Source organism: Mus musculus, chromosome 9 (assembly GCF_000001635.26).
Source record: "Mus musculus strain C57BL/6J chromosome 9, GRCm38.p6 C57BL/6J".
Classification (NCBI taxonomy): Eukaryota; Metazoa; Chordata; class Mammalia; order Rodentia; family Muridae; genus Mus; species Mus musculus.
The window spans coordinates 99,864,505-99,936,593 of record NC_000075.6 but is presented as its reverse complement, the minus strand read 5'-3'; the positions used below and the strand labels follow the sequence as shown (position 1 = coordinate 99,936,593).

Genomic DNA, 72,089 nt, shown 5'->3' with positions numbered 1-72,089 from the left:
ATGAATATCGATGCAAAAATCCTTAATAAAATTCTTGCTAACCGAATCCAAGAACACATTAAAGCAATCATCCATCCTGACCAAGTAGGTTTTATTCCAGGGATGCAGGGATGGTTTAATATACGAAAATCCATCAATGTAATCCATTATATAAACAAACTCAAAGACAAAAACCACATGATCATCTCGTTAGATGCAGAAAAAGCATTTGACAAGATCCAACACCCATTCATGATAAAAGTTTTGTAAAGATCAGGAATTCAAGGCCCATACCTAAACATGATAAAATCAATCTACAGCAAACCAGTAGCCAACATCAAAGTAAATGGAGAGAAGCTGGAAGCAATCCCACTAAAATCAGGGACTAGACAAGGCTGCCCACTTTCTCCCTACCTTTTCAACATAATACTTGAAGTATTAACCAGAGCAATTCGACAACAAAAGGAGATCAAGGGGATACAAATTGGAAAAGAGGAAGTCAAAATATCACTTTTTGCAGATGATATGATAGTATATATAAGTGACCCTAAAAATTCCACCAGAGAACTCCTAAACCTGATAAACAGCTTCGGTGAAGTAGCTGGATATAAAATTAACTCAAACAAGTAAATGGCCTTTCTCTACACAAAGAATGAATAGGCTGAGAAAGAAATTAGGGAAACAACACCCTTCTCAATAGTCACAAATAATATAAAATATCTCGGCGTGACACTAACTAAGGAAGTGAAAGATCTGTATGATAAAAACTTCAAGTCTCTGAAGAAAGAAATTAAAGAAGATCTCAGAAGATGGAAAGATCTCCCATGCTCATGGATTGGCAGGATCAACATTGTAAAAATGGCTATCTTGCCAAAAGCAATCTACAGATTCAATGCAATCCCCATCAAAATTCCAACTCAATTCTTCAACGAATTAGAAGGAGCAATTTTCAAATTCATCTGGAATAACAAAAAACCTAGGATAGCAAAAACTCTTCTCAAGGATAAAAGAACCTCTGGTGGAATCACCATGCCTGACCTAAAGCTTTACTACAGAGCAATTGTGATAAAAACTGCATGGTACTGGTATAGAGACAAACAAGTAGACCAATGGAATAGAATTGAAGACCCAGAAATGAACCCACACACCTATGGTCACTTGATCTTCGACAAGGGAGCTAAAACCATCCAGTGGAAGAAAGACAGCATTTTCAACAATTGGTGCTGGCACAACTGGTTGTTATCATGTAGAAGAATGCGAATTGATCCATATTTATCTCCTTGTACTAAGGTCAAATCTAAGTGGATCAAGGAACTTCACATAAAACCAGAGACACTGAAACTTATAGAGGAGAAAGTGGGGAAAAGCCTTGAAGATATGGGCACAGGGGAAAAATTCCTGAACAGAACAGCAATGGCTTGTGCTGTAAGATCAATAATTGACAAATGGGACCTAATGAAACTCCAAAGTTTCTGCAAGGCAAAAGACACCGTCAATAAGACAAAAAGACCACCAACAGATTGGGAAAGGATCTTTACCTATCCTAAATCAGATAGGGGACTAATATCCAACATATATAAAGAACTCAAGAAGGTGGACTTCAGAAAATCAAATAGCCCCATTAAAAAATGGGGCTCAGAACTGAACAAAGAATTCTCACCTGAGGAATACCGAATGGCAGAGAAGCACCTGAAAAAATGTTCAACATCCTTAATCATCAGGGAAATGCAAATCAGAAAAACCCTGTGATTCCACCTCACACCAGTCAGAATGGCTAAGATAAAAAATTCAGGTGACAGCAGATGCTGGCGTGGATGTGGAGAAAGAGGAATACTCCTCCATTGTTGGTGGGATTGCAGGCTTGTACAACCACTCTGGAAATCAGTCTGGCGGTTTCTCAGAAAATTGGACATAGTACTACCGGAGGATCCAGCAATACCTCTCCTGGGCATATATCCAGAAGATGCCCCAACTGGTAAGAAGGACACATGCTCCACTATGTTCATAGCAGCCTTATTTATAATAGCCAGAAGCTGGAAAGAACCCAGATGCCCCTCAACAGAGGAATGGATACAGAAAATATGGTACATCTACAGAATGGAGTACTACTCAGCTATTAAAAAGAATGAATTTATGAAATTCCTAGCCAAATGGATGGACCTGGAGGGCATCATCCTGAGTGAGGTAACACATTCACAAAGGAACTCACACAATATGTACTCACTGATAAGTGGATATTGGCCCAAAACCTAGGATACCCAAGATATAAGATACAATTTCCTAAACACATGAAACTCAAGAAAAATGAAGACTGAAGTGTGGACACTATGCCCCTTCTTAGAAGTGGGAACAAACCACCCTTGGAAGGAGTTACAGAGACAAAGTTTGGAGCTGAGATGAAAGGATGGACCATGTAGAGACTGCCATATCCAGGGATCCACCCCATAAACCGCATCCAAACACTGACACCATTTCATACACTAGCAAGATTTTATCGAAAGGACCCAGATGTAACTGTCTCTTGTGAGACTATGCCGGGGCCTAGCAAACACAGAAGTGGATGCTCACAGTCAGCTAATGGATGGATCACAGGGCTCCCAATGGAGGAGCTAGAGAAAGTACCCAAGGAGCTAAAGGGATCTGCAACCCTATAGGTGGAACAACATTATGAACTAACCAGTACCCCAGAGCTCTTGACTCTAGCTGCATATGTATCAAAAGATGGCCTAGTCGGCCATCACTGGAAAGAGAGGCCCATTGGACACGCAAACTTTATATGCCCCAGAACAGGGGAACGCCAGGGCCAAAAAGGGGGAGTGGGTGGCTAGGGGAGTGGGGGTGGGTGGCTATGGGGGACTTTTGGTATAGCATTGGAAATGTAAATGAGCTAAATACCTAATAAATAATGGAAAAAAAAGGAAAAAAAAATAAAAAATAAATCAGGCTTCTGGGATTGGTTTATTTTGTACATTTCTGGCTGGTTGTGAGCTGCTTATGTGTATATAGTGTTATTTTCTATTAAATTTGGAGTTGTTTCTATGTAATTTTTGTCTTCTTTTTTTTCTATTTCTCTATAGGACTACAATAACATGTATTGAAACATTTTGTGTTTGTCTTAGTTGGGGTTTTATTGCTTTGAAGAAACACCACGACCAAGGCAAGTCTTATAAATGCAAATATTTAATTGGGGTAGGCTTATAGTTTCAGAGGTTTAGTCCATTATCATTGTGGAGGGAAGCATGGCAGTGTGCAAACAGATGTGTGGCTGGAGGAGCCAAGACTTCTACATCTTGATCCAAAGGCAGCCAGGAGTAGACTAGCTTCTACACTGGGCAGAACTTGAGCATAGGAGACCTCAAAACCTGCCCCCACATTGACACACTTCCTCCAACAAGGCCACACCCCCTAAAAGTGCCACTCCCTATGGACTAAGCATTAAACACATGAATCGATGGGGGGGACATACATATTCAAACCATCACAATGTTATTCCATTCTTCTCTATAACTATTTACTTTTTCTTAATATTTTATTCTCTCATCTTAAGAATGCTTAAGTTTATTTGTATTCAAATTCACTAACATTTTTTTCCTTTTCCAGTTTTTCTGTTGAACGCACCTGCTATACTTCTCATGTTAGTATTACTTGAATATGAAGCATCCTCAAACTGTCCATAGGAAGCAGATGCAGTCCTGAGTGGATGTATATCATTGATATGAGCACAGCTCTGTAAAGGATCTCCCCCCACCCCCAGTGCCTCAATCCCTTTGGAATGGCAAGACCTTCCCCAGGCCAGGCCCATGGGAATGGCAAATTGTTCCCCTGGCCCAAGGAAAAATGTTGACAAATGGTTGATCTTTAGCTAAAAACAGTGTGTGAATAAAGTATCAACTGAGGCTTCCTGGTCCCTAATGTTGACATTGTATACAGAAGCTACAAGCACAACTTCCTCCTCCCGTTCCTCACCTAGACCTATTACTTGGATTAGCTAATCTTCCTCCTCCTCCTTCCTGCTCTATCTAGTAAATGCTCTGAGTTTCCAGGGTGCTGCTGTTGCATCTCTGTCAGAGCACACACTTTACCCAATCCCAGCCTTTCTGTATGTGTATCTGCTACAACTTCATTCCTGTCATCCCAGTTAGGTCTGGCCCTAAGCTGTGATGGCCATAGCAAGGGTCCATTGTTGAAGACTTGGTTCCCAGCTAGTGGCACCGTTGAAAGATGACGGAACTACGAGGTCACTATGTTCAATGGGATAATCAAGGAATTCGTCACTGGGAGGACTATTAGGAAGTGGGACTTATTGGAGGAAGTAGGCCACTGGAGATGTGCCTCTGAAGACCTTAAGTTGTCTCTGGGCCTTTCCCTCTTTGCTCCCATTCAGCTGCCTCTTTGACCACTTGCTCCTGTTACCATGATAATCTGTCTCACATCAGGCCCCAAACAATAAGTTCATCCTATTGTTGAATATCTGAAGCTATGAGTTAAAGATAATCTTTCCCCTTTTTCCTGGGTATTTTGTTACAACAACAATAACAACAACAAAAGTGATACAGGATAGATTTCACTTCCCTGACAAGATTCCTACATCTCCAATCACTGGAGTTACTCTTTTAATTTTAACTTTAATTTTTAAATATTTTCTTTGAGTCTGTATACATACTTTTTTTTTTCATTGTTGCTGTTGGGTTGGTTTAGTTTAGTTTTGAGGTTTGGAGACAGGGTTTCTCTGTGTAGCCCTGGCTGTCCTGGAACTCCCTGTCTAGGCTCGCCTCACACTCCTGCCTATGCCTCCCAAGTTCTGGGATAAAAGGCGTGTGCTACCACTGCCTAGTCAATCTGTGTACATTCTTGTAATAGGTGCTTTTGTGTCTGCCTGCTACATGGAACATTTGATTGTTTTAAAGGTATTTTTATCTATTTCTTCTTGAATATGCGTTATTTATCATACTTAGAAATTGGTGATTGCTTTTTACTAGTTAGTTGCTCTGCCTAAACACATACAGTAAATTCATAGCCCTCACGTTATGTAATAACAGCATCTCTGTTCAATTTATCACTCTCTCCTGAGCTTTCATTCATGCTCTGCTGGTTTAACTGAGGCCCTTGGGTGGGTCTTTGAACTTGTACAATTTGGAACACTGGGTTGAAAGTCAGGCCAGGTCCCTCCTTTTAAGCTCAACAGTCATTGAAATGCAACTAACAAATAGGCAGTGATAATACAGTGAAATAATAGATGCATGAATGACCCATGTAAATAATGCAGGAACTATGGATTCTGATGGGGAAAAAAGTGGTCCAGAAAGACTTTATAGATGAGGTGGCATTTGGCTAAGTTTTGAAAAATAAGGTATAATATTCAAGTAGATGCAGAAGGACATTTCATCTAAAGGAATACCCTCAAGGACAGATGTCTTAGGGTTTTACTGCTGTGAACAGGCACCATGACCAAGGCAAGTCTTATAAAGGGCACCATTTAATTGAGACTAGCATATAGGTTCAGAGTTTCAGTCCATTATCATCAAGGTGGAAGCATGGTAGCAGCATCCAGGCAGACATGATGCAGGCAGAGCTGAGAGTTCTACAACTTCATCTGAAGGCTGCTAGTGGAAGACTGACTTCCAGCAGCTAGGGTGAGGTTCTTAAAGCCCACACCCACAGTGACACACCTACTCCAACAGGGCCACTCCCTCTAATATTGCCACTCCCTGGACTGAATATATAGAAACCATCACAACATCCTAAAGGTAGCGAATCATTTGATACAATCAGAGCACAAGCCATTAGAAATGGCTCCTTAAGTCATGCAAGTCTTTACCTTCTCCACAAGACATTAGAGAAAATAAATCTGGAAGTGGAAATAAGACACACATCATCAACCTGCATTCTAATGAAAGGCCTTTCCCTTCAACTGTGATAATGCTAAGTCATTAAATGACTGTGAGCTCTGCTTAGACAACAGTAAGTGGTGAAGGGTTGAGTTCAATTTCTTAAGCTGTGGGTTGTAATCAATATGCAGTCATGTCAGGCAACAGGAAAAGGCTTCTTACCATGTAATGACCAAAAATTAATGTAAGAGGTTGGAGAGATGGATGGCTTAGCAGTTTAGAACACCTGCTGCTCTTCCCAAAGTTCTGTGTCCTCGGCACCCAAACCAAGTAGCTCACAACTCCAGGAGATTTATTGTCTTTTTTTTTTTTGGCCTCTGCAGGCACCCATGTGCACACACACATACATAGAGAGATCTAGTTAAATAATAAAATAAATCTTTTTAAAAATTAATAAAACTTATAATAAACTGAAAAGTATTGCCCACAGTGCTGGCTTATATCCCATGACTTCACAGCAGTCATGGTTCTGAACACAGGAGCACCTTGCTCTGCTCACGACTTCAGGCTGCAAAACGCCAGCAAACACCACCTGGTCTAGGATGGTTATAGACGTAGATGAATAGCAAACATTGAAAGAGAAAACAGTAAGAAAAAGCCCAAGCCTAGGTCTCAGGATAGGGAGGAAATTACCTTTGTTTAGGCAATCAGGTGGAGGATATAATGCCACTTATCCACTTATCCACAGTCAGGAATACAGAAAACTAAGGAGAATATGCATGTTCAGCTCTGTGTGTGCATGTGTGCATGTGCATGTGTGTGCAGGCATGTGCAGGCATCGGTGTGCACAGGAGGTCAGAGGACAACTTGTGGGAGTCAGTTCTCCCCCTTTACCATGTGAGTCCCAGAGACTGAACTTAAGATTTTCTGGCTTGGCAGCAAGGGCCCTCACCCAGTGAGCCATCTCACTGGCCTGGGTTCAGTCTTAGATTTGCTGCAGTCAAGATGTTGGGTAAATTCTGAAAACAAGTTTGGATGGTCCTCGGCCCACTCTAGAAACACAGGGTATGAATAAGAGTATCTGGAGTAAGTGTGTACATTGGAGAAGGAGATGATCTGAGAACGACGCTTGGGGACCTTGATATTTAAGCAATGGACCCAAAGGTAATTGATGGGCTGAAGAGTAGTCGGTGATAGACTCAGTAGAGGCAGCAGGACCACTGGAGCACCAGCCCCCTTCCCTCCTGACAGATGCCTCATCTTGACAGTTGGCCTCTGCAGCATCTTTATTCCAGTTCTTCCATTGGTCCCTGAAACTGAAATCCAGACTGTCAGACTCCCTCACTAATTAATTTAAAATGTCCTAGTAGATACATTATCTCCAGAAGTGTTATTGTCTTCCTGGCAACTTCTATCCAATTGTAGATCAATTCTGCTTCTTTAAGTGTCAGAAACAGTCCCCTGGCAACTTTATCTCATCAATCAAATGCCATGGAGTACTGATGATGAAGAGCCTTAGTCCTTATGTCAGGCAGGCTCATTATCCAAAGTATTCTTCAGTTTAATTCTGTGTGGACTTCCCTTCATAGTCTCTTCCCTTGATAATCTCTTTTATGGACTTCTATAGACCTGCCCCTCTAAGGGAGATGGTGCATCCTGGGAAGGAATCATCAGGCAGAAATCTCTGCAGTTCTCAGGAATCTGAAAATGGAGACCTGTCCCTTTAACAGGCACATACATGCACACACACAAAAAAAAATCAACATGAGAAGCACATTAAAAGACAAAGTAGGCTGGGTGTAGATTCGGACAAACAACCTTTAAGGGCACATAATTAATTATTTTGTGCTAGTAATTTCAAGTTGTGGAAATCCTCATCTTCTAAGAAAAAAATCCCATTGCTAAATGATGATGAAGGACCAAATGTTAGAGCATTTGGTCCTTCATCGTGTATTTAAATAGAAAATTTTATCCTTAAATAGAAAAGTAAAGATACTTTCATAATTCCCAACCAAGAAGGAATGCTTAGGTAGATATTACAGTGTTTCTGGATCAAAGACTGGAGAATGGGTTTTTAAAGAACAGTGTACTGTTGAAGAGGGCAGAGACTGAGGACTCTACAGATGATGGACATGGGAAATGGTGGAATTTTAAAGGGACTAGAGGTTTTATGACAACTTGGGTGAGAGATCATAGTGTCATTCAGCTCGTGATGGTTGCTCTGCCTTGGCCACTCTGCCACCGCAGGGCTCGGTCCAGGGAGGAAGAACTCCATGGACAGCTGCTGGATTAAGGAATGTATTAGGGGGGCTACTCGTGTCATTCTCAGGAAAAAAAGAAATCAAGAAAGGTGGCCATGATCAAGTTAGTCAAAGGGATGTGAACACGGGCCACTTTCATTTTGGTTTGCTTTTGTTTTTGTTTCCCTGCTGGGGAATCAAACCCAGGGTCTTGCACATTCTGGAAACTCACTTAACTGCTGAGCTATTTCCCGACCTCCAGTATGGATAACTTCCAAATGGCATTTTCTTTTCCTTGAAAAAACAAGCCTGTAACATAAAATTGAGAATAATCATAAGAGCTATACCAAGAATGGAAACCAGAGATAAAAATAGTTTAAAGTAGGTAGGAGTGCTGTGTAGTGCGGTCTTCCAGAGGGGATAAGGCTGCTCCTCTCAAACTCACAGCAACTGTGGTTACTTGCCCAAAAATCAACCCAGTCAAAATTCCTGCATGAACGGAGTGAGTTTCCCAAGGCCTCACTCTCACATGAGATGCTGTTGACAGATGCTAGCTGCTGGGGGAAACTGAGTCATTTTTCTTTGGAGGTTTGGTCATTGGTAGGTTTTTCCATTCTCCAGTGGATGGCCCCATATCATGTGCACTCAGCAGCACTAATTGGCCACAGTGGATCCATAGTGAATTATGAAGAAGAAGAGGAGGAAGAGGAGGGAGGAAAGAGCAATTATGGGGTGTGATCACCCCATATCCTCATTGTATATATTTATGAAATTCTCAAAGAATAGATAATTATAAAAACTAATAGTTTGAAGCTAGGAGAAACATCAGAGAGTAGGGAAATGATAAAATACAACAGGGTAGGGAAAAGCAGGCTGGCAGAAATTCAGAGCCATAGAGCTTGCAACAGACTAAGGCATCTTCTAAAGTAATAAAAGAGCAGTCTCCACAAAGCACACTCCCACAGTCAGGACCGCCTGCTGGGCCTGACTGGGTAATTTCCATGGTCAAAGTCAGCAGGCAACGAGACACAATTTTTTCAATCTCTACTCTTCAGTCTTTGAACTGTGCCAAACCATCCAGTTTATCTCTAAAGTAACCATCATTTTAAAATAGCATATATACTTCAAAATTTTTTATTTGATGCATGTTCATATAAAGATGAGGTCATCTGGCAATCTTGTCGTTGAAGCTAGATCTATGTTTTGGGTTTTTGTCTTTGTTTTCTGTTTTTGTCCAAAGCACATATTTAATAAATACTCTCTGCTATCCAGGTTTTTAAAGCAAATAAGAGTAGAAACACTTTCTAGCCTTTCATAAAAAAATAATTTTCACCAGTTTTCTGTAGTTCTCTACCAACATCTAAATAAGTAGAATTTTAATTTTAACTGTTCAGTCTTTCCAATTTTTAAGGAACTTTGCTCAGTTTTCATAAGAAGTTCTTTTAACACAAACATTTCATTGGTCCATGTAATATTTGCACATTTACCTAATTACAATCACAACTGCTATAGACAGTGATGGAGCAAACACTCCTGACTCTGGGAAAGCATCAACCTTAACTCTGAACGAATCAGGAGCCCCCAGATGTCGAGGTAGCTGCCAGCTGGGACGGCAAAGGAGAGCAGCTCCCCAGTAGGTTCAGAGACACTGAGAACACTACGGGTGCTACCAGACAGTTGGGCAGGAGCTTGGTAAATCCCCACAATAACAACTTAGACCCTAAAGCTCAGGAGAAGGTACAGCGATGGCTCAATCTGTAAAGTGCGTGCTAGGCAAACAGAGATCTGGGCTCAGGTCAGAATGTCGGGGACTGGAGGTAAGAGCATCCTCAGAGCAGGCTGACCACCCATCCAGTCCAACAAGGTTGATGAGCTCCAAACCATAAAGATGTTGTCTCAAAAACCAGGTAGACGATGACTGACGAAGACAGCTGACACCCACACATACAACCAGGAGAACTTAAACTTATAGAAAGTTTTGGGTTTCTTCATCACTGTGGCAACCAGCTCTATGAGGCTTGGCTTTTTATTCAGCATCCTTAAGATCTAGAGGCATGAATCAAAAGTTCAGGCGACAGAGAATTGCAAGACATCCTAGCATGACGAGGATCAGCTCAGAATCAAAACACTTTTCACAACGGTGAATTCCTCAGACATCCTCTGCAGGAAGTTTGGTGTGGGAAGTGATGGCGCATGCCTAGTCGATGTCGTCATTGTGTGAACTGTGTGGCTCCTACAGGGCATCTGGCGCATGCCAGTTCTCCAAATGCCTGGATTCGTGTTGCCACACCAACAGTGATCAGGAAACACTTGAGTAGAGCTGAGTGCAGTGGCACCTGCCTACAACTCCAGCACTTGGAAGTCAGAGGCAGGAGGATTGCCACAAGTTTGTGGCTTCATGGTGATTTTGAAGCCAGCCGGAGCTATAGACAAGATGCCTCAGGAGCTGGGTGCGGGAAAGAAAGCTAAGCAAGGTTCAGGAGAGTCTGCATGCAGATTCATGTGTGTTCAAACAGGACTCTGGTTTCTTTTCTACTTGGTACACAGACAGCTATAAACAGATTCAAACAAGAAGGAAGAGCCAGAAATTGCTGCGTTATCTCTCCAGGACAAGACTCTAGATATTGTCTGGGATCGGAATTAGGAAAGGGATCTGCCTTTGTTCAATATAATTTTCATACTGTTCACATTTCTCTGTGCATACATTTTACATAAGTCCAGTAGATAATAATTCATGAAGACCCAATGTAAGATCTTGAATTTTTATTTTAAATTAACTTTCTAACATCAGATGAGGTAGGCAAAGACCTTCTCATTTACTGGCTGGGAGGATGGAAGTATGGAGGAGGAGCCTCCTCGCCTAACTCCCTTTGTCCTACCTAGTGACTTAGGGGCCTAGTGTCTGGGCTGTCCTGAAGACCTGCCTGAGCTCATTGGCCTTTCCCTGGTCAGTACACTGAGACCCGGCTGAGTGCAGCTTTGATCATACAGTCCCCTGGTCAAAAACCAGCACTAGGGACTACAGAGAGAACTTAGTAGTTAAGACACTTGCTGATATTACAGAGGTTGGGTTCTCAGCACTGGCATAGTGACTCATGACCATCTATAACTCCAGTTCCAGGGACTCCTATGCCGTCTTCTGGCCTCTGTGGCACACATACATGTCACACATGTTAAGAAGGTTAAGGTTTTTGCTGGACTTATAATGGAAAACTGAGAGACCTCAACCTTGGATTCCACACTCCCTGGTATATCTTCTCTCATCCCTTTGGGCTTCTTATTCTGGTATTTTCCTCTATCTCGTTTTATGTGATGTAATGTGACATATTTATATATGTATATCACTATTGACTGAATATCTGTGCCAACCACCACCTGTTGCTTTGTTCATGTGGAAGATTAAGGTTTAAAACATACACATGAATTTATTTTTATTTTTAATTTTCCTTTTTTTAATATTTTTTTAATTAGGTATTTTCCTCATTTCCAATGCTATCCCAAAAGTCCACCATACCCTCCCACCCACCCACCCCAACTTCTTGGCCCTGGAGTTCCCCTGTACTGGGGCATATAAAGTTTGCAAATCCAATGGGCCTCTCGTTCCAGTGATGGCCAACTAGGCCATCTTTTGATACATATGAAGCTAGAGTCAAGAGCTTCCGGGTACTGGTTACTTCATAATGTTGTTCCACATATAGGGTTGCAGATCTCTTTAGCTCCTTGGGTACTTTCTCTAGCTCCCCCATTGGGGGCCCTGTGATCCATCCAATAGCTGACTGTGAGCATCCACTTCTGTGTTTGCTAGGCCCCGGCATAGTCTCACAAGAGACAGCCATATCTGGGTCCTTTCAGCAAAATCTTGCTAGTGTATGCAATGGAGTCAGCGTTTGGAAGCTGATTATGGGATGGATCCCTGGATATGGCAGTCTCTAGATGGTCCATCCTTTTGTCACAGCTCCAAACTTTGTCTCTGTAACTCCTTCCATGGGTGTTTTGTTCCCAATTCTAAGAAGGGGCACAGTATCCACACTTTGGTCTTCCTTCTTCTTGAGTTTTATGCATTTAGCAAATTGTAACTTATATGTGAGTATCCTAAGTTTTGGGGCTAATATCCACTTATCATTGAGTACATATTGTGTGAGTTCCTTTGTGATTGTGTTACCTCACTCAGGATGATGCCCTCCAGGTCCATCCATTTGCATAGGAATTTCATAAATTCATTCTTTTTAATAGCTGAGTAGTACTCCATTGTGTAGATGTACCACATTTTCTGTATCCATTCCTCTGTTGAGGGGCATCTGGGTTCTTTCCACCTTCTGGCTATTATAAATAAGGCTGCTATGAACATAGTGGAGCATGTGTCCTTCTTACCGGTTGGGACATCTTCTGGATATATGCCCAGAAGAGGTATTGCTGTATCCTCCGGTAGTACACTATGTCCAATTTTCTGAGGAACCGCCAGACTGATTTCCAGAGTGGTTGTACAAGCCTGCAATCCCACCAACAATGGAGGAGTGTTCCTCTTTCTCCACATCCACGCCAGCATCTGCTGTCACCTGAATTTTTGATCTTAGCCATTCTGACTGGAGTGAGGTGGAATCTCAGGGTTGTTTTGATTTGCATTTCCCTGATGATTAAGGATGTTGAACATTTTTTCAGGTGCTTCTCTGCCATTCGGTATTCCTCAGGTGAGAATTCTTTGTTCAGTTCTGAGCCCCATTTTTTAATGGGGTTATTTGATTTTCTGGAGTCCACCTTCTTGAGTTCTTTATATATTTTGGATATTAGTCCCCTGTCCGATTTGGGATAGGTAAAGATCCTTTCCCAATCTGTTGGTGGCCTTTTTGTCTTATTGACAGTGTCTTTTGCCTTGCAGAAGCTTTGCAACTTTATGAGGTCCCATTTATCAATTCTCCATCTTACAGCACAAGCCATTGCTGTTCTATTCAGGAATTTTTCCCCTGTACCCATATCTTCGAGGCTTTTCCCTACTTTCTCCTCTATAAGTTTCAGTGTCTCTGGTTTTATGCAGAGTTCCTTAATCCACTTAGATTTGACCTTAGTACAAGGAGATAGTAATGGATCAATTCGCAATCTTCTACATGATAACAACCAGTTGTGCCAGCACCATTTGTTGAAAATGCTGTCTTTTTTCCACTGGATGGTTTTTGCTCCCTTGTCAAAGATCAAGTGACCATAGGTGTGTGGGTTCATCTCAGGGTCTTCAGTTCTGTTCCATTGGTCTACTTGTTTGTCACTATACCAGTACCATGCAGTTTTTTATAACAATTGCTCTGTAGTACAGCTTTGGGTCAGGCATGGTGATTCCACCAGAGGTTCTTTTATCCTTGAGAAGAGTTTTTGCTATCCTAGGTTTTTTGTTATTCCAGATGAATTTGCAAATTGCCCTTTCTAATTTGTTGAAGAATTGAGTTGGAATTTTGATGGGGATTTCATTGAATCTGTAGATTGCTTTTGGCAAGATAGCCATTTTTACTATATTAATCCTGCCAATCCATGAGCATGGGAGATCTTTCCATCTTCTGAGATCTTCTTTAATTTCTTTCTTCAGGGACTTGAAGTTCTTATCATACAGATTTTTCACTTCCTTAGTTAGAGTCATGCCAAGGTATTTTATATTATTTGTGAATATTGAGAAGGGTGTTGTTTCCCTAATTTCTTTCTCAGCCTGTTTATCCTTTGTGTACAGAAAGGCCATTGACTTGTTTGAGTTAATTTTATATCCAGTTACTTCACTGAAGCTGTTTTTCAGGCTTAGGAGTTCTCTGGTGGAATTTTTAGGGTCACTTATATATACTATCCTATCATCTGCAAATAGTGATGTTTTGACTTCTTCCTTTCCAATTTGTATCCCCATGATCTCATTTTGTTGTCTAATTGCTCTGGCTGGGAATTCAAGTACAATTTGAATAGGTAGGGAGAGAGTAGACAGCCTTGTCTAGTCCCTGATTTTAGTAGGATTTCTTCCAGCTTCTCACCATTTACTTTCATGTTGGCTACTGGTTTGCTGTAGATTGCTTTTATCATGGTTAGGTATGGGCCTTGAATTCCTGATCGTTCCAAGACTTTTATCATGAATGGGTGTTAGATTTTGTCAAATGCTTTCTCCTCATCTAACGAGATGATCATGTGGTTTTTGGCTTTGAGTTTGTTTATATAGTGGATTAGGTTGATGGATTTCCACATATTGAACCATCCCTGCATCCCTGGGATGAAACCTACTTGGTCAAGGTGGATGATTGTTTTGATGTGTTCTTGGATTCGGTTAGTGAGAACTTTATTGAGAATTTTTGCATCGATATTCATAAGGGAAATTGGTCTGAAGTTCTCTATCTATGTTGGGTCTTCTTGTGGTTTAGGTATCAGAGTAATTGTGGCTTCATAGAATGAGTTGGGTAGAGTACCTTCTGTTTCTATTTTGTGGAATAGTTTGTGAAGAACTGGAATTAGGTCTTCTTTGAAGGTCTGATAGAACTGTGCACTAAACACATCTGGTCCTGGGCTTTTTTTTGGTTGGGAGACTGTTAATGACTGCTTCTATTTCTTTAGGGGATATAGGACTGTTTAGATCATTAACCTGATCTTGATTGAACTTTGGTACCTGGTATCTGTCTAAAAACTTGTCCATTTCATCCAAGTTCTCAAGTTTGGTTGAGTATAGCCTTTTGTAGAAGGATCTGATGGTGTTTTGGTTTTCTTCAGGATCTGTTGTTATGTCTCCCTTTTCATTTCTGACTTTGTTAATTAGGATGTTTTCCTTGTGCCCTCTAGTGAGTCTGGCTAAGGGTTTATCTATCTTGTTGATTTTCTCAAAGAACTAGCTCCTCGATTGATTGATTCTTTGAATAGTTCTTCTTATTTCCACTTGGTTGATTTCGCCCCTGAGTTTGATTATTTCCTGCCTTCTACTCCTCTTGGGTGAATTTGCTTCCTTTTGTTCTAGAGCTTTTAGGTGTGTTGTCAAGAGCTAATGTGTGCTCTCTCTAGTTTCTTTTTGGAGGCACTCAGAGCTATGAGTTTTCCTCTTAGAAATGCTTTCATTGTGTCCCATAAGTTTGGGTGTGTTGTGGCTTCATCTTCATTAAACTCCAAAAAGTCCTTAATTTCTTTCTTTATTTCGTCCTTGACCAAGGTATCATTGAGAAGAGTGTTGTTCAGTTTCCATGTGAATGTTAACTTTCTATTATTTATTTTGTTATTGAAGATCAGCCTTAGTCCATGGTGATCTGATAGGATGCATGGGACAATTTCAATATTTTTGTATATGTTGAGGCTTGTTTTGTGACCAATTATGTGGTCAATTTTGGAGAAGGTACCATGAGGTGCTGAGAAGAAGGTATATCCTTTTGTTTTAGGATAAAATGTTCTGTAGATATCTGTCAGATCCATTTGTTTCATAACTTCTGTTAGTTCCACTGTGTCCCTGTTTAATTTCTGTTTCCATGATCTGTCCATTGGTAAAAGTAGTGTGTTGAAGTCTCCCACTATTATTGTGTGAGGTGCAATGTGTGCTTTGAGCTTTACTAAAGTTTCTTTAATGAATGTGGCTGCCCTTGTATTTGGAGCATAGATATTCAAAATTGAGAGTTCCTCTGGGAGGATTTTACCTTTAATGTGTATGAAGTGCCCTTCCTTGTCTTTTTTGATGACTTTGGGTTGGAAGTCGATTTTATTAGATATTAGAATGGCTACTCCAGCTTGTTTCTTCCTACCATTTGCTTGGAAAATTGTTTTCCAGCCTTTCATTCTGAGGTAGTGTCTATCTTTTTCTCTGAGATGAGTTTCCTGTAAGCAGCAAAATGTTGGGTCCTGTTTGTTTAGCCAGTCTGTTAGTCTATGTCTTTTTATTGGGGAGTTGAGTCCATTGATATTAAGAGACATTAAGGAAAAGTAATTGTTGCTTCCTATTATTTTTGTTGTTAAAGTCAGCATTCTGTTCTTGTGGCTGTCTTCTTTTAGGTTTGTTGAGGGATTACCTTCTTGTTTTTTCTAGGATGTGGTTTCCGTCCTTGTATTGGTTTTTTTCTGTTATTATCCTTTGAAGGGCTGGATTCGTGGAAAGATAATGTATGAATTTGGTTTTGTCATGGGATACTTTGGTTTCTCCATCTATGGTAACTGAGAGTTTAGCTGGGTATAGTAGCCTGGGCTGGAATTTGTGTTCTCTTAGTGTCTGTATAACATCTGCTCAGGCCCTTCTGGCTCTCATAGTCTCTGGTGAAAAATCTGGTGTAAATCTGATAGGCTTGCCTTTATATGTTACTTGACCCTTTTCCCTTATTGCTTTTAGTATTCTATCTTTATTTAGTGCATTTGTTGTTCTGATTATTATGTGTCAGAAGGAATTTCTTTTCTGGTCCAGTCTATTTGGAGTTCTGTAGGCTTCTTGTATGTTCATGGGCATCTCTTTCTTTAGGTTTGGGAAGTTCTCTTCTATAATTTTGTTGAAGATATTTGCTGGCCCTTTGAGCTGAAAATCTTCATTCTCATCTACTCCTATTATCCGTAGGTTTGGTCTTCTCATTGTGTCCTAGATTTCCTGGATGTTTTGAGTTAGAATCTTTTTGCATTTTCCATTTCCTTTGATTGTCATGCCGATGTTCTCTATGGAATCTTCTGCACCTGAGATTCTCTCTTCCATCTCTTGTATTCTGTTGCTGATGCTCGCATCTATGGTTCCAGATTTCTTTCCTAGGTTTTCTATCTCCAGCGTTGCCTCACTTTGGGTTTTCTTTATTGTGTCTACTTCCCTTTTTAGGTCTTGGATGGTTTTATTCAATTCCATCATCTGTTTGGTTGCGTTTTCCTGCAATTCTTTAAGGGATTTTTGTGTGTCCTCTTTAATGTCTTCTACCTGTTTAGCAGTGTTCTCCTGTATTTCTTTAAGTGAGTTATTAATGTCCTTCTTGATGTCCTCTACCATCATCATGAGATATGCTTTTAAATCCGGGTCTAGTTTTTCGGGTGTGTTGGGGTGCCCTGGACTGGGCGAAGTGGGAGTGCTGGGTTCTGATGATGGTGAGTTGTCTTGGTTTCTGTTAGTAAGATTCTTACATTTACCTTTCGCCATCTGGTAATCTCTGGAGTTAGTTTTTATATTTGTCTCTGTTTAGAGATTGTTCCTCTGGTGATTCTGTTACCGTCTATCAGCAGACCTGGGAGACTTGCTCTCTCCTCTGAGTTTCAGTGGTCAGAGCACTCTCTGCAGGCAAGTTCTCCTCTTACAAGCTACGTGCACAGATATTTGGCATTTGGATTTCCTCCTGGCTGAAGATGAAGGCCCAAAACAGGACCTTTCCCAGAAGCTGTGTTGGTTTGTCCTGTCACAGAAGATGTCAGCTTCTGTGGTGCACACTCTCACCTGTGCAGACTAAGTTTGGCGGAGTCCCGGAACCAAGATGACTTCCGCCGATCCTGAGGCAAAGGGCTCCCGGGCCGGGCGGACACCTCACACATGAATTTCTACATGCAACATAATCTGTTCACCCCCTTCCTGGTCCCTCTGTATAGAAATTCTCATTGCTTATTCTCATCACTGTGTGCTGTTAGAAAAGATGCCGTTTCATTTCTTTCTGCATTGACATTGCTCATTTTTCTGTGGCTTCATTCCCTATGTGTCTCCCACCCACTTCTCTCAGTAGTCTCAGACCCATTCATGACCTCAGCAATACCTCCCCACAAGATTTCTGTTTGCTTATTTGCTTGCTTTGTATTTGATTTCATGACAGGTCACAGAGCCATGATTTTTAAAATCCTCCCATTTGTTCCCTAGGGTAGCCTTTCCCTTTCCTGAATCCCATCTTCAACTGTCTTGACCATGTCCTCCATTTTGCAAAACTCCTTTGTCCACTGGATCAGTCAATGGCTGCTTTATAATGGTAAACTGAGACATGGATGCAAAATAACTAAATAAATAAATAAATTTGACTTTCCCTAATATGTGTGTGTGTGTGTGTGTGTGTGTGTGTGTGTGTGTGTGTGTACAAATGTATATGCACATGGATATGGGATGCACACACCCATGCTTGTGCATGTGGAAGTCAAAGGTAAGGCAGATATCTTCTTCTATCGCTCTCTGTCTTGTATTTAGATTCTCTCCAGGAACCTAGTACTCACCAGATTGACTAGAGTCTGACTCAAATTGTGAGCCAGGAAGCCCCACCCCTAGCCTCCCCCCAACTTTCCCATTCCCTCATGCTGTCACCAGATACCCTCCTCCCTCTAACACCTGCAGTTATAGGTTGGAGCTGCTGCCACCACCACCCTGCCAGGCTTTTTGCACAGGTGCTGGGTATCCAAAGTCAGGTCCTCCTGCTTCTGCAGCCAGTGTTCTGCCACCAAGCCATCTCTCTAGCCCTTATCTTCAGAGTTTTTACATTTCTTTCTCTTTTTTTTTTTTGAGTTTTTACATTTCAAATGATTTTAGGTCTTTAGATTAGAATATATTTTGTCTTGACTTTTAGCTCAGATTTCTTTTGTCAAGAAGTATGAATCCACTAAACCTTTCAACAAATGTATTTCTCTTCTAAGAAGTTTTGTTTAAGACTTTGTTCCTAGTATCTATTTTAGGACACTATCATTTGATATAAGCCTTCACTTACCTGCGCTGCAGTGAACACTCCATACTTAAGCCTGGACATTTATACCCAGAGTTTACAATTATTTCACCATTTCTCTAGTTATTTCCTTATCCCCATTTTTTTCTGTTTTCCTTCTAACAAGAATATTCTTAGGAATTTCTAATATGCTAAGGATAGCCTTAGGCCTGACTTTCTAAATTTTTTATAAATCTTTCATCCTTTTTAAGAAAAAAAAAATACTTTCTTCTCTCTGCTATAACCTTTCACCAGTTTATGCTCCCATTTTACCTTCCCAGTCTGCTATTGACATTTTCATTTCTGTGGTTAATTTTAATTTCTAAGAACTTCTTTCCTGTATTAATGCTTTGTTTTTATTAGCTTTCTGTTCTTGTCCTGTGAGTATAGCTTATTATCTTTTGTATCTCCCTGAGATATTTAGCCATGTGACCTTTTTTTGTTTTAAATCTGTTCCTGTTTCCTGTGAGTCGGTTTGCATTGAGTGTCCTTCCCTGACACTCTTACTTTTGTTTTGGTCTTCATAGTTTATGTGAGTGATTATTTCTTCTGTGTGGGTAAGTTTTGTCTCCATTAGAGTGAAGAACTACAAAATAAAAGCCCTAAGTATATGGCAACAAACAAAACAAAAGAGACTCAGAGACAATGAAAACTGTTTTGTTTGTTTCATATTGTTTTGTTTTGTGTTTTTAGAAAGCTTGTTTTGAAGTCTCTGGCTGCCAGTGTTCTTGAGACTGGTGTCAGAAGTTTGGTGCCACACTGACCAATACACGTCCCCCTCTTCTACCACATACCTCAAGTCCCAGCATCTAGAGCCCTGAAGTTTCTGGTTTCTGTCATGTGGGTCCAAAAAATTTGGGCTTTTAGTTTCTTGAACATTTAGAGCTCTTTTTTAAGTCTGTTTCCATATGAAGAATGATCAGAATTGTTTCTCCATTTACCCCTACTGTGATCATTCACTTTCCATCTCTTTTTCTCTCCTGAATTGGTTACCAGATGAGCATCTACTCTCCAAACATTCAGCCTGAGTCTTCCAGTTCTCTGTATCACCTTTGTCTTTATTGCCCTATTGAGCTCCTTAACTGTCACACTGTATTCCTGAAGCCCTTCTGTCTTTTGAATTACACACAGGTCTCCTGTGCATGCCTGAGATATCTAACACCTCTTCTCCAAAATGCTTCCCTTTTTCCCTGGGCCAAACATATACAAACCATTACATTCCACTCCCTGGCCCCCATAGGCTTGTTCAAACAAATGAGTCTATGGGGGCCATACCTAGCCACAGAATAATTAAAATGTACATTTATTCCAACTTCCTTAGTTCCATAGTCTATAGCAGCTTCAACAATGTTAAAAGTTAAAAGTTCAAAGTCTCTTCTGAGATTCATACAATTGGAATTCCAAAAGCAAGACTGGAAACCAGCTGGGCAAACTCCAAACTCTGAATCTCCATGTCTGATATTAAAGCAGTCTTCAGATCTCCACTCCTTTTTCATCTTTGTAGCCTGCAACAAACTTCTTTCTCCTGGGCTGGTTCCACTCCCCGTTAGTAGCTTTCCTCAGCATGTATCTTATGGCTCTGGGATCTCTAACATCTTGGAGTCTCAAAAGCAACTTCAACTTCACAGCTTCTTGTTCCAATGTCTGGGATCCACATATGATCTTCTGGGCTCCTCCGAAGGGCTGGTGTCACTTCTCCAGTTCTGCCCTTGGTAGCATTCTAGGCTCTGGTTGACTTCACTCCACTGCTACTGTTCCTGGTGGTCATTCTATAGTACTGGCATCTCTAACATGCTGGGGTTTCTCACTGCAACCTGATTTTACCACTAGCTTCTCATAGGCTCCCTTTATGGTGACAAGCCTCAACTTCTTTGCATGACCACTTCAGTACTGGGCCTTCAACTGGAATTAAGGCTGCACCTTCACCAATGGTCTTCCATGGCCTCTCACAGTGCCAAGCCTCAGCTGCTCTTCATAACCCCTTCATGCCTTCAAAACACCACAACCTGAGTGACTCTTAAACATTATCAAGTACAGCTGCGGCACGGGGTACAACCTGGGCTATCTCTGGAACACAGCTTCTTTATACTCTCAGAAAACTAAGAAAATAATCATTTATTTCAAAAAGAGAATAAGCCATATTTGAGGTTTCAGTGATGGTGGAGTAAGTATAAGCAGAATCCATTCATGATATAGACATGTGTTGACTGCATATAGCAAATCAAAAATTTTCAAATCAGTTTTAGAAAATAATTACCCATCACAATATTAATTTTGATGAGATTCATTAAGTGTCATCAAATGATTAATTATCATGAGTATAGTAGGCATTAGATCTTAAGTGTTATAACAAATATCTGTGTTTCATGAATGGTTCTTAATAATCTCCATTGAGTTTCCTATTTAAAAAAAAAAAAGAAATACTTCCCAGAAGATTTCACCTCAGCGATGCTAGTCTCTTCTTAATCACCACTAATTTCTTAGCTTCAGCTAACCAGCATCAATTATCCCAGTAGTCTCTTTCTCCTCTCAACTATAAAGCCAGATGCACATGGCCAAAGCTGCCTAAGTTCTACTACTTGCTGGAGCTGGAACATGCCCCCTTGTTCTATTACATCATCACCAGCTTTCTGTTTTTCAACTCCTTCACACCACCTAGCTTCGCTGTCCTAGAACTTGCTCTGCAGATTGACCTGAACTCAAAGATCTGCATGGCTGTGTCTCCTGATTGCTGGGGTTAAAGGCATGTAACGCCACACCTGGATTTAAGCTTTTCCCTACTTAAAAGATCTGCTTGCCTCTGTCTCCTTATATTAAAGGTGTGTGCCACCAAGCCTGGACCTAAACTGAGCTGGGTGAAATCTTGCCCCAAGGTCATCACTCCCTTAATTCAATTTCATGTCCTTGAACATAGGATTCAGCTCCATTTCACTGCCTGGTGCTCCTTTAATATTTGAACCATATAGTTTTTCCTTTCTAAGCTTTCTATGCTTATTCAAAATTAACCAGAGAACGAAGTCTATGCTGAGTGTTTCTGAGACTTCCTTTGTCAATGGAATTAATCCGAGTCTCTTCACTTTAGCCTCCGGCAGACTCTTCAGACAAGGGCAAAAAGCAGCCACATTTTTCACCAAAATACCACAAAAAACAGTCTCTAGGCCACATACTGAATTTCTTATCCACTAAACCCTTTTGGGCCAGGTCTGCACAGTTAAAATTATTCACAGCAACAAAGTCTTCCATATTTCCACTAGGATGGCTCATTAAGCTCTACTTAAAACATTCCATGGCTTTCCCAATCCCCAAATCCACATTCTTCCAAACAAAAGCATAGTCAGGTCTATTACAGCAATACCCCAGTCCCTGATACCAACTTCTGTCTTAGTTTGGGCTTTACTGCTGTGAACAGACACCATGACCAAGGCAACTGTTATAAGGAACTCTTTGACTTGGGGCTGGCTTACAGGTTCAGAGGTTCAGTTCATTATCATCAAGGAGGGAACATGGCAGCATCCCGGCAGATGTGGGGCTACATCTATCTAAGAGTTGAGAGTTCTACATCTGTTCTGAAGGCAGCTAGGACAAGAGTCTTAAAGTCCATGCCCACAGTGACACACCTACTCCAACAGGGCCAGTAAAAAGATACTTCACAAAAGCGTACAAGCTGAGTTCAATCCCTGCAACTTCCATGGTGGAAGGAAAGAATTGACTCCCCAAATTGTATCCTCTGATACTTCCTCCTGAACCCCCACCTACACAAAAACAGTAAATGAAAGAAAGAGCAAAATCAGAAAATATTTTCTAAAGCTAGACTGAATGTGTCACCTGAGATTGTGTTAGCATAGCACTGGAAACACAGGCCACCAGCTTCTTAAAATATTTGCATCCACGTGGGAATTTTTTTTTTTATCTAAGCCAAACCTGTGAGTGTGTGAGGTTCTCATTAGTCTCTGCTCCCTGCCCTTTCTGAGTTTCCCACTGACCTGTGGGTAAGCACTCTGTGTATCTGCCACTCAACAGGACAAAGACAAACTACAAACGAACCAGGAAGACACTCTGAAAAACATGGCCTTCCAAGACAATCTCTTCATTTTGAGCCTTTTTGTTGTTGTTGTTCTTGACAAAGTCACGAGAGAGTAAGAAATCTATCTTCCCTTGTTGTTTCAGCCGTATAATAAGCAACCCTCTCAAAGTGACTTCAAATATATAGCCCAGATTCTATAGAAAAGAAGACTTGGCATACAAAAAAAAAAAAAAAAGAAGGGGGGGCTGAGTTTGCTGGAATCCCCATCAATATTTAAATGTGATTATTAACAAAGTCCCTGGTTCGATGCCTCTGCCTGTGCATCATTAAATGATATGGCTTGGGTATAATTCCTACCACTTTCTTTAGGAACATAGAGATGGACTCAGGAATCTGAGAAGAACCACAGAAGCCTTGATGGGTTAACCAGCTCTGCAGAGAGTAGCTCCCTCTCATGCTGCCAAGTGGATTTGAAGGATTGAGGTAGGCAACTCCTTCTATAGTGGAAGGATTGACAGATATCAACCCAGAAACTTTAACTGTCATCTGTTACCCCTGACCAAAGCTGTGAAGATTAATTAAGGGCATTGGAGGGAGGGTACACACCACTCCCTTCATCTTACATCCCACCAGTTCTGACCTTTACAATTCCTGCTCTGTCTCTGAAAATCATTTGCATGTTTTATTACCACTTTAAACTCCAGACCGACTCCGCCTACAAGTAATTTTTTTGCTGTGGTGAAAATGCCCACGTTTGCCCAACTTGGCGGTCACAATCCACACATGACTACTTAAACTTATGCTACATAAAAGTAATACAAGTTAATGTTATTCAGGTGCACTAACCATGTGTCCAGTGCTGGATACCTACATGGAGCAAATAATCACTCTACTAGACACTAGTGTCACAGAATGCTTTCGTTGCCACTATTAGAATTATCTGTCAAAGCCATCAGAAGAACTTTAAAAAGTCCAATAATAGGTTGTAATTTTATTTTGAAATTTTCCGAATGTTAATTACAATTTTAAAAAAGAAGCTGATTGTTTTTGTTTATATATATCTGTATATATATGTGTGTGAATGTATATATATATATGTATATATGTACATATATATATATATATATATATATATATATGCGTGTATGTATTTGTGTATGGGAGTACACCACAGAAGAGGCCATGAGTCGTCTAGAACAGGAGTTGCAGATACGTATGAGCTGCCATATTGGTGATTAGAACTAAGCTTTGATCCTCTAGAAAACAGACAATGCTCTTAACCCCAAATGTGTCTACCCAGCCCCAGTTATAATTTTTTACATATAAAGAATTCGATTTTTTTTTCAGAATTCTTCCCTTACTAAATACATACACATTTTAGACTCTAAAGAACCAGATGTGGTAGCCTATATTTCTAACCCCCGGAAGGAGGATCATGAGGAGGTCAGACTATCTTAAAAAGCCAAAAAAAATGAGTGACACATTTCAAAAGTCACTTTTTATTTCATAAATAGATATCCCATCCAGAATATTATTTTATCTCCATAAGTGGCCATGGTCAGATGAAATTAGCATGACAACAATGCAACCTGCACACTAAATATCACCACGCCTTTTTATAACTGGGAAACTAAGCTTCTAAGAGGTTTGGAGATTTGCTCCCTGTCAAAGAGGGAGAAGGGAGGGGTTGAAGATATTTAAATCGAGATTCTATTTCCTGTCTCAGTGATCATAAGTAAGCACTGTTTATTTACTCATTCATCAACACTCAAGTTCCTAGTTTGGGACAGAACCTGAGGAGAGCACAGGACACCAAGAATGGTAAGACACACTCCTGTGTTGCCCACTTCATGACAGACCAACACAATCATCTATGATGTGAGCTGCAACATCACAAACACACCGAAGGAGCAGTCTAGTCGCAGGAGAAGGGAAGGAAGCAGAGGAAGCTTCCAGGAAGTTAAGCTAAGAGCGGAAGGAAAAGCAATGTCATCCAGGCACCTACCTGGTGTTCTGGCAGAGACAGCATGTACCAGAACCTGAGGCAGATATGGCTGAGCACATTCGTAGGACTTGTTTTCCAGTCTTATTGACTTGAATTTCATTTCTTCCCTTCATCTCGGCCTTCTCTCAGTTCCCACCATGTTTAATCCATGGCTCTACACTGTTTGTTCCGAAATTCATTTTATGTGCTGTAAAGTTTGCCTCTGCCCTTCCACTATCCCTAATATGTTCAAATCATTCTCTCTCTCTCTCTCTCTCTCTCTCTCTCTCTCTCTCTCTCTCTCTCCCCTCTCCCCCTGCCTCCCTCCCTCCCTTCCTCCTCCTCCTCTCCTTTCCTCCTTAAGTTCCTTCCTCCCTCCCTCCCTCCCCGCCTTTTCTCTACCATCATCCATTTCAACCCACGTGTTCTGAAGGTTGACATAAGCTTCTGCTACTTTCTCATAATCCTCTCCAGTTGACTTCAAAGGTCTTTTCAGAGTATATATACACACAGATGCTGGTGCAGGTGCATAGCCGCACCCCTCAGAGAAAACAGAGCAGGCAGTTATTCTAAAAAACGGTTCTACTAGATGTTGCTTATTTCTGTTAACAATTATTTGCTGCGTACCTAGCATGGCATGTTTTGAGCACTATTTTGAGACTAAGCATAGCCCCAGACATTGGAAAGCTTACAGTCTAGCAAGAGAAGACACAATAAGGAAAGAAATCTATCCACCAAGAGGTAAGATACATAAACTATACTGCGTATGTGGATCTACAATGTGGTTGTGCTGTTGTTGTTTTACTTTACTGTAGATTAAGGGTGTCTTTCCTTGTATTGATGTCTATGGTTTCTTTAACCCCAGTGGGGACCATGAGCAACAAGCAGCACTATCTGCCTGTCTCTACCATGCCCCTGTCTAGCAAAACGCTCAGGGACTGTCTTTCACATAGAACATGATTGCTTGGCTCTACTTTGAACCCAGGTTGCATCTTGAGCCATTTCTAAAGCATATGTGGTTACTCTCCTACCCAAGACATAGTCTTTGGGGGATTCAGGTGGCAAAAAGCATTGCACTTTCTGTCCTCAATTCCTAACACACACCAATCAGTCACCACCCAAAGGACCATATAATGACTAAGATTATTTTCTATCCCCAAGCAATTCTTTTATTCACCTGAAGTAATTGTGATCTCTAAGACTTACTGCCTCCATTTACCGACCTAGGCTTAGTCCTGGAAGCTTCTAGCCTCTCTAAAATCTAGTCTAGGCCTAGAATGTTTCAGCCTCTGAGACTTGCTGCTGACTAAGTTCATGCTTTCTTGTTCTTTCTGAACTCTAACAGGCTGATTCAACTCAGCTGTTCTGGCTCAAACTCATCTCCAAGCCGACTGTTTCAATAGGGTTTCTTTCTTGGCCTCTGACTGAATTGCTGCTTGGCTTCATACTAACTTTTGCAGTCTATTCTAATCTTCTGGCTCATTCTGTCTTCAATGGTCCTGGTAAAACTGCCTCTGTGTGTGTGTGTGTGTGTGTGTGTGTGTGTGTGTGTGTGTGTGTGTGTGTGTGTATGTGTACTGCCCCTTGAATAGATTCCCTTTCCTCTCTGTTCTCACAAGAGTTGGGAAGATCCTATTCTGTCAAATCTTTCTCTGACTCACCTCTTTGACTGCAAACCAAGTAGATATCACTTTCAAACATATGTGCTTCCTTGTACAAACTACTTTCTTTACTACAGCCGTATAAACTACTAGCTTTACTTTTATTGTTTTGGATTAAATCTATATTATAGCCAGAGATTTTAAAGGTGTGTGCAAAGGCTGAGTCACACCACAACTAGAAGCTGATAAACAACATAATCTCAGGGTTCACAATGTGATCAACACTCAACACTCATGTCTCTCCCTCAGATGTCCAATCTGCACTCCAACCCCATCCCCCTACACAATACTTCCTGAGAATAATCTAATTTCCCTCTTAAGAAAAATGATGCTCCTCATGGTTTGGGAGTCAAATAGAACACCTACAAATAGGCTTCCTTTGTTTTTCCTAAATGGCCAGCCATTAGGGTCTATAATCTAGAACTCTCCATCCTGAGCTTCAAAATGACTCAAACTCCATGATGCAAACATTTGTTCCTCAGTCAGACTGAATCAAGTTCCCATAATGGGTTTTACAACTTCCAACTCTGTAACCCAGGCCAGGCTCCTCTATGATTACTCTGACACACATAGTTTATTGTACCAATTACCTTTTTGTTACTATGATAAGGCAATAGCTCCAGAAGCAACTTACAGACTAGACTTTACTTTGTGTCTTAGCCAGGGTTTCTATTCCTACACAAAACATCATGACCAAGAAGCAAGTTGGGGAGGAAAGAGTTTATTCAGCTTACATTTCCACATTGCTGTTCATCACCAAAGAAGTCAGGACTGGAACGCACATAGGGTAGGAACCTAAAGGCAGGAGCTGATGCAGAAGCCATGGAGGGGTGCTGCTTACTGGATTGCTTCCCCTGGCTTGCTCAGCTTGCTTTCTTATAGAACCCAGGACTGTCACCCCAGGAAAGGCACCTCCTACAAATGGCCCCCACACCCTTGATCACTAATTAAGAAAATCCCTTACATCTGGATCTCATGGAGGCATTTCCTTCAGGGAGGCTCCTTTCTCTGTGATAACTTCAGCTTGTATCAAGTTGACACACAAAACCAGCCAGTACACTTTGGCTCATGGTTCCAAAGGGAAATTCCATAATGATGGGAAATGTCGCCTCCGATTCCAACCAGGAGAAAAGAACGACGACACTACATTCTTCTCAAAGCAGTTTATTCAGGAACCTTTCAACATGCATGCAGGAATCTCTCTCCAGAAATCAATCTCTCTAGGAATCTCCACCTGCCCCCAATCGCAATCCCTTATATAACCCCTCAACCACGCCCCATCAGCCCAGTCCACATAACAGCAGTCCATTGGCCAGAATCATCACTCGTCATATGGTCCGATCTTGCATCATAGTGCACCTGCGCAGTTCTCACGATGGTTGTGGCTTATTTTCAGGTGTATGAGGAAGTCAGGTGCAAGTCATAAGACTTGGCTGCAGTCCCAGGCGCCATCTTGGGACTGCTGCCACACCCACTCCTCACATCTCCCCCTTCTTCACTTATTGGCAGAGAGAATGCCTGTCTTAGGTTGCCCCCTGAGGCAATGCCCCTTACCCATCCTTGGGAGAAAAACAGCATTGGTTTGATCCCTGTCTTAGGTTGGTGACATGCCCAGGGAGTCTTACCCGTCATTGACTACTTCCCTAGCATGCCAAGCCACACTTGAGGAGATTGTCCTGTTTCTACTGCCGCAAAAGCCTGTATTATCAAGGCTTGGGCTCTGTGCTGACGACTCTGCATGCAGCAGGTGCACCAGAAGGCCAGGATGCTGATTAATATCAGACACAGGGCAAGTCCATCAATTCTGGTCCACTCTTTCATGCAGGAGACAGCTGTCAGCAATCCAAAGCTTCTGCAATACCCGCAGATAAATCATTCACAGCTACGGCAGTTTGTAAGGGATATGGCCGCAGCTGTGGCTGCAGTGGCAGAGATTGCTACGGCAGTGACAATGGCTGCAGCAATGCCAAAAATCCCTCTTAGGTCTAAACAAACTCATAGCAGAAGGAGCTTGAACAGGCCAAGGTACAAAGCAAGGCATCCTAGTCACAACAGCCAAATGATATTCAGATGCATTCCAGCACATACTATAATAACAATTATTACTACTACAATTAACAACATTATTCTCGTAACTACCATTATAAACAGTAAACACAAAAGGAGGCCACATACAAACAGGCATAGCCTGAAAAGAAACATTCTTTCCTTCAGCAAATTGAAATACAGAAGTTTCAAACACATCAGAACCATTCCAATAAAAATTTGCATTGCCCCAGGCCCCTCCCACCACCATGCTTAAGGGGGAAAGATCAGTGCAACTACCATTCACCCCCACATAACAATCATATATTAAAAGGATTACTAGCTCCTACTTGAGCTGGATTTTGATATGTCCAATTATACTCTGAAAAGGAACTATTATGGACTGTACCTATATAAGGGGAAAAGGAAAAATAATTCTTCACTGCCCAAGCTACTTTTCTAGATTGACAGCCGGTCCAAGGTGGAAGGGGATCACGAACACTCCTACAAAAAGGGGGCCCATCTAGGTTGGGAGGGTATAGTGCCATTGCCCTTGGATATACTGGCAGGCCCCACTCCTTGAATCCAGGTAGCATTAGCTTTAGTAGATACAGCTGGACACAATCACTCATCTGTGAAATATTTTGAATCATCTGAAAACACAACAATCCCTTTAGCTGAAGCTGCATAGATTCCTGCACTGGAGCTTTCTCTCCATCCCATGGTAAAAAAAAAAAAAAAAAAAAAAAGGCAATTGTAGCAAAGCATTAGCTGTAAAGAATCGATGAAACACTTCTGTTGAATGCATCAACAGCATGGGTTTCGGGAACACAGACATAATTCCCCAACGTAGCTCTTCAGTTCTCACTAGCGGGAGCATTCCCAGCCACAGGAACATCCACGTCCTCATTGTTCTGGTTGCCCTGAATTGTTCTGGTCAGCCGTTCTGGGACCCACAGCGGTTGTCGGTGATCCTGGGGAAACAAACAGACCCTCTCTCCCAAACCAACACTGGGTCAGGGCCCTTCCAACAACCAGTCAAGACATCCTTCCACATGACCATGCCTTTTGGAAATAAGGCAATGGCTAATCTTTCTCTTGGTGTGGACCCAGCAGGGGCAATTCCCCCCTTTTGTTTAATTAAACATTCTTTTAAAGTATGATGGGCTCGTTCAATAATGCCTTGGCCCTGAGGGTTGTATGGCAACCCATGCACCAGACAGATGCCCATCATCTTGCAAAAGGAAACAAAAGAGGCTGAAGTATAGGCTGGTCCATTATCAGTCTTTAGTTCTTTAGGCTGTCCCCAGGCACCCCAAGCCTCAAAACAATGTGCAATGACCTGGCGTGCCTTCTCACCTGTCTGTAAGAAGGCAACAATAATGCCAGAGGCTGTATCTATGGAAACATGAATATATTTTAACTTTCCAAACTCAAGAAAATGGGTAACATCCATTTGCCACAAATGTAGGGGGCGCAATCCCCAGGGGTTAACCCCCACACTGACTTGAGGCAATAAAGGGGCACAGGTTTTGCATGCCTTCACGATCTCTCTCGCCTCTGCTCGAGAAATTTTAAATTGTGATGACAAAGTCTTTGAATTAACATGAAATTGTGCATGAAAATCACATGCCAAATCAATAGATGAGGCCATTAAAAAGGCCATGCATTTTCTGGAAGCTTTATCAACTATATCATTCCCTTCTGCAAGGGGTCCTGGCAATCCAGTATGAGCACAAATATGTTGAATAAAAAAGGGTGAATGCCGATTCAAAATTATTCTTTGCAACTTAATAACTAATTCTCCAATGGTAGATCTCAAATTTATTTTGCCTACTATCTCCAAACACTGCAGCATATTTACAACATAATGGCTATCAGAAATCAAATTAAAGGGACCTGGAATTAATTCAAATACTTTAATCACAATTTGCAATTCAATGACTTGTGGAGATGCAGGGGGAAACTAAATGGTAACTGGGGATGATCCTGTTATTAAATAGGCCCCTTGTCCTGTTTTAGAACCATCTGTAAAAACAAGAGAAGCATCTAGCAATGGATCTCTAGCAGTAATACAAGGAAAGATTACTGGATGTACTTTAACCAACTGTAGTATTGGATCCTTGGGGTAATGATTATCTATAAGGCCTTGAAAACTACACCTCAAAATAGCCCAATTATCCTCCGTGGCTGTTAACACTTCAATTTTCTTAGCATTATACGGTACTATTAGACTTTCGGGTGCAACTCCAAAAACCTGCATGCTTTGCTGTATACCAATCAGGGCCAACTGAGCTACTGAGGCAGGATAATAAACAAGTGTCTTGGCTGGGGAGACTTTTGGGTGTATCCATAACAGGGGAGCTCCCTGCCATAAAACCCCAGTGGGTTGCGACTCTGTTTGCAGTACGCACAAGATAAACTGTTTGGACTCATCTCGGCGTTTCAAGGCAGCACTCTGAATACTCTGTTCTACTAACAACAAAGCCTTCCTGGCAGCATCAGTAAGATATCTGGGAGAATTGAAATCTGTATTGCCTGGTAAGATATCATATAATGGCTGTAATTGTTTATTGGTCAAAGAGAGATAGGGTCGGACCCATTGAATATCTCCCAATAACTTTTGAAAATCATTCAGGGTGCATAATCCATCTGTAGAAACTGAATCTTTTGAGGGGACACATATTTTGCCGTAATTTTTGTTCCTAAATAATTCACTACAACATCCTTTTGCACCTTTTCTGGGGCCACTACTACTCCAGCAGCTCCATTATCCGCTTCACCTGCTCAAATGAGACTCTCTGGCACTGGAGGTGCTGACTTTGATGACCTCCCTGTGTATCCTGAAATACAGGAAAGCACTGAGCTTGCAGTTCCCTCCACGTTTCTGGATGCAGACTAAGCCCCGATGCTCTGTCGGGGTATACGGAGGCAGCCACTGCAGCCCTGGCACTAAAGGTTCTACCTTCATTTTCACTTTCTCTAGACTGTCGGCTAGGCTCTCCAATCGTCCTCAGACATATCCCCATCACTAGAACTTCCTTCTGCCTCTGACTTTTGGGATCGCTCCTCTCTCACCTGATTCAGTGCCTCATTGCCCTTTTGGAGTTCCGCTCCACATCTTTCCTTATCCTCAATACAATTCCGTATTAGCTTCCACACTGGCAGCACCCCTTTAACGAGAACTCCCTGTTCCGCAAACTTCAAGTCCTTCCCTAACTTCTCCCAACTGAGCCCTGTAAGATGTCCTGATATGGGGAACCAAGGAGCGACCTGATCCACTGCTTTTAAAAGTTCTCCAGGGTCTCCTTTTTCAGCCTGATTCCTTTCACTTTCAGCAAGTCCTTAAGGGCTTGGTGCACTGTTTGACCTGAGGTTGAATTTCCCATGGTGCTTGGTGCAACTTGTCTCAAAACCAGGAACCTTAACTTCTCCCAAAACCGGGAACCTTATCGTCTCAATCCAAGAACTTGAATTGTCCCACTTACCTGGGAACCTTACCAGCTAGCTGCCCTGACTGCGATAAGTTCTGAATGTCTCCATACCGGCTACCATTTATCGCCTCCGATTCCAACCAGAAGAAAAGAACGACGACACTACATTCTTCTCAAAGCAGTTTATTCAGGAACCTTTCAACATGCATGCAGGAATCTCTCTCCAGAAATCAATCTCTCTAGGAATCTCCACCCACCCCCAATCACAATCCCTTGTATAACCCCTCAACCACGCCCCATCAGCCCAGTCCACATAACAGCAGTCCATTGGCCAGAATCATCACTCGTCATATGGTCCGATCTTGCATCATAGTGAACCTGTGCAGTTCTCACAATGGTCGTGGCTTATTTTCAGGTGTATGAGGAAGTCAGGTGCAAGTCATAAGACTTGGCTGCAGTCCCGGGCGCCATCTTGGGACTGCTGCCACACCCGCTCCTCACAGGGAAATATGACAACAGACAGCTGGAGCAGAGTGCTGAGCACTTACATCTTCATCCACAAGCAGGAAACAGAGATAATGGACTGAAAATGAGGGGAAGCTATAAACTCTCAATGTCCCCCATGTTGTACTTCCTCTAGCAAAGGCTACACCCCCTAGAGTCCCATAACTCTCTAAACACCACCAGCATCCAGGGACCCAGCATTCAAACATGTGACAGTTCCCATTCAGACTACCATGTACTACTTCAGCTACTTCAAACCATAGTTTCCTGAACAGAGTGGACCACATAACTATCTAATATCATTGCAATTTGTCGTTGAGGCTCTGTTTATGTCTCTGCATTTTGTTTTGACACCTCTTGCTGTGTAGCTCAATCAGGCCTAGAGCTCTCAATAAAGTTCAGAGAGATCTCAATCTCATGGTTCTTCATTATCACAATAAAAGATCCCTCTGTTGCCCCCTATTCCCAACACTGGCCCCACACAGCCACTGATCTATTTTCTATCTCTACAATTTTCCTGTTCTGGATATTTCATATAAATGGAACCATAGGATATATGGTTGGTTCTTTGTGCCTGCTTTCTTCTACTTATCATAGTGCTAAGTGCTCTCTCTTCTTTAGTATTGATGAAAAGAGATTATTTTCAGACTGGGACTCTTGAGAATAAAGCTACATGCCTATTTTTATGTGGGCATATAACATGTTGAGTTGCTGTTCCCACCTCTGTTTTCTTGTAGTTGATAATACTTCTACTATCATTGCATGTGACCATCTACTGTGGGCAAATGGTTCATCAGCCCTGGTTCATCAGAGTTGGGCTTGGCCATGTGTATTGGTTAAAACAATGAGTTATCAGTAGAAGTGAAGGTAGGACATTTTGGAGATGAAATCTTGGGTGGTATGACAGATTTTCCCAAGAAGGTCAAGTCACCTTTTTTTTTTTTTACTTTATTTATTTTAATTTCTGATTCCTCTACCAAGCCATGTTTAAAAGCCTCTTTTATTCACCCATACACTTCTCTGGGTAGGGCTGTACTCTGATTGTGTGTGTGTGTGTGTGTGTGCACATCTGTGTGTATGTATATATTGTGTGACCCTGTATATAAATGATTTCAATAGCAGAAAATAAAAACCCTCTTCACATTCTATGCCCCAGTGTAGGGGAGTGCCAGGGCCAGGAAGCAGGAGTGGGTGGGTTGGGGAGCAGGAGGAGGGAGGGTATAGGGGATTTTCAGAGAGGAAACTAGGAAAGGGGATAGCATTTGAAATATAAATGAAGAAAATATCTAATAAAAAAAAGAACTCCACTTTGCAAAAAAAAAAAAAAAAGAAAGAAAGAAAGAAAGAAAATTAAAATATGTGTGGTAAAAAAAAAAAAAAAAAAAAAAAAAAAACTCCTTCACTCTACAAAGGCTGACTTTCCATCACTTGTTTGAGACTCCCAAAGATTCATAAATCCTGAAGTAAATTTAGCTTTACAAAACTCGACTCAGTAGAGAAATTATTACTCACTTTACCCTCTAGCTATACTTATTTTTAAAATAAGGTTATGATTATGTTAAAATTAAAAGGAAATGGGAAGACAGCAAAATAAATATAATATAGATGCACTCTTTTTAACTCAGAAAGAAAAATTACAGTGGCAAGTGTCTAATTTGATTTTTAAGGCAATCTTTACTATCCATTTAGACTAATATATCTTCAACTTTTGTTCTTCTACCTATTTGAAATATACTTATTGATATCATATTCTGAGGTAGAAATTAGGAAAGATCCTTGTCCATAAACTGGAATTCAAAATATATCTGGGGAATTTGACTGCGTTGCTTAAGGAATAGGTGAAAAAATACAAAGATGAAGGTATGGTTTCTTGGACTTACAACCTGGAATAGGAAACAAGAATTAATATTCTAATTATATTCTAATTAATTAATCAATCAATGTGTTGCCTTTAACAAATTTGTGTGTGTTTATTTATGAATTGACAAATAAGCTTAACATTTAATGAGAATGCATATGTAATTTACTTGTTCTTAAAGACAAGAATGTAGAAAAATAAAGCACTAAGAAATGCACTTGGTGAAATAGCATTAAATTCAATTAGTAATGGCTTAACTAAGCAGAAATTTGTTTTTTCACATACAAGAAAATATATAGATTGCAAGAAGCAAAATAATAGACAATTTCACGTTCTACATTTTTGTGGTCTTTTTGGTCTTTTTTCCTTGTAGCTTCAATCACAACATACCTGCCTATGATATATTCAGTACAGGAAAAGAGCCGTTTCTGTGCTTTTTATTAGAGAAAATAAGATTTCTTCTCATAATCAGTGCTTTAGATTCATTAAAACATTTAGATTCATTGTCTCATGCAATTATAACTTCTTTTAAAGGTTACTTTGATGAAAATATGTGGTGGCTGAATATCAAAGTTTAATAGGTGTGAACATTTATGTACAGTATGTACAACTGACATTTAATAGGTGTGAACACACACACACACACACACACACATATATATATCACAAAGAACTGAATTTTAATAGGTGTGAACATTTATGTACAGCATGAACAACTAAAGTATAGTGGGCTGGGTATAAAAATAAATTCAGACCTAGGGCACAGAGTCGTCAGACACCCCCACGAACCCTAGAGGACTCTCCATGCAATCTTAGGATCACTGGTGAGCAGAACACAACCTCAGATCCAATCCAATCGCACGGGACCTGAAACAGCAGTAGAGAAGCAGAAAACTGGCTTGATCAGGGGCACAAGTCCCTTTTGGTCGGCACCAGCAGGTCACCTTGGGCTCAGAGTCAGCAGACACCCCCACAGTCCCCAGATGACTCTCCACATATCTTAGGATTACTGGTGAGTGGAACACAACATCAGTTCCAATCCAATTGTGACAGGCCTGTGACAGCAGGAACAAGGACACCAGAGACCTTCCTGACCAGAGGCTTGGGTTCCTTTTGATCAGTACTAGTTTACCTTGGTTTCAAACAGACCAGACAGCTCCATGGTCCTCAAAGGAGACACCACTTCCAGGCACCGTAACATGCCCAGGATCTTAGGATAACAGGATCCCAGGATAACAGGAGCTGGGTCACACCAGTATTTCAGAGTCTCAGAGGAAGCTTGACTGCCAAGAACTCTGACACACCCAGAATCTCAGGTTCACAGGAGCCCACAGTCAAAGGATCACAGAGAAAGCTGGTCTCTGAGGAGTCCTGAATCAACTGGGGTTATAGGAAGGACAGGCTCCAATCAGATATATTGAGAGCAGCAAGCACTTAAAATAATCAGATGGCAGGAAGCAAGCATAAGAACAGAAGCAACAGAAACCAAGGTTACTTGACATCATCAGAACCAAACTCTCCCACCATAGCAAGTCCTGGATACACCATCACACCAGAAAAGCAAGACATGGATCTAAAATCACTTCTCATGATGATGATGGAGGACTTTAAGAAAGAAATAGAGGAAAACACAGGTAAACAGCTAGAAGCTCTTAAAGAGGAAACACAAAAAATTCCTTAAAGAGTTACAGGAAAACACTACCAAACAGGTGATGGAATTGATCAAAACCATCCAGGATCTAAAAATGGAAGTAGAAACAATAAAGAAAACCCAAAGGGAGACAACTCTGGAGATAGAAACCCTAGGAAAGAAATCCGGAAACATAAATGTGAGCATCAGCAACAGAATACAAGAGATGGAACAGAGAATCTCAGGTACAGAAGACTCCATAGAAAACATGGGCACAACAATCAAAGAAAATGCAAAATGCAAAAAGATCCTAACTCCAAACATCCAGGAAATTCAGGACACAATGTGAAGACCAAATCTAAAATTAATAGGTATAGATGAGAAGGAAGATTTTCAACTTAAAGGACCAGTAAATATCTTCAACAAAATTGTAGAAGAAAACTACCCCAACCTAAAGAAAGAGATGATCATGAACATACAAGAAGCCTACAGAACTCCAAATAGACCTGACCAGAAAAGAAATTTCTCCAGATACATAATAATCAGAACAACAACTGCACTAAATAAAGACAGAATATTAAAAGCAGTAAGGGAAAAAGTAATATATAGAGGCAGTCCTATTCAAATTACACCAGACTTCTCACCAAAGATTATGAAAGCCAGACGATCCTGGACAAATGTTATACAGACCCTAAGAGAATGCAAATGCCAGCCCAGGCTACTATACCCAGCTAAACTCTCAATTACCATAGATGGAGAAACCAAAGTATTCCATGATAAAACCAAACTCATACAATATCTTTCCACAAATCCAGCCCTTCAAAGGATAATAACAGAAAACACCAATACAAGGACAGACACCCTAGATGCCCTAGAAAAAGCAAGAAAGTAATCCTTCAACAAACATAAAAGGAGACAGCCACAAGAACAGAATCCTAACTCTAACAACAAAAATAACAGGAAGCAACAATTACTTTACCTTAATATCTCTTAATACCAATGGACTCAATTCCCCAATAAAAAGAAATAGACTAACAGACTGGCTACACAAACAGGACCCAACATTTTGCTGCTTACAGGAAACACACCTCAGGGAAAAAGACAGACACTAGCTCACAGTGAAAAGCTGGAAAACAATTTTCCAAGCAAACAGTCTGAAGAAACAAACTGGAGTAGCCATTCTAATATCAAATAAAATCGACTTCCAACTCAAAGTTATAAAAAGACAAGGAGGGACGCTTCATACTTATCAAAGGTAAAAATCTTCCAAAATGAATTCTCAATTCTGAATATCTATACTCCAAATGCAAGGGCAGTCACACTCATTAAAGAAACTTTAGTAAAGCTCAAAGCACACATTGCACTTCACACAATAATAGTGGGAGACTTCAACACCCCACTCTCATCAATGGACAGATACTAGAAACAGAAAATAAACATAGACACAGTGAAACTAACAGAAGTTATGGAACAAATGGATTTAACAGATATCTACAAAACATTTTATCCTAAAACAAAAGGATATACCTTCTCAGCACCTCATGGTACCTTCTCAAAAATTGACCATATAATTGGTCACAAAACTATTGCATATGCCAGCAACATTTTGCTGAAAGGACCCTGATATAGCTGTCTCTTGTAAGGCTATGCCAGTGCTGGCAAATACAGAAGTGGATGCACACAGACAGCTATTGGATGGAACACAGGGCCCCCAGTGGAGGAGCTAGAGAAAGTACACAAGGAGCTGAAAGGGTCTGCAACCTATAGGTGGAACAACAATATGAAATAGCCAGTACCCCCCCCCCACACCCCCAGAGCTCGTGTCTCTAGCTGCATATATCGCAGAAGATGGCCTAGTCGGCAATCATTGGGAAGAGAGGCCCCTTGGTTTACAAACTATATGCCCCAGTACAGGGGAACACCAGGGCCAAGAAGTAGGAGAGGGTGGGTAGGGGAGCAGGGTGGGATTAGGGTACAGGGGACTTTCAGGATAGCATTTGAAATGTAAATGAATAAAATACCTAACAAAAATTGGAGAAAAAAAGAATTAATTTCACAAACAGTAAAAAAATTTAAAAATTAAAAAAAAAAAAAGCAATTGGTCACAAACAGGCCTCAACAGATACAAAAATATTGGAATTGTCCCATGCATCCTATCACATCACCACAGACTAAGGCTGATCTTCAATAACAACATAAATAATACAAAGCCAACATTCACGTGGAAGCTGAACAACACTCTCCTCAATGATAACTTGGTTAAGGAAGAAATAAAGAAAGAAATTAAAGACTTTTTAGAATTTAATGAAAATGAAGCCACAAAATACCCAAACTTATCGGACACAATGAAAAAAAATCCCTAGAAGGAAAATGCATAGCTCTGAGTGCCTTGAAAAAAAAAACTAGAGAGAGCATACACTAGCAGCTTGACAGCACACCTAAAAGTTCTAGAACAAAGGGAAGCAAATTCACCCAACAGGAGTAGATGGCAGGAAATAATCAAACTCAGGGCTGAAATCAACCAAGTAGAAACAAAAAGAATTATTCAAAGAATCAACCAAAATTGGTTCTCTGAGAAAATCAACAAGATAGATAAACCCTTAGCCAGACTCACTAGAGGGCACAGGGAAAACATCCTAATTAACAAAATCAGAAATGAAAAGGGAGACATAACAACAGATTCTGAGGAAATCCAAAACACTATCAGATCCTTCTACAAAAGACTATATTCAACAAAACTGGAAAACCTGTATGAAATGGACAAATTTCTAGACAGATACAGGTACCAAAATTAAATCAGAATCAGATTAACAATCTAAACAGTCCCATTTCCCCTAAAGAAATAGAAGCAGTCATCAATAGTCTCCCAACCAAAAAAGGCCCAGAACCAGATGGGTTTAGTGCAGAGTTCTATCATTCCTTCAAAGAAGACCTAATTCCAGTTCTTCTCAAACTATTCCACAAAATAGAAGTAGAAGGTACTCTACCCAATTCATTCTATGAAGCCATAATTACTCTGATACCTAAACCACATAAAGAGCCAACAAAGATAGAGAACTTCAGACCAATTTCCCTTATAAATATCGATGCAAAAATACTCAATAAGATTCTTGCTGACCGAATCCAAGAACACATCAAAACAATATTCCATCATGATCAAGTAGGCTTCATTCCAGGGATGCAGAGATGGTTTAATACACAGAAATCCATCAACGTAATCCACTTTTTAAACAAACTCAAAGACAAAAACCACAGGATCATCTTGTTAGATGCTGAGAAATCATTTGACAAAATCCAACACCCATTCATGATAAAAGTCTTGGAAAGATCAGGAATTCAAGGCCCATACCTAAACATAATAAAAGCAATCTACAGTAAACCAGTAGCCAACATCAAAGTAAATGGAAAGAAACTGGAAGCAAAACCCACTAAAATCAGGGACTAGACAAGGCTGCCCACTTTCACCCTTACCTATTCAATAATAATAAAAAGTCCGAGCCAGAGCAATTAGACATCAAAAGGAGGTCAAGGGGATACAAATTGGAAAGTAAGAAGTCAAAATATCACTATTTGCAGATGATATGGTAGTATATATAAGTGACCCTAAAAATTCCACCAGAGAACTCCTAAACCTGATAAACAGCTTCGGTGAAGTAGCTGGATATAAAATTAACTCAAACAAATCAATGGCCTTTCTCTACACAAAGGATAAACGGGCTGAGAAAGAAGTTAGAGAAACAATACCCTTCACAACAGTCACAAATAATATAAAATACCTCTGTGTGACTCTAACCAAGCAAGTGAAAAATCTGTATGATAAGAACTTCAAGTCTCTGAAGAAAGAAATCAAAGAAGATCTCAGAAGATGGAAAGATCTCCCATGCTCATGGATTGGCAGGATCAATATAGTATAAAAGGCTATCTTGCAGAAAGCAATCTACTGAATATGCAATCCCCATCAAAATTCCAACTCAGTTCTTCAACGAATTAGAAAGGGCAATTTGCAAATTCATCTGGAATAACAAAAAACCTAGGATGGCAAAAACTCTTCTCAATGATAAAAGAATCTCTGGTGGAATCACCATCCCTGACCTTAGCTGTATTACAGAGCAATTGTGATAAAAAACTTCATGGTACTGGTATAGCGACAGACAGGTAGACCAATGAAACAGAATTGAAGACCCAGAAATGAACCCACACACCTATGGTCAATTGATCTTTGACAAGGAAGCTAAAACCATTCAGTGGAAAAAAGACAGCATTTTCAACAAATGGTGCTGGCACAACTGGCAGTTATCATGTAGAAGAATGTGAATTGATCCATTCTTATCTCCTTGTACTAAGGTAAAGTCTAAGTGGATCAAGGAACTCCATATAAAACCAGAGACACTGAAACTTATAGAGGAGAAAGTGGGGGAAAGCCTCAAAGATATGGGCACAGGGGAAAATTCCTGAATAGAACAGCAATGGCTTGTGCTGTAAGATCAAGAATTGACAAATGGGACCTCATAAAATTGCAAAGCTTCTGTAAGACAAAAGATACTGTCAATAAGATAAAAAGGTCACCAACAGTTTGGGAAAGGATCTTTACCAATCCTAAGTCAGATAGGGATCTAATATCCAATATATATATGAAGAACACAAGAAGATGGACTCCAGAAAATCAAATAACCCGATTAAAAAATGGGGCACAGAGCTAAACAAAGAATTCTCAACTGAGAAATATCGAATGGCTGAGAAACACCTGAAAAAATGTTCAACATCTTTAATCATCAGGGAAATGCAAATCAAAACAACCTTGAGATTCCACCTCACACCAGTCAGAATGGCTAAGATCAAAAATTCAGATGCTGGCCAGGATGTGGAGAAAGAGGAACACTCCTCCATTATTGGTGGGATTGCAAGCTTGTACAACCACTCTGAAAATCTGTCTGGCGGTTCCTCAGAAAATTGAACATAGTACTAGGGGAGGATCCAGCAATACCTCTCCTGGTTATATATCCAGAAAATGTTCCAACTCGTAATAAGAACACATACTTTAACTATGTTCATAGCAGCCTTATTTATAACAGCCAGAAGCTGGAAAGAACCCAGATGTCTCTCAACAAAGGAATGAATACAGAAAATGTGGTACATTTACACAATGGAGTACTACTCAGCTATTAAAAACAATGAATTTATGAAATTTCTAGGCAAATGGATGGATCTGAAGGGTATCATCCTGAGTGAGGTAACCCAATCACAAAAGAACTCACATGATATGCACTCACTGATAAGTGGATATTGGCCCAAAAATGTAGAATACCCAAGAATCAATTTGCAAAACACATGAAACTCAAGAAGAAGGAAGACCAAAGTGTGGATACTTTGCCCCTTCTTAGAATTAGGAACAAAATTCCCATGGAAGGAGTTACAGAGACAAAGTTTGAGATGAAAGGATGGACCATCCAGAGAGTGCCCCACCCGGGGATCCATCCCATAGTCAGCCACCAAATGCAGACACTATTGCATATGCCAGCAAGATTTTGCTGAAAGGACCCTGATATAGCTGTCTCTTATGAGGCTATGCTAGTGCCTGGTAAACACAGAAGTGGATGCACACAGTCAGCTATTGGATGGAACACAAGGCCCCCAATGGAGGAGCTAGAGAAAGTACACAAGGAGCTGAAGGGGTCTGCAACCCTATAGGTGGAACAACAATATGAACTAACCAGTACCCCCAGAGCTCGTGTCTCTAGCTGCATATGTAGCAGAAGATGGCCTAGTTGGCCATCATTGGGAAGAGAGCCCCCTTGGTCTTGCAAACTTTATATGCCCCAGTACAGGGAAACGCCAGGGCCAAGAAGTGGGAGTGGGTGGGTAGGGGAGCATGGTGGGGTGAAGGTACAGGAGACTTTTGGGATAGCACTTGAAATGTAAATGAAGAAAATACCTAATAAAAAAATGGAAAATGTTTAAAAATATTGAAGTACTTTATCAATTATAGTGTAGTATATATGTGGATTTCATTGTTTGGTAATGTTTATGTCACTTCCCTTGATTTACTAAAGAAATGAAATCTATATAGCATATGTACTATATTATATTTATGAAAATAAAATATCTAAAAAATAAAAAATAAATTCAACATTATTTTTAATCAAGGTTTCTACATACCCATTATCTTCCTGTTTTACTTGGCACACTTCAGATTTATTGGGTCTTTTCCTTGATGGTATGAGGTATCATTATAATATGTCTGAGTCTAAGTTCACTTTTATTTACCTTGTTCTGAACTTGGTGGTTCTATAAATCTGAATGTTTCCAAACTTCTTGGGGTTTTTGAAGTTTTCATTTAATGTAATCAAATATTGTTTATCTTCTATATTTTTTGTTTCTAGAATTCATAAAAATATTTCAAACTCTTTGTTTCTATTTTTCATTACTTTTTTCAGTTTTATTAAAAGCAGAGTTGAAATGTTCTTGTCTTAGAAAAATCAAACATATACAGATTATCAGTGTACAAATGCAATATGATGGTCTATAAAACAACAAATAAACACATTTTTGTGGAAAGTTGAGACATTTTTGCTTCATGTTTGGGTAAAACTATGCTCTGGAACAGTATTCAGGAAGATAGCATAGGTTGCTCATGGCTTTTCCTCGAAATCTGGGATGGTATTCTCACTCCTGAGGTGTGTTGGATTGTCACCTACTAACACTGGGATGCTTACCTGCTCCCAGTGGGATGATGTTCACCTGCTCCCAGTGGAATGATGCTCACCTGCTCCCAGTGGGATGATGCTCACCTGCTCCCAGTGGGATGATGCTCACCTGCTCCCAGTGGGATGATGCTCACCTGCTCCCAGTGGGATGATGCTCACCTGCTCCCAGTGGGATGATGCTCACCTGCTCCCAGTGGGATGATGCTCACCTGCTCCCAGTGGGATGATGCTCACCTGCTCCCAGTGGGATGATGCTCACCTGCTCCCAGTGGGATGATGCTCACCTGCTCCCAGTGGGATGATGCTCACCTGCTCCCAGTGGGATGATGCTCACCTGCTCCCAGGAGCTCCTGCTCTTCTGCCACTTTCCCCACTTCCCATATTATCCTTCCTTGTTGATTTCTTTCCACTTCCTATAATATCCTGAGAGAGTCCCTCGGCCCAAACGCTTGGCTCAGACTCATTTTCCAACTATGTACTAATCACACCACAAATGGAGGGTCCTTATTTTAACAGCAACACTCTAATGTGCCTGTCAGCTGATGTTTGTTGTCAGGCAAGAGCTTAACATAGACTGAGAACCAGGGACCCTTGTATAAGCGGGACTTTCTTTGGACCTGCCAGTGATATAAATAATAACACAGTGGCTTTCTAATATTTTAAACTTTAGGACTTTTAGCTAGGGCAGTCTCCCAGACAGCTATCTAACAGAGCCCTACTAATCCAGGCACTGTGTCCTACCATGTGGCTAGCTCTACCTCTCTAGACTGCTTTGCTCTCCTGTTCACTAACAAATCCCCCAGCACCTCTAGGCTAATGAGGAGGGATTACTATTTACAGAATATGAGGCCTGTAATGGGCTATAGAAATAACAATACCAAGATCCATCCAGCATTTAGTTCTCTGACTGTACAGAATTATCAACTGAATATACAGACACACCTTCACACAATGTACCCCAACACCCTTGTTTCTTTCCATGTGGACTTAAGTTGTTGGAGTCCTTGTGTCCCAGTAGGGAGTGTTTAGTTCCAAAAGCAATTATCCCTGAAGATTCATGTGGAAGTCGTGTAGCTTTTATGACTTAGCCTCCAAAATAACATCATACAGCTCCTTCAATAGCCCTAAATATTTACAAACCTAAGTGGGACTATAGGTTCAACCTCTTAGTGGAAAAAACACCAGTCATGCCATAAAAGGGAATAGAACTAGGAGATGTAACCAAGGCTGCTTAATAAGATACAGTCTGTCTTACTCTATCCCTCTTTTGATGGAGTCTTTCCTGGCTACTTTAGTGGGCTACCCATCCATGCTGTCCCTCCCAGTGGAGGCAGTCTCATGACAGGGATGCTCCAAAAGCTCGGGGTAGCCTCTGCAGCAGCATAGCGACCTCTGGTTACTGCTCTGGCTCCTATTCTGTGCCTCTCCTTTTCAAAGGTTTTCCATTTCCAGTAAATGCATAGTCCTCTTTGTTGTTTTAAAGCGTGGCCGTGCATTTCTTTTTATTATCATTTTGGTGGTTGGCATATGACTGGGAGGTTTTAGTGTTTCCTGAACCCATCATACTGAACATAATTTCCTCAGGCTAGAACTTTTACTGTCCACATTCTGCAGTTAAAGAATCTGAGGCATAGGAAGGTGAAGTTACTTCCAAAAGCTTGAGAAATTGAAACCAGTTGACTCCAAAGTTATAGCGCTCTGGTCTTGCTCTCTTAGCAGATCTTGCCCACGTCACAAATATTGCTGGAATTAAATGAGACAGATTTCATCAGCCTTATATATAAATCAACTCCATTCCCTCGTAATCACATCTCATATATGAAGAATTTTAGTATCATCAGTAGATATGGCTTATGAAACTTTTGATATCTTGAATCTAGCAGCTTCTTATCCTATCATTTCAAAAGATATATGTCATCATTTTAGATAGAGAATTCTTTACAAGAAAAAAATATGATTTTATAACTTGTAACGGGTACTTATTAGGCAGAAGAATTATGGATAACTTTCAAATAATCTAGTATAATAACCTAAAATTGTGAGCTTAGAAGACCAACAATTAACTTTGTAAGCTTCTCTTTCAGTAAGTTTTCTGAATCGTTTTCAAATTTTGTCATTATTGGGAGTCGGTAGTCTTCCCTTAAATTGATGTGCACAGGCAGACCTCAAGGAGCCGGGCCATCACACCTGTCATGAAATAGGAAGCCTGCCTTTACCATTGTTCTTCATGGATTAGTAATTTGTCTACACTGCGCTGACTCAAGGAAAAAATATATTTCAAATTTGCATAGAGAATCAAAGTTGTACCTTTCTTCACTACCACCTCCTGCAGGTCATAATTTGGTAAAAAAACAAACAAACAAACAAACAAAAAAAAAACAGTGTGTGTGTGCGTGTGTGTGTTTTAAGATTTTATATTTATCTAAGACAGATTGATTGCGTTGTCAATGTACGTTCAACTGCAAATTCTATGATAGCCAGCTAAAACCAGGTTAGACAATTCTGTGTACTTTTTTCTCATACAAGAGAGGTAGGTGAGTTCAACAAAATTGCCCTAACGGTTTGCTATATAAGGACTCTAGATCGGCTTTAAATTGATTCTCCTCGTTTTCTCTGATCATCACAAATTGGGCACTGTTGTGTCACATAACTCATCCCCATAGAATAAGACGGGAAGAGAAAAGGAGTGTAAGGGAGAGAATGGGTGAGAGAAGAAAAGAGAATGGCCTCCCCATTCTCTAGTCTGATTTTTCTGCATACAGAACCTAAGACAAAGCATTCCACACAAGCAGATGCAGGAGGCTAATTAGGGGATGTGATTATTCTGTTATAAGAAAAAAAAAAAGCTCTCATGAGCAGTGAGACAAAAAAGGAGGCAAAACCAGGAAGAGGGCATTGTTGGTGTGGCCAACACTGTAGGGTATGAGGGCCCCATCTATCGGAGCTTTCTGAGGAGCCTCCTGAAATGCTTGCAATTCACCTCAGACCATGCAACCATGTGGATACCTCAAAAGAGCTGTTTTCCACAGCTCCAGCTTATGCTTGAAGATGGGAAGACTCTAGCATCCACAGCCTTCTGAGACTGGGGATTCCAAGAAGCCACAGAACGGGAGTGAGAAGCACAACTCTGAGCCCCATGGAGGCCTCATCACATGACCCAGGCACACTGGCACAGGCTTACACAGAGACGGTTGCCTTGAGAAATGGGCTGAAGATTTGAGGTAATGTATGAGAGAGAGCAATGAAACTTTCTTTTTTGAGAAGGAAGATTTTTTTTCCTCAAGTCCCTGAAGTTAGATATATTCTTCTGTGAAATATTGTGGTCTCATTTCCATATTCATATTCATCCTCACCCTTGAATTCAAATAATAGATTTGCCACTTACAGCTAATGGAGTAAAAGGGTGGTAACAAGAATGATGTCATATACAAGAATAAGTTCATACAAAAGACTGAGATCATACACAAGAATGAGGTTATATACAAGGAGGAGGTCAATACAAGAATGTAGTCACATACAAGAATGAGGTCATACACAAGAATAGAGTCATATACAAAAGGTCAATTACAAGAATGAGGTCCCATACAAGGAGGAGCTCAGATACAAGAATGAGGTCATATACAATTGATCAGTGCAAGGAGTGTGGTAGTTACTTTTCCATCACTTTGGAAAAAACTATCTGGTAGCACATTTTAAATACAGGATGGGTTGTCTTGGCAACAGCCTGGGCATTTTGGGTATTCCCATGGGGCCTCTCTTGTCAACAACTCAATTAGATATAACCTATTCCAGGAACTGGAAGCTTTATTTGGTGAAAAGAGATGACCAGTTGGGACTCTGTCTCCCCTAGCATTTGATGATTTCATTTAGATTGCCTTTATGTATGTATATACTTTATAGGCTTCTATACCACCCCTTAAATGGCCTTTAATGCTAGATGTCTCTCCCCATATTCCCCCTTCATCCCCTTCTCCCTCCCCCTTACCTACTTGATCTTGCTATTCCAGCTTCTCCTCTGCAACCATCCATAGCTATCTATTTTACTCCCTTACTAACAAGAACTACCTATTCTCTCCAGTTCCTTACTCTATACCTGCAGGCTCTAGTTCTATAAATTTTAGCTTGCATATCATTGATATTATCCATATATAAGCAAATACATACCATTTTTGTTTTTCTGGATCTGGCTTACCTCACTCAGGATGACTTTTTTTCTACTTCCATCCATTTACCATCAAATGACACATTGTGTTTTTAATGCTAAGTAATAATTTGTTGTGTAAATGTACCGTAAATTTTTAAATCCGTTCTTCTGTCAGAGGTCAACCTAGGTTAGGTTGCTCTCCACAATCTGATAGCAAGTTTCCATTGCTGAAGGCAACATCTACATGGATCACTGAACATGGGCTGTCAAGCTGGTGCCTACATAGAACCTTAACCCCTACCTTCTAGTTTCTTTGGTACACGAAGGTATTGTGCACATTACCAAAAGAGAAACATAACTCCAAGGTAGCCACAACCCCTTTTATTTAATGGTATCCTACCTGCAAGGCACAAAGCTAGTATGAGTAACCAACTAATATCTGATCTGACTTCAGGCCACTCCACAAGATGCAACCATAGCAAATACTGCTTGGACGAGCAAGAATCAGAGACTAGATAGCACAGGGGCCTAGGGTAAAAGCAAATACTACTGTTCTAAAAGAAATGCAGCAATGAAATGACTCCTTAATGACACTGTGCCACAATTAATAGATCAGTTCCTTGCTCAATTATTATCACAGAAGCTTCCTCCTGCAGAAGATGAGAATAAATAAAGACCCACAGTCAGGCATTATTAAGAGAGTGGGAGCCTTTGGAACACTCAGCTCTAAATGGATGTCTCCATCTCACATCCCTTGGGACTCAGAGAACCCCTTGGAAGAGGAGGTGAGAAGAGCGTTAAGAGTCAGAAGAGATGGAGAATACCATAATCCTCCCTAATGAGCAAAGCACATTTGAACTCACAGAGACTGGGGCACAGGGCCCACACAGGTCTATATCAGGTCACTTGGTGTATATTATTATTAATATACTAATAATATAATTATTACTATATTTAATATATTTATATTTAATATATTATAATATACTAATAATATAATTATATAGTAATATAATTATTGGTATATGTTATTATTAATATACTAATATACTATTATTAATAAGGAATTAAGAGGCCATGTCCAGTCACTCATATGGAAATGCTCAGTACACACAGAAGAAACAAGGCTGCAATTTTAGAAAGGGTTCAGAGCAGAAGAAAACCTCAGCAATCCACAAGACACCCAGTGAGCCATAGGTCTCAAGGTCCTGGAGAGGATTTCCATGCAAAGAGCTGCATTTTGAGGAAAAGCGGAAGATTTGCCATTAGGAAGGCCCAAGGCCTTCTCGAGTTTACAAGGCAGGAGAGAATGGGTGCAGGACTCAGGGGCTGGAGGCGCAGGGATGACACCAGAGGCAAGGACTTCCCACTTGATATGCCTGGAGCTGGACCACAGGGATCATCTCTGCAAATTCCAATTCATATTTTGTAAAGGGAAGGAGACCACAAGATGATGGCTTGCAGAGCTAGCTCAGTCACCTTCTGCCCCCAAATAAGAGAAACCAGTATCCATCTGTAGGATAAAATCCCCATGGAAGATGTGTTTATATCTAAGGAGCCCATGATCTAGAACAAGATAAAGAAACACAGTGGTGGAAAATACTTTGGGAAGGGGCATCTCTTCCACTTTGACTACGAGGGAAAGAAAAGATGAGGTGGAAGGAATTGAGCAAGTTTGCATGTGGAAAGGTTAAGAGAGATCGACCAGTGGACTGGCTGGATCCTATGGGATGCTAAGCAACCATAGGGAGCCCATAGGATTGCCAACGTGGGCAGGATTGTAAGCCTCAGTCCTGAAGCCCCAGAAGAGGAGCGGGAGGTTCAACCCCCAGTCCCCAGTCCCATTGGAGGCCACATGTTTCCCTAGACGCTGTAAAGGCAGAGCGGTATCTGCTGCCCCAGCATCATTAAATGAAGGAACAAAACAGAGGCCATTTCAATTCCTTCTGGTCTGCTATTTATACAGCAAGCAGATGCCAGCCCAAATAAACTGCTCAGTAAAAATAATCACAATTTTACTATGCTCAAGTATGTGAAGATACAGTATAGTGGAACAGAAAATCCATAAAAAGGAGATTCAGACGTGCATACCAAAAGGGCTTCCACTCTTACATGTGCAAGTGAAGCCATGGTTGTCTAATCTCAGCTAAGGTCAATGCCAGGAAAACACCTTGGGCAGTGAAGAGGGAAGGTTTGCTTCATTATCACAGGATTTGGTGTTACACCCACATGGAACCATCCAGAAAGTTCTTAAGTGATGTGGAAAATGTGTTCTCCCACACAAAAGGAAATTTCAAAGTTTGGTTCCATAACTGGTTAATTAAGTGACTCTGTGAAGGTGTCAAGACACTAGAGTCTCCCTCTTGATCATTCTCCACCCTCATCTGTTTGACGTGATCTCTCTCCTCACAGGGCCACCTCACTGCTGTGTTGGAGTGGTAGTGACAAGCTGACAAGAACACCCCCAGGTGAAACAACTCAATATGATTCCCGTGTGCACCTTTGCTCTATGGAAAAAAAAATTCACTCAGAGCCCCAGACCTGAGCAGAGCTGTCATTGGCCAGGTCAGATCACCTGTCTGCTTTTCAAATTAATCACTGGTATTAGTTTCATCAAGCAACTCTAGGAAGCAGGGGTAAGGAGCTTTGTTAGTGAGTGTCCTGGCTGATTTTGTGCCAACCTGGCACACGCTAGAATCATCAGAGAGGAAGGCACCTCAGTTGAGGAAATGCCTCCATGAGACCCAGCTGTAAGGCACTCTCAATTAGTGACTGATGGGGGAGGGCCCAGCTTTGTGTGGGTGGTTCCATTCCTGGGCTGGTGGCCCTGAGTTCTATAAGAAAGAAGACTAAACAAGTCAGGGGAAGCAAGCCAGTAAGCAGCACTCCTCCATGGCCTCTGCATCAGCTCCTGCCTCCAGGTTCCTGCCCTGTTTCAGTTCTTATCCCTAATTCCTTCGGTGATAAGCAGCAATATAAATGTATAAGCCAAATAAATGCTTTCTTCCCCAACTTGCATTTTGGTCATGGTATTCCTTGCAGCAATAGAAACCCTAAGACAGCAAGCTGGTAACTTAGAGAATCAGAGATGAGAAGGGAGTTCTAGGCCATCCACTGGAACCACAAAGGAATTGCTAGGGACTTGACCTGCTTACTCAACCTGAAACCATCTTTCCATATAGAGTAAGTCTGACCTCCTTTTAGATGTCTTTAGAATAGTATTCCAGTCTGACATTGTGGTGGAGCAGGCTTAATACGCAGGCTTAAGTTGCAATCCTGGCCCAGAGGCATGCACGTGCGTAAGAGACTGAACCATTCCAAGACTACTTCTTTCTAACAGTATCTTGGGTCTCCTATGAAAATTCATTTAAAAAGAAAAAAAAAGAAAAAGAAAAAGAAACCCTTCCCAGTGTAAGTCTGATGAAGTACAAGTAGTGAGATTACTTCCTACATTATAATCCATGAACTCTGAATGGCTGCCCTGGTTTGTAGTCTAGGCTAGTCATTACTAAATTTATCCTACAGATTTCATTTTTGAACATAGGCAAATGTAGGCATCAATCCATTCTAGTGTCCTAAGCACAAGCCTAAAAATAGCTGAAGCCAAAAAGGGCAAAGATGTATCTGGTTAAAACTATACAGCTGCCAAAATAGTCTTCAGCCAAAGTCCTCTTTCTGTGGGTGAAAAAAAAAGTTAAGATTTTAGGAGGATTTGTTAAAATAAATATTGTATCAAGGATAATTCTTACTCAGAATAAGTAAGGACAGTTAAAATTCTGAGCCATCCCATCTTCTTCCCATCTCCACCTAGCTGTATATGACTCTATGGATGTCATATATCTCATTTGCAATTTTACTCCTCATATCCAAATATGCTATTTTGGATGCCTATCTGGCGCGTTGTCCTTCATTCTGGCATCCAGAGTCATCGGGGACTGGTTTATCTCACCATTTGCCTTTTCCCAATTTCTGTCTCCCTTTTCCATCTTCACAGTTCCCATGCATCCACATTCCCACCTGACATGCCCCCTCCCCTCCTCCAGCCAAAAAATCTTGCTCTGTTTTCATGAAGAAAGAGGGTCTGGGCCACCTGTTCAAGGCAGCCTGCTGTGGGGCTCTCACCCCTGCTTCCTGTCCAGCGTAGGTGCTGCCCACCTCACACAGAGAGTCATGCACAGGACAGCAAGAGGGGAGCAGCACCTGAATGAAGTCCTGACCCACTGCTCTCTTGATCTGTGACTTTTAGACATGTCCTTTCTAGCCATTTACATTATCATCATACAGGGGAGAAAATGGCAGCTCTTTCTTCCCAGACTTGATGCAGATGAAGTACAGTAATGCACACACAGTGTCTACACGTATCAATGGAACACATAGAGCAGAGAGAGGTCAGAACTGTAGCTGGTACCTAATATGGTGTCTTGCATTGCAATTGTTCTCAAATTTCAGTCTTGCCTCATTAATCCAATTTAAATCCATGTGGACAAGACCAGTGAATTCAGAACCCTCCGTCTCTCCCAGCAACGCCATCACCTCCTGGTAGCTCTGCACCACGTTGACTGGCAAGCCTGCCAGCTTTGGATCGTAATTAAACTGTGCCTGAGTACAGGTTCATGTTCATGTTCATGTTCTTGCTAATAAAGTCTAGGAGACACCAGGTCTTCAAGACTCATAGGCAGGGCTACTTGAGACACATCTGTTCCTTCCTAACTTTAGGAAAAATGAGAATAAAGAAGCATGAACTGGGGTGAGGAGAGGGGACAGCGGTTAAAGTGCTTGTCCCAAAAGCTGATGACTTGAATTCAAATCACTAGAATCCACGTAAAAGCCAGACGCCTCTACAACCCCTCTCTTGTTCCCCCTACCTCCTCACTTAGAGCTCCGAGAGGTAGGGTCATTAGAGAGTGATCAGAGAGCAAAGCCCTCCTGGATGAATGTTGTTATTGGGAGTGGATTCATTATGCAAAAGTATCCCTTTATCATAGTTCCACTTTCTGTGGCTTCAGTCACCTATAGTCAGTTTATTCATGTCCCAAAGGTATTGGATGGAAACGTCTAGAACTAAGAATTCTTCCATGAGTTGCAACTTATTATTAATATGATAAAATCTCAAATCTGTCCAGCTACATGACTAGTTCCTTAGTCCAGAGTCTCCCCACTGTACTGCTACTCACCCCTTGGCCACTTAAGAATCTCCTCTTTCTCCCTCCCCTTTCTTTTCCTCTCCTCCCTCCTCCTCTTCTTCCTCCTCCTCTCCCTCCTCTTCCTGCTGCTGTTTCTCCCCCTCCCCCTCCCATTCCCCCTCCCCCTCCTCCTCCTCCTCCTTCTTCCAAGACAAGTATTCTCTGTGTATCCCTGACTGTCCTGGAACTCAGATCCACCTCATCTGCCTCCCATGTGCTTGTGATTAAAGATATGCTCTACCTCTCCATGCCTGGCAGGAAAATTCTTAGCTAACAGATTTACTTAATTAATGATTGTTTTACTATACTATTAATGGATTTTCCATTTTAGTTTTTTATCATTGTTATCGTACTGCGCCTGATTTTCAAATTAAGCTCTACTACAGGTATGCATATGAAGGAAACATAAATATATGTAGAATTTAGTACAATCCTCAGTTTCCAGGATTCCCCCAAGGGATCTTGGAACATATTCTCCTTAAGAATAAGGAAAGACTGCTAAAAGCCCAAGTCTAACTATCTGTTTCTATCTCTTTTCTCTCCCCACCTCTTGTGTTATGATTTCATAAGAAGACCGTCTACAGATGCCACCATCTTGGTATTAGACTTCTCAACCTCCAGAACAGTGAGAAGTAAATTTTGGTTAATTACAAGCTTCCTAGAGTCACTAGCACTTTGTTATAACAATCCTAGCAGGCTAAGACACTGACCTTGCAGAAAACTGTGTGAGAATCAGCAACAGCAAATCAAGTGGAAAAGCAGCCAGTGATTGAAAGTCGAAGAGGAGAAACAGTCAAGAAAACACAGTGCCCGGTTGTGACTATGAACCAGGGTATACTCATAGGCATTTGTGAATTCAAATGCTGCACTAGAACTACATAAGGAGAGTGGGTGGGAGCAAGAAGATGAGGTGGAGGGAGTCAGGACTCTAAGTGGTATTTTCTGCACAATTTTTCTAAGAGCTGCTTCTAATCATGTCGTCAGGAAGCATGACTCCGAGTTGAGCCTCTATCTACAAAGCTCCTCCCAGGTTCTTCTCCATTGAGGTCTGTGGTGAGCAGCACCCAGAAGGCCCACAGTGCCCCCTCCTTGTGATGCTAACACCCTTGAGTTGTTCTTTCCCCGCATTGTTCCAGGACCTTGTGATGTGAGCACCCTTGTCCTCTACCACAATGTGCAAGGCTCCCGCCTTGGTTACTCTGAGTGGCCACATAATGAGCCATGTTTAAGGACAGGCCCACATAGAAGGGAAAGCCTCCTGCCAATAGCCAACCACATAAATAAGCTTAGACATAGACTTTCTAGCTCAGTCATGACCATAACTGGGCAACACTGGCCTTTCCCTCATGAGAGACCCCAGTCAGAATTTCCCAAGGGCTCCTGAACGCCTCACCTTCATGCACCATAAGAAAGGGGTAACACATTTCTGTTGCTTTGAAATCACAAAAGATTGGGGTAATTGCCACATAACAATGCATAGTGAATTCAAGGACTGGAAGACCAACAGTATGGTATCTTCCTTTATCCCCGTTTTGTAGATTCGAAATGTAAAGCAAAAAGAGGTTAGTGGGGGGCTGGTGAGATGGCTCAGTGGGTAAGAGCACCCGACTGCTCTTCCGAAGGTCAGGAGTTCAAATCCCAGCAACCACATGGTGGCTCACAACCATCCCGTAACAAGATCTGACTCCCTCTTCTGGAGTGTCTGAAGACAGCTACAGTGTACTTACATATAATCAATAAATAAATCTTAAAAAAAAAAAAAAGAGGTTAGTGATTCACTCAGTGATGTCAGCAAACCTTGAACTGCAATTCTTTACAGTCTTTAGTTTGCCCATCAGCTCGCTCAGCAAATATCTTAATGACTGTTTTATTAAATAAATTATCAAGCACTGTCCTTCAGGACAATTAAACGTGAAATTAATAATAATAATAATAACAATAATAATAAAACAGGAACATGAAATACATGTGTTGAACATAGTGCCTCTTAGAACTGCCAACTGCTCTATTATGCCCAGCTGCTCAGGCTGGAGGAGAGGCAGGTACCACACAACAGAGAGCTGCTCTTCTGATGCTTGACTGGGGCTTCTTGCCAGAGTTTGTGTTTATCCTCTGCAGTGAGTAATTTGTGATAAAACTGGCAGGAGAATGCATGTATGCTCCAATGACTTGGTCAATTGCATTAGACAAGCAGAGCCTTGAAGAGTATTGTCTGTGATAAAAGCTAGTCAAGGCTCCATCATATGATGGGGGTGAGGATGGGGATGGGGAGCTAAGCCCAAGAGACACCAGAGTACAGTAACAGTCAAAGCACAGGCACTCTATGTGGTGTTCTTTGCCTTTTGTTCTTAGAACCAAGAAGTACACACTGGGCAGAGTGCTTGGGGCATGTCCACAGATTGACATGCATGAAGCCGTGTTTGGGCAAGTCTAACTAAATTTTCCCAGAAAGGATCAACTTCAAGGTCCCTGGCTCTCTTCTGGGGAAGTAGAACTCTACTCACTGGGAAGTTGGGAACATCTACGGATATGCACTGACCATGGATGTGTGTGTTTTTGTAATCGTGAACAGCTATGAGAATATCTTACTGTAATCCTAGGCTTTGAGAGGCAAAGGAACATAAGACGGAACAGTTGGCCGGATGTCCTTCCCTCCGAGGGATGAATTAGCAGCTGACCCCAAGGCTAAGATGCTGATCTACACATAAAGCTTCTGGCCCATATCGGAAGTGAGTTTGTGCCATAAGCACAATTGCCTCTGCTTCTGTGGGTGACTGTTGAGAGCTACGGTTAAATAGCCACGGTGCTTATTCTGATGAATTCCTGGTACAATCACAGTAAAACCCAAATCTATATGGGAACTACAAGTCTCAGGAAATGGGTACTGCCAGCTTTACCTGGACTCCTTATGCTTCTCCCAAGGTCTGTGCCATGGTTCAATTTCACTAGCCCCTAAAAACCCCTAGGTGCCCTCATCTGGTGTTCTCCAAGCACAGCCATGTCCAGCCCCTGTTGCCTGTTGTGATCCTTAGCCTGTGCCTTCTTCATTCACAAGTCAGCTTCTTCCTTGTTCTCGGGACCCTAACCTCTCAGGGTGAACTTCCCCATCCCTCTCCACTCCTTCTCATCACCTGTAAACTTCTTAGCACTACCAGACATTAAGTCCAAGGCTTATTCTTGAATAACTCATTCTTCAGATAGAGTATCTGCCTAGTATCAAAGGACCTGGGTTCCACCCTCTAAAAACAAAAAAGTTAACCCCTCATGTGAATGACATTTTTATTGAGCAGCTTTTACAAGCTCAGCATTCCTCTAAGGCAGTAGTTCTCAACAGTGGGTCCCAACCCTTTTAGACATTGCATATCATATACCATGCATATTAGATATTTACTTTATGACTCAAATCAGTAGCAAAAATACAGTTACAAAGTAGCAACAGAATAATTTTATTGTTGTGGGGGGTCACCACAAGATGAGGAACTGTGTATAAAACATCATAGCATTAGGAAGGCCAAGAACTACTAAAGGGCTAGCTTTTCCCATAGAGACATTTAGCTCTGATAATAACAGCATGTCTGCATTAAAAAGCTAGGAAACCACATGGACACGGCACAGGTGAAATGATGCACCACCAGGCTGTAGAGCCAAGAAACGCACACACTCACACACACACACACACACACACACACTCACTCACACTCACACTCAAACACATTCACACACACACAATCATACACACACACTCAAACACATATTCACACACACTCAAGCACTCTCACACGCACAATCATACACATAATCACACACACACTCACACACACACACTCACTCAAACACACACTCACTCACACTCAAACACACACAATCATACACACAATCACACACACACTCAAACACACACTCAAACACACACACACTCTCTCACACACACACTCAAACACACATTCACACACACTCACACACACACACACACACACACACACACACATACACACACACACATACACACACCAGGAACCACATTCTTGTTTGATGACTGTTCTCTGTCAGGCTGCAATGATCTCCACGGGGAAAGGACCTTTGTAGATCTTGTTCACTGCTGAAGCCTAGAATAATGCCTGGCAGACAGTGGAGCTCAAATAAATGCTCCTTGGATGAAAAATGAATGCAAGTTAAAAGCCCTTCTCCTGCTCTCGCCCTTCCATTTTCTGAGAGACGCGTGGAGATAGATGCTATGCAAACCTTTCCAAAGTTGCACCCAGTCAGTGAGCCACATAATCTCTGCTTATAAATGGACTCAGGTTGAACCACTCAGACACTATGAAGCATCAAAAAAAAAAAAAAATCGCCTTACTGGGTCTGATGGTTTGAATAAGAAATGTTCTTGTATCCCCACAAGCTCTGGTATTTGAGCACTTGGTCCTCAGTGGTGGAACTGTTGGAGGGAGATTGTCCAACCTTTAGAAGCTGCAGACTTGCTGGGAGGAAGTACTTCACTGGGGAGGGGCTTTGCTTCTCCCACCCTCTCATCCCCCACCCCACCCCACCCACCCCGACTTCCCTCCCTCCTCTGCTTCTTGTCAGTTGTAGAAGACATCTCTCAGCTTTGGGCATCTTACACAGCAACAGGAAAAGTACCTGGGACACTGGGCATGCTCTGGTGTTGAGACAAGCCCTTCAGCTCAGCCCTCCCTCCATCAAATAGGATGGCATATAGTTCCTGTCAGGCACTCCAGGTGTCTGACCTGGAAAAGGCTTGTGTTCCCATTCTCTTTGTTCTCTGTGGAAACTATATTCCCAGTGTCATCTTGGTGCTGAGAACATAGGGAATCTTATAAAACTTCAAGGGTTAAATGAGATGGACTAAGTTTGGAATAGAAGAGCCCAATTATGGGAAAATACCTTAGTTAATAAAACTAGATCCGTGGGCCCTTCTGAGGAGTCTGAATTTTAAAATAAAGGGAAGGGGCATGGAAGAAAAAGTGCCAATTATTTTATTTTGATAAGACAAATAAAAACTTACCATTTCCCCAAAGTTAATTTTCAGTGATCAATTTATCATTCCCGATGTGTTTTGCTTCTCAACACCTATTTTCCTCTACATTTATAAAAGCACCCACATTATGAGCCGTGAGCTTAAAGTCGGAGAACCAGCAGAGATCGCACCTCTCCACTGCACTCTGCCTCTTCTAAAACCAACCCCTTTGGGAGTTGCAAACCTAGCTCCGCTCTGCCCCATCATCGCGGTTTCCGAGATGTGGGTTGCGAGCTTTCCTCATTGCGCTTGCGCTCAGCGATTCTCAGTCTATAAACCTCAGAGCAGTTAACTTCAGCCCACAGCTGAGGAGCCAGCAGAGGCAGGAGAGCAAAGCAGAGCGCTGAAAACAGGCAGATACAGGCCCTGCCAGACTGCCTTTGAAGTTTTGTGTTCACGACTTCACATGGAAAAGGACCCAGACCCATCGAAAAAGTTTCTCCTAGTCTGGGGTAGAAGGAAACTTCCTCAAATTTCTCTGAACTCTGGGATCCTGGCTCATTGAATTCCTAATGATAAGCATACAGTCGGTGTCCTACAAAAGCCCCTGGCACCACAATGATCTACTGGAGCCTAGGGAAGAATGCTTGACATTCTCCATGGGCGATGGTGCACAGTCTGCATTTGATGGACCCATGGAGTCCTATCTCAAGCTGGTGAAAGAAGGCCCTCTAGGAAGCCTAGAGGCCGGGTGTGCAAAGCTCCAAAGCACTTCACTAGGGCAACAGAGGCCTAGGGGAGTGCTAGAACCTGCACCTGGTACAGCTGTAAGCAGCAGAAGAGGGTTGGCTCCTGACTTCGGAGCCCACTTCCTTAACTTAGACATCGGCTTGGCCCTTTATCTCAAACTCAGGGTTTCCCAGTTAGGCTAAGGTTGGTGTGCCAAGCACTTGAGCAACGGAGTGGAATAAAGAGGCCCATACTGATAAGAGTGTGGATTTTCTAGGCAACGTGTAAGGCCACACAGAGGAGGGAGGGCACACACAGGGGGCTGGAGGGAGGTACCTCTAGCCCTGGAGTGTAGAGAGATAGCTTGAGGCCAGAATTTCAGGCTTTGGGAAAGCAGAAGCTGTGTTTAGATTACCTATGTCCTAATGTCTGGATAAGTTGTGCCCCAAACTTCTGGTTTTGCGCTCCCCTGAGTGGGAGAGTGGGGAGCAGGACTCTGCAATGGGTCCAGGGAATGAGGTCTAGGCTTTCTGGGGAGGCACAGTTTAGAAAGACCACGCAGTGCAATAGTCACAGGAATTGAAGATCCCAAGAACCCCTGCCATTCCAGCTAAGGGGTCTTGAGTAAACCGCATCCAACCCCTCCCCCACCCTACCCTCCCCCCAGCCTGCACGAGTTGTGTTACGTCCTCTTCCGATGGAGGATAGCTCTTGAATTGTAGCTATTGAGTTCCAACTCAGGGCTCGATTTGAGAGGATTGGAGAAGAGAGCCATCTACTAGAGGAGAAAGAAGAACTAAGAAGAATTGGAAAAGGGTACTCTCCAGTCCCAGACTGCTCCAGGGCAACTAGATAGACTGTCTAGGAAGCCAGCTCAGAATAAAAGAACCTGAGACCCAGCGTCAGATCCCTCATTAAGCAATGTCCAAGAAGTTGAGAAGTTGTACTACAATGGCCTAAACCTCTAAGTGTGGCTGGTGAGTCCTCACTCTGCAAACACGGTTATTTCTCTCATTTCTTTCCAAAGCAGCTACCATCACCCAGTAGAATTAGTATCTCTGGATCTCCAATCCCCTAGTGTAGCAGGTGAGATCTAAGCAGGAGTTGGCTTCTAAATGTTGAAATTCTCCTGGAAGTTCGCAGAACGGTACTTCTGCTTTAGTAATCTCTAGGGAGGTGGGGGCCAGGGGGGAGCGGAAAGAAGAGAAGGGAGAGGTGAGGAGAGAGAAGGGGACGGGAGGGAAGGAGAGAGGTAGAAAGGAGAGAAGCTGAGAGTGAAGGGCCACCTTTGGAGGAATTCAAATGTTGTGTATCTGCTTTACAATAGGAAGGTAGCCTCCCCAGGTAGAGGTGAAAGTTTTCTCAGAAAGTAGGGGCTCCAGCTGCCTCTAAATAAATCAGAATGAAGATCAGTTCTCCCGGAAATTATTCCTCATCTGTGAAATGGGAATAACATCCAACACTGTTAAGAACAGCCCTAAAGCTGACCGATTTCCCGCCCCCCCCCCGCCCCCACGTTTTTGCAATCATAGGAAGCGGAAATAAATTCTCTCCTTCAAACACAACACACTACATTAAAAAAAAAGGCCCTCCCTTCTTGCCGCCCACCTACCCCCACTCGCAGCTTCTGGTAGCCGACTGCGCCGTGGGCATTTCGGCCTGTCCTCCTCCCGGGAGAGACTGGCTAGCGCAAAAGCCAATAAGTCTGGAACACACTCCAGTCCTTCAGGACCCGGGACAATGGTTTCCATTTAATAAATATTTCCCCCAAGGGCATTTCGCATCGGCCAGGCAATTATTCAAAGAAAACAGGCTCGCAGGTTGGCTCGGCGGGTTATTTCGTCCTCTTTACCCGAAGAATGCTCATCTGACTCGAGAAACGAGCCCCCATCCTCACTGGGTGGGAAAAGGCACCCTGAGAAAAATTGACCCTAGCTAAGAGGGTACAGCCTGAGGCTCCACGCTGCAGGCGCAGAAGAGAGACCAGGAAGGTCCCCAAGCCCCGCCTTCCCTCTGCCCTTGCAGTTTGGACGTTGAGGGAAGCTTCGAGTTTTAAATCGCCTAATAATAATAACATAGGTGAATAAGAATCAGGATGGACCTCTGCCTACCACACTCAACCCTCAAAGTGAAGAGTCCTAGTGGCAAGGGCCCCCAAAGTGAAGAGTGTTAAGGGCTTGCCAATCAGGACTCTAAACCTCTGCGAAGCCCGCATGAAGCATCCTGGTCTCGGCTCAAAGCTCTTGGCTCCGACCCCCAGGGACCCAGAACTGCTCCGCAGAGCGTCCTGGATTACAGGTGGAGGCGCCGCCTAAAGCCAACCTGGGAGAATGATACCAAAGCACCGTAGATGTTCTGGCGCGAAAAGTTTATTTTGGTTTTGGCCTGAGTTTGATATATTCTTTTCCTCTCCCAAGGATCTTTGACAAGTGTGTGTTGTTGGGGGCGGGGTGGGGGTAGAGGGTGCTGTCTTCCCATTTGGTGACGGGACTGTCCTATTTATCTACGTGAGCTCTGGGCTTGCTGGCTTGGCTGACAGCTTCCTGGGTCTTTATATTATTAGAAGCACCGGTTCTCCTTTGAACAACTGGGGAAGAAAAACAGGGGTCACGAAGAGTTTTAATTTTTTGACAGTGCCAGAGACAATGTGAACCCCCGCCCCGAATCCTGAGCTATCAAGCCGCTCTGTTCGCGGTGGCGGTCTCTCTGTCCCTCATACCTCTCCCCGCCCCCATCAGGGACGCTCCGGGTTTCCACTACTCGCGAGTTGGCAGGTGCGCCCCCTCGCCTTCCCTGCTGCTGATTGGAGCCCAGGTTGGGGAGTCGCCGCCCCGCGCTTATGTCAGAGTGCGTGCGGTCCCGGCCCACCTCGCCTTTGAACTTCGCCGCTTTTGGCTGCAGTTCACCAGCCTCCCCGCATTCTCGGCCAGGTGCAGTGCTAGGCAAAGCAGCGCCCGGAAACCACGGGAGGGGGGGAGCCACGGCCAGAGAAGCCAGGGGAGAGACGGGAAGGAGAGAAGGCGAAGGTGAAGAGGGAGCGAAGGAGGAATCTCCTGCCCTTGCCAGAAAATTACCTAGCCACTTAATCCCAAGACTCTGGTACTTGGGCCCCAATCTCTGGTGCCCACAGACTCCAGGCCGAGCGCCCTCTCATCCCCGCTGCCCTTCCTACCCTTCGGCCCCCTGGGGGCTGCCTGGGGGCTGGGACTGGCATGATCAGTTGAAAACTTTGCAGGGTCAGCTCTTCTCTCTGATTTCCCCTCTGCGGCTCCGAGACGAGGGGAGTTCAGAGTCCCGGGCTCAGGACGGACAGAAAGACAGACGGCCAACCGCGCCCAGGCTCGCCCGCAGAGCCCCTGCATTCCCCGCCCCCGCCCGCCTCGCCGGGACCATGTCCAAACCTTCAGACCACATCAAGCGGCCCATGAATGCCTTCATGGTATGGTCCCGGGGCCAGCGGCGCAAGATGGCCCAGGAAAATCCCAAGATGCACAACTCGGAGATCAGCAAACGCCTGGGCGCCGAATGGAAGCTCCTGTCCGAGGCAGAGAAGCGGCCTTACATCGATGAAGCCAAAAGGCTGCGCGCCCAACACATGAAGGAGCACCCTGACTACAAGTACCGGCCGCGGCGCAAGCCGAAGAACCTGCTCAAGAAGGACAGGTATGTCTTCCCCCTGCCCTACCTGGGCGACACGGACCCGCTCAAGGCGGCCGGCCTGCCCGTGGGGGCTTCCGACGGCCTCCTGAGCGCGCCCGAGAAAGCCCGGGCCTTCTTGCCGCCTGCCTCGGCACCTTACTCCCTGCTGGACCCTGCGCAATTTAGTTCCAGTGCCATCCAGAAGATGGGTGAAGTGCCCCACACGTTGGCCACCAGCGCGCTGCCCTACGCGTCCACCCTGGGCTATCAGAACGGCGCCTTCGGCAGTCTCAGCTGCCCCAGCCAGCACACGCACACGCACCCGTCCCCCACCAACCCGGGCTACGTGGTGCCCTGTAACTGTACCGCCTGGTCTGCCTCCACCCTGCAGCCCCCTGTCGCCTACATCCTCTTCCCAGGCATGACCAAGACTGGCATAGACCCTTATTCGTCAGCCCACGCTACGGCCATGTAACCCCAAGCTTGGCCCGGACCTGATGGGTAGCGTGGAAGCAGAGATCTGAATCCTTTCCTTTGCACCTAGTCTGGCCCGCAGATGCCTCTGGGTCAGGCCTGCCGCTGCCCCTTGCCCACCCCAGACTCTGCCTCTCTCTTCCAGGGGGGAAGGGAAGGGCCATCATCCTGGACCCAAGGCACAGACTGGTGCCAGAAATTTGCAAACATTTAGAAAGCTACACATCTTCTTCCCCTCTCCCGACTCTCCCAAAGCAAGTCTCGACTGTACCCCCTTTGGACAAAAAAAAAAGTAGGCAGTTTTGCTTTATTTACGTCCCCCTCACTGTCCGCGGATAGGCTTTGGACTCGGAACTCCCAGATCCTGGTATTATATCTAGAATATGCGTATATATATATTTTTTCCTTTCCCACTGAAGAAAAAGAGCTGAGTCTTGGTGCTGTGCCGTCAGACACAGCTAGGCACCATTTGCTCTTCCTGTGTGTGGGGAGGTGAAAGGCTTAAAAGTTTAAAACTTCAGGAAGGGAAACCTTTCTGTTTAAAACCATACTATGGTCGTGTTTGCTTCGATAAAAAGAAAACAAAAAGGAACCACGTGGCTTTTCGCTTTGTGTACCCGCAGTACTCCTAGACACCTAAGTTTACTTTTAGACAGAATGTCAGGTAATGAAGTCAGGAAGTAGAAAGTGGACAAAACCTTAAAATAATAATAATAATAATAAACATCCTACATGGTCATAAATGTTTGGACAATGTCTTGGAAATGTACCTAGAAGGATTTTTTCCCTCATTCCTCTGTTCATTTGTTGAACAAAGACGTTTTGAATAAAGACAATCTGTCATTGCAAAAAAGTAACCTTGGATGTGCATAAAAATCTAGTAAGGAGGCTCAGGTCAAGGAGATGGAGTCTTCTTCCAGGCTGGCAGTACCTAGAGGGAGTGAAGCAGGGTAGGCTGCAGGAGGTCCTGTCCTGGCAGAACCTGGTGGCCTATGGCCTATAGAGGGGCCCTGACCCCAGTTTTGCCTTTAGAGGCTTGGCAAAGGTACCAATATCACAGTGCTGTGCCTTTCCCGCAACCTTCCTAAAGTGGGTCAAACAGCTCCCAGCAATGAATGAACTATGATGAAACCTCTTGAGTTCTGGGTGGGTTTGCTTTTTAACAACTACACTCCAAAGACTGGGGGGTCGCAGTGTTGGAGGGAGGAACAAGTTTCTCTACAGGAGCAGTGTGTACTGCTGTGGGTGCTTAAGTTCAGAGCATGGGATGAAAGCGGTAGAATTGGTGGGGTTGGTTTTTTTTTTAATGTTTGCTATCACTGCCCCCCTCCTGGGAATCTGGGACCCCAAACTAAGTTTCTAAGTTTAAAAATGTTTTTAATTGGTTGATAACGACTTTGTTGTTGTTGTTGTTGTTCCGTTGTGGGAAAAAGATTGGCGAAAAAAGAAAGGAGACAATACTGCCATCCATCAGGCAAAGAGTTCTTAAAACACAGATTTTTAAGAGGAGATTCCATCTCTTTCCCCCTCCATGTGAGTGTTTTGTTGAGGGTGCCAAGGCTTTGCTGATGCTATCTAGCTCAACAGCTCTCTTCAGAGTTTGTTGTCTAATTTGAAACGTTCTTCTCACCTCCAGTATCCCGCGAGTTTCACTCCCTAAATCCGTGGTCCCGCGTTTTTTTCAATAGGCGGTGTGTGTTTCCCTTCACCCTTGGCTTTGCTATGGTGCCTGGAAGGGATGGGGCAGCCTTGGACTCAAGGCCTTTCTGCTGCTGTTGAGAGATTTGTGGGCGCCTCCGCCCCCCCCCCAAAGGACTCGGAAGCCGGAGGTGGTAGAGAAACGTTGTCAACAGTCACCAAAGCCAAAACCCTCGGATTAGCATATTGTCCGCAAAACAATTAGAAGTGTTTGAGGTGCTATTTGGAGCCTATTCATCCGAGCCCCTTTGTCAAGGGGGGATTTTCATTATTAAAAAAAAATAAGTTAGCAGTTGTCCATCTGGCTGAGCTGAATAGCAAAGTGATTCGTGTTGTATATGCTTTTCTCATTAAGAGCTCTTTTGAGACCAATGTTAGAATTAAATGGTATTACACAATTAACATACAAGGCCGCTGAATAGGACGGGACGCCTATAAATAATAGATAGATAAATAAATGAACGTTCGGGCTAAGGTAAACAAAGGCGGGCTGGGGGAGGTGTGGAGGAGGCCAGGCCTGCTGAGCCACGCGTACTTAGCATCACAAAACCCTCTTACAAATCGTGACAATTAGGAAGTGACGAGCCTCTGGTGGCCGTCGGGTCCAGGGACTCAGGGTGCAGTAGGGAAGGCCCCTCCTCCCGCCCTCTAGGAAGCTCATGAGGCCCAGGACGCTGGCGTTGCTCCTGTTGTTTGATCTAACCCCAACTGACAGTCCTGTCAGCCTCTCTGCTCTCCTTCATAGCTCAGTGTCCCTTAACATCTCCAAAGATGAAGCTTACTGGGGTCTGGTGTCTCCTCGCGGAGCCCAGCGCAGGAGCTCAGGGCACTCTAGCCTCGGGAGGAACCCAGGCCCGTGGCCCCACTAAGGTGCCTAGCTGATTGTGACACGGGGTTCGATAGCAAAGGGGCACCAGGCAGGTTTGAAAGGAGAAGGCCTCCGCCCTCAGGAGAAGCTAAAACAAACAAACAGCTCCCCCCAAAATTAAAAAGCAAGGTTCCAATCAGACTGCGCCCGGCCTTAGGTCTCTCCTGGAAACTGGACTGCGGTGGCACCGAAGGGAGCCTGGGGTCCACTACAGGGCCACTGAAACCTCTCTCCAGCACACACAGAGGGAAACAGAGTCCTGGGGCAAGCCGCAGAGCAGGTTCCTGGGGTTTCTTTCCTGGACATTTTGTTTTCTTCCTAGACTGCTTGCCCTCCTCCGACCTGGGCCCAGCCTGGCCTCCAGGGCCTGCGGCAGTGTCTTCACCGGGGCCGAGGGTAGCCAAGCTTCAGTTGCAGAGGTGCGCGGCCACAACTCGCCCCAACAGCCCAAATCCTGCTTGTCACGCCGCTGACAGGAGTCCGATTACAGACTTTAAAGTCTGCCGCTGACAAAAAAGGAATCCCCTGGGGAGTTGTGTGTGTGAAGGGGGCGGGTGGGGTGGAAGCAGTCTCTGTCAAACCTGTTTGCTCACAACTGTCTCTTTCTTTCAAGAAAAGCATTAAAGCAAAGCTGTAGAGAGAGAAGCGCCCCGCCCGCCTGGAGCGCAGGACAGCCGCTTCTCCCTGCGCCACGCGCAGCAACCGGCGGCCTGGAGTCCCCAGACACTCAGGTTGCGGGTCCGCAGAGCCCGAACTCCCGCACTCTGCGAGAGGCGTGATTGCCACCCGCTCTGCGCTGCAGAGGAGTCCCGCAACCCGGGAGCACTGCTCCTTCGGAACCTGTGCAGCCCGGGTGTCTCCTCCGCAGGTGCCACTGCTTCTGGGAATCTTTTCCCCAAACTGATCCTTTCTGTCTTGCGCGTCGCCCGCCTGTGCACCCGCCGCTCCTCCGCTAAGGTTTCCTAGGGCTGGACCATGTGCGCTCCGGACGGCAGCTGGCGGCTCCCGCTAGTTCGAGTTTTAGCTGGGTTTTCATTCTAAAATTTTGGCGGCGGCGGTCTGTCTCAAGGGTTCACTGGTCCAGACTTTTGAGAGATTAGGCATGTTGCCTCACTTCACCTTCTGGCCTCCACAAAACTTCGCGGTTCGTGTGTGTGTGTGTGTGTGTGTGTGTGTGTGTGTGTGTGTGGTTTCTCTTATTTGAGTCCTACTCCCCAAACTTTATTCCCTTCCAGTTTCTGGCCTTCCTGTTCAAGGGTCAATTTTCTTACGAAACCTAACTTTACAGATGAAGAAGGCCGGCTACTTCGGCTACTTCGAGTAGAACACACTGAGTTGTGAGTGACTGACACCTGAGACTCCTTAAGGTTTGCTTTTTAAAGCCGAAGCCACCCAACCTCCAGGAATCTTCACTGATCCAAAGCAGGATGATAATTCGGTCCAGGTAGAGCCTAGGGACTTTCACCGCATCGCGCCACCTGCACGAACTCCTCCTGGCCCGGCAGGTTCTCTGGAGAGAGAACGGGCTGCCAGAACCCTGAAAACTTGGCAAGCGGTGGAGCCAGCTCTGACTTGGCGGATTATCGTTCCCTTCTGCCCCTTCTCGGTTCAGGCCTCGTCACCATTGTCCAAGTGGACAATGAATTTCGAGTCATTTGAATTCGCATATCAAGTAATTCACAAGATGCGCGTTAAGAATTCTCAAGTCTATTTGCCGGGTGGGTAGTGCATAGAAGAAAGGGGAAGCGGGAGGTCGTGTGCATTTGGCTGGTTTAGGTGCGCCTTGGTCGCTTTCGACTCGACCGCGGGGCAAGCTTGCTTGACCTCACTCCCCACCCACAACCCACAACCACACATCCCAGTCTCCCGTGTGCAGTGGGAGTGCTGATGTTTCTTGGATAGTACTTCTTGGCCCAGAACCAGACGCCTCGAGGTTGGGTTGTAGCTGAGAAATTAAGGAGATAATAAAGTTGAGGCAGGCAAGGGGGCGCTAGAAAACCGGTGGAATGGACCAGGAACAGGTCGGTCACGCCCCCCACCCCACCACCACCCCGGCGGACCCCGTTTGTGTGCCTGCGGGACTCAGAATCCTGCTGTGGACTTAGGGAAGTTACACTGCCGGGGTGTTAAAATGAGAATTTGCCCTTGGAATGAGCCTGAAGGCAAGCAAAGAGGAGGGTTCGCTGGTGGGCTAACCCAGCCCAAATTCCTCGGTGTGGCAAGAGGACTTCTGTACCCAAGGCTCCAGCCAGGCTTCCGAAGTCTAGGGATAGAGTTGTGCTCCCTAAAGCGGAAGGACAGCAAGCTCAGGGCGTCCCGAGGCCGCCGTCTTAGAATGTCCATCCTCCTTCTCTCCCGACATCCCTGATGCACCCACTCTCAAATCCCCAAAGTCTCTGTGCAGGTTAGGGGATGGAGCCAAAAGCCAGGTGAGACAAGGTGATAGGAATACTCAACTTTTCTCTTTACTACGAAGTGTCCTGCGTTTCCCCGGTGCCCAGCAGCGGCTTCCAAGTTTTTAAGACCCCCATCTGGAAAAGAGGGGATTCAGATATCCCGGTGCAATCGTGGCAAGAACCCGAGGGCACGTCTGTCCAGAACTGTACCAGGCTGAAGGTATCTAGAGGCGCCACACTCGACCCTAGGGTGACAAGGAATTCTCCCGACTTCCAGTTCAGGGCTCCGCGTGCTGCTTTGGGGACCGGGGGGGGGGGGGGGGCAGGGGGAAGGGGACGCACCTTTGAACCCCGGAACCCTTAGTCCTAACGCTACGGTGAGAACCTAGGGGAGTGGGTGAGAGAGACGCTCCGGAGGCTGCGCCTCTGACTAGACAAGTTAGCACATCCAACCGGGTACAGCTCCAGACTTCCTACCGCACAGCGGGGACGGGGACGTGAAGGAAGAGAGAAGGGAGGGTGCGGGCGGCCTGGGCGCTCGCGGCGGGTCCCCCTTCCCTGGCACCCCCCGTGGCGCGGCGAGTCAATGGGATTTGCACACTCGAGGTGTAACAGCATTACTGCGTTAATTAGCATTTCCATTTCACGTCCAGATTGTTTACTTATCTGCGGGAAACATATGTCGGGAGAAGTTCACATTCCGGATTCTGCTCCGCTGCCCAAGGTGCAATTCCGGGGAGGCGGCGAGGGGGAGGGGAGGGCTTCAGATTTTTTATTACACCCTCTAGCCTTATCTGCCGCTGTAAATTGAGGATCCTCCATTGAGCGGCATATGGAGATTATATACTTTTTTGAATATCGTTTCCCAAAGCCTGCAGATTTTCACTTTGAAATGAAACAATCCTCCACCGCTCCTCCAGGAGCCAGGCGCCTCCTGTGCTGTCCAGCGCGGCCACGGGGACCCTTCCGACAGATCGTCGAGCACCCATCTGCCCAAGGCCGTAGCCGACGCCGCACAGAACCCCGGTTCTCCAGACTTAAAACAATGTCCGGGGAAATCTACCCATACACCGTCTGAAGCCCAAGACAGAATCCATCGCTGTTTTCCCGAGCCTGACCCCGGGATTTGTGCACGCTTTGCTGCTTGCGCGTTTCAGATACCCGCATAGACGCGAGCTCACTTCTGCCCTCTTCCTACGCTCTAAACCCGCAGCGGGCGGGACTGAAACTCCCAAGTCTGTGCACAGCAGCTGCCCGCCGCATCTCCGAGCTCTCAGGCGCCTGGCTCTTGAGACAGCCCAGCGACTTTGGTTTCTTTGTTTGGAGGGCAGTAGAGAAGGTGGGCCTGCGGACCCCTTACTGTGAACCTTGAAGGGAAATTCTGCACTGTAGGCACCAGTGTCCCTGCTCCCTAGTAAGCCGGGCGGACCCAAGGAGTCAGGACTGAATCCCATCTCTTATCTCTCCCCAGATTCCTTTCAGCCCGAGATCAGAGAGCTGAAAAAAAGGAGAATCGTTGCTTTTTTTTTTTTTAATTTAATATACCAAGCCACCCGTTAAGGTCATTTATATGCTTAATTTAGTGATAAAAGTCAGTAAGCAGAATCACAGGACTCGTCCCTCTGTCTTTTCACCACATTTCTCTACAGTAATTGGAAAATCCGTCAAATATATGTTTGCTTTTTCCTCATTCGCTGCTTTGTCTGGAGTGCGGGTCTAATAGCCATACTTTTGTTCTGTAATTTGTTTGCTCTTTTAGAGAGCATAAGGAAGAAATGTGTGTCCCGTGCGGTTTCGTTCATCTTGTCTAGGCTCAGTTTACAGAATCACACACCCTTGGTACATACATCTTCAAAAGCCAAAAGTCCGACATTTCCTTCAAATGCCCGTTTAATGTCCCGTGGGAAACAAAATGCAATGTTCCACCAGAACAAAGAAGTGGACCAGAGCAATACAATTAAGTCTGAAAAGTGGGGAAATGGGGGACCTAAACACTCTCTCCCATTAAGTATTGTTTTGGAATTTCTTTTTTTTTTCCCAAGACCTCTAAGAAAATTGTGAGGTGTCACCTCTATCTTCTGGGTCTATCTGTAATTGAATCTAGGTCACTATTCTAAAGCAAGGAAAACCTGCTTCCCACTTTCCTACATCAGGCTGAAATTTGGGGGAGGGACGGGGTCTTGCAATTTCATTTAAAATGTAATGGTGGATGAGCTGATAAGCAAATGGGGAAAAGGAGTCTGCTAAAAGGAAAAAAAAAGGCATGGTTTTAATATGCTCCAGATGGGGGCAAAATGATTTACATGAGAGTTTATTTCCTCTTTGCTGATATGAAAGAATTACAGATACAAAACCCACTGATCTATAGAATAAAAAAAGAAAAGAAATGTTATTTTCCTGTAAAGGTGTCAGTTCATTTATATTCATTTAACCATCCATCCATCAATTCACTTCCCCAGTCCCTGCACACTCTCTGGCTCTGTTAAACCTTCCCCTACCAATACACTTTGCTGGAATATACAATGAAGTTTTCATTCTTTAAAATAATATTAGAATGCAGCAAAGTCGGTAAACATAGGAAAGAGAGGAAATGTTGCTGCTGTTGAATATTCCTGGCAATTTAACATTATGTTTCTATGACCAAAATGTTAACCATGGTCACATGTCATTATTATTGCAGGCTGAGTACATGCAGCTTGCCTGTGGTCGAGATCATGTGCAGGGCATATGTGATTATTTTCCACAAAACACACATGCAATAGGAATATATTTAGCATGTGAAAATCTTCCTGTCAGATGGAAATTTTAACAACACCCGAAGAATCCTTGTCTACAGTCACATAGTAACGCAGTGCATAATTAAAATAGCTGTCTACATTAGTATGAACAAGTATACAGTTCTTGGGAGGGGGTGTTTGAATAAAAAAGTATAAGCAGCGCCAATTTGTATGTGTGTTCAAGTTGTCACGATTGCCAAAGTGCATACTAAAATCTGTGACCACTAAAAAAGAAATCGGAGTTGTCATCCAGGGATCTCCCAAGGGGTGGAGGTTAGAGAAGGATAAGGTTTTCTTCTTTTGAAATAAAAAGTCACATCCAGCCTGACTTTCCCTGTGATCTCCCAAAACAATGGAGTCAGGTATTACCTGTTCTCTGCTTAGATGGTGTCCAAATAAAAGACTGGACGAGACAATGCCAACTCCTCTCCTCCAGAGTTTTCAGCAGTAAATTGCTTGACACTTGACCGCTTGATGGTTCCCTTGGGTGATGTCTAATCCTTTCGTTCTTCTTCCCTTTCCTGTCCCTTCCTTCCTCTGGCCTTGTTGAGTTTTTCCCTCATAAACTGTGAACACTGCTCATCGATCAGGTCACTCAGTGTAGGTCTTCATAAATCCCCAGCTTCACTCTTTGCTCTTTGCTTCTTTCTGGACTTGCCCTCTTGGGGGGTGGGAATGTGTTCTCTCAGCAACTAAATTTTAATAATAATTTTTTTAAAAAAAGAGTAACAGTTATTGCCAAAAGTCAGAGTGGCTGTGTTTGGTGTTGCCCCAAACCCCACAGTCTCCTTTGGAACAACTGTTTTTCATCTACATCAGTGAGATGAAGGCACACATTGGAAGCATTGTAGAATTGCTTGCTATGGTTTTACCTCTTGGGCTCTCAAATTTTTGAGAAAATTGTGCCTCGTAAGAAGTGCCCACGTGCCCTGAAATATCTTTGAGAACCATGTGACCAAGAATTGAGCTGAAGACTCGACGTTGTGTCCTCTCCTGAAGGGGTGAGTGGAATTTCTCTCTTTTAAAATATAGGTTTGGTTTATACAAAGTTATATGTTTGTGTAAGGAGATCATGCTGGTGACTAATGTGGCTCCAGATGACATCTTCCCTCCTGCTGGGAAGATCCAGGTGACACCTAGGGATTCAGGTCAACTTTGTCATCACAGGCTTGGTGAAGTGCAAAGGGGAGTGACTAGAGCAGTGTTCATGGCCAACCTGCTCGCTATGGAAGACTGAGATGACATGGAGGTTGACCTGAGCCAAAATGAAATAAACGCCTTAGCTCCTTGGAGTTACAGATGCTTGGAGATGGATGCTTGGAAATGGTTAGACATCCCTCGAAAGCTTGTTCTGCAGTAAACATGTGAAATGGATAATATGGAGGTGGGGGCGGATGTTTTGTTTTATGAAGAAAACTTTCAGTGGCAAAGCAGAACCTAAGCCTTGTGCCTAGGTCTCTGCATGGCAGCATCCTTCTAGAGGTAGCTTCTTCTGGGGCTCTTGGCTGGCCAAGAACCTCCACATTTCAGGGGATATTTGTTTTGCCCTTCTATGTCAACTTCTACAGAACATTCTCCAAGGACATTTTCTTCTTGCTTCTCTCTCTCTCTCTCTCTCTCTCTCTCTCTCCATCTCTCTCCGTCTGCCTCTCTCCCTCTGTTGTGTGTGCGTGCACACATGCACATGTGCACTCAAGCTCCTGTAACCCGAAGTTAGATTATCTCTGCTCTCCTCCCGTGTACAGTATGATGGGTACCTGAAGTCATCATACCTACCGAAAGAAGGCATCCTCATCTTACACTGAGACAACACTGAATGGAAACAGGTAAATTTCACTTGTAATAAACTATTGTTGCAATGAAAATTCCCATTATGTTTTCAGCGCTTTGAGAATGCCCAAAAGTAAGATAAACTCAGAAAGAAAAAGAAGTTCTTAAAATTGAGACCACAAGAAATATGTACCCATTTTTGTCTTCTGGTCACCCTCAAGTGTGGGGGGGGGAGGGGAGGAGCAATTGAAACTGCCTTCATTCATAAATGCATTTGCACACACCTGTTAGTCTGAAGTCTTCACTCTCTTAAGTGACAGCTAGTCACCTGTAGACAGAATTGAGATGGCCTCTTAACCCCCATTAACACTCTACATTACTGTTAATGGACTAAGGACAGGTGGGAGGATAGACATAGCATGTCACCCCCTATTAAGCACTCGTGTGCATGAGCATACACACAGCACACAAACACACGCACACGCACACGCACACGCACACGCACACGCACACACACACACACACAATCCTAATAATTAGTTGGGCCCCAGTTCCCTGCCAATAGCATCCAGGGCACGTACTCGTCCCCTTAATAAGCAAGAGCAGTAGTGAGCTCTCTGAGAGAAACCCATGAACCTTCCAAACGGTTGACCTGGAACCTGTTTAGAATGGCCCAGAAAACTCCAGAAGCCCAGTGAAGGTGTTACCTCACACAGAAGCTGAAAGCTACTGAGCCAAACCTCAGACCACCTGTTTACTGGAAATCCTGGCTTCTATGAAAGGGGAAAGGCAAGAAAGTTCTATGTTGTTCCAGGAACACTGACGCTGCCTGGTAGGCAAAATAGTCCATTGGCTACAAAGGGGGTAACATTTTCATCTTTTTAAATTCAGTGACTGAGAGAAAAGCTAACATCAGCAAGTGTTATCAGGTCATCAATTATTCAAGGTT

At 43.2% G+C, this 72,089-nt stretch overlaps 1 protein-coding gene across 1 annotated transcript; it reads left to right on the top strand.

Moving 5' to 3' along the window:
- Positions 1-60,423: 60,423 nt before the first annotated feature.
- Positions 60,424-62,488, top strand: Sox14 (SRY (sex determining region Y)-box 14). Its single transcript, NM_011440.1, has one exon. It carries the CDS (start codon positions 60,910-60,912, stop codon positions 61,630-61,632), a length of 723 nt encoding a protein of 240 aa, NP_035570.1. The 5' UTR covers positions 60,424-60,909; the 3' UTR covers positions 61,633-62,488.
- The last annotated feature ends 9,601 nt before the right edge of the window (positions 62,489-72,089 follow it).

Bases quoted from the DNA above. Each gene is read 5' to 3' on its own strand.
- Sox14 (NM_011440.1), top strand. From the start codon at position 60,910: ATGTCCAAACCTTCAGACCACATCAAGCGGCCCATGAATGCCTTCATG.